At 40.2% G+C, this 70,282-nt stretch overlaps 1 protein-coding gene across 1 annotated transcript; it reads left to right on the forward strand.

Moving 5' to 3' along the window:
• The first annotated feature begins 4,185 nt into the window (after nucleotides 1–4,185).
• DAP (death associated protein) lies at nucleotides 4,186–50,626 on the forward strand. The gene is made up of 4 exons (XM_080610788.1): nucleotides 4,186–4,281; nucleotides 10,847–10,943; nucleotides 49,208–49,250; nucleotides 50,487–50,626. Exons 1-4 carry the CDS (start codon nucleotides 4,227–4,229, stop codon nucleotides 50,604–50,606), a joined length of 315 nt encoding a protein of 104 aa, XP_080466914.1. The 5' UTR covers nucleotides 4,186–4,226; the 3' UTR covers nucleotides 50,607–50,626.
• Nucleotides 50,627–70,282: the final 19,656 nt, after the last annotated feature.

The following is a 70,282-nucleotide window of genomic DNA, read 5'->3' on the forward strand; positions in this document are numbered from 1 at the left end:
GCATTATCAAAATCAGCTGGTAGTTTCCACTGACTTGATTTTTATCTATAGATTTGACAAAAACCTATTCAGTGAGGGAGTTTTGCCCACCCTATGGCTAAATACAGAGCAGTTTATCATGCTTCCCAGGATGTACAGCAAGCATGTGCATATGTGTGCTGGAAGTTACAGCAGAAGTTGAGTGGCAAAGCACTTTGCTGCCTTTTAGGTGCTGCATGACCCTTGGTTGTACTATAATTTCCCCCTGACTTGAGCCCAGAAAATGTTTTTCTATGTGTTTCAGTATTTTCAAAAAGAATGTAAGACTTTGCTGGAGGCCCTGACTGAAAGAAGCAAAATTGCAGCCATCTGTTAAGTACTAGGGAGTATTTTCAAAATAGACATAAAAGGTGTCCTAATCATAGTTCAACAGACTGCTTGCTTTTAAAATAGACTGCTTACTGAACATACTTTGGCCTGTAAGAACCTAGTATTACTGTCAAAAGTGCTGTGGAGGGCCAACTGCCACTGAAAATAGTTTTTATATGTATGCTTTTGCACACTTTCCTATCTAATCTCTTCACATGTTTTCTTTTAGCTTTGTCTTTAGGATCTGTAAAGGGCTTTTTTCCTATTTTTGGTTGGTGTTTTTTTTTTTTTGTTTTTTCTTTTTTTGTTTTGTTTGTTTGTTTGTTTGTTTGTTTTTTTTAATGCAGGAGATGGATTTTTGCCTGCACCATCACCACAAAAGACGTAGCTTCTTTCTGTTTGCTATTTCAGTTAAAATTAGTAGTAGCTGGAGAGTACTCGTTCTTAGTTGTGCTGGATAATGTCACAGGTACTCGAGATGTCTATTATGAGCTCTTGACTATTAACTGAAGAGTTGTGGAATCCTTCACAAAAATGCTCTTATTCTAGAACATCCACCAGTCCTCAAAACACCTTAAAAAGTGAAATAAGACCAATCTAATTTATTTACTCTTCCATCACTGTTGCATTTCAGTGCCCTGTCTCATGATGCTGTCATTCACAAGCTTTCCAGTAGAGACTTGCCTTTGCTACAGTCTGTGGGAAAGGGTGTCAGCATGAGGCGTGGTTGATTTGGCAAAGGAAGTGACTCCACAGCCACCTTTGTGTAAAAACTGTGTCTGTTTCCCATTGTAGTTTCCCACAGCTGCTCTCCTTTGTGCATGTTGGTACAAACAATGGGACTGCCAACTCCTGGCATTATAATACCTGTCATTATACCTCTCTATTTCCTGTAAGTTGGCATAATCAAGAAAGACATTGCTACTAATATTACGGCACCACAGCTAGCCAGAGAAATGCATGTTGCCTTAGATCTGCCAAAGAACCAATCACTCTGTTTCACAAAAGTGGAATCTCACAACTTTTACAGGATGTCCTCATTTAGGTGCTTGATTTTACAAATCCCTATTACTAATTCTTTTTTGAATGTGGGATGTCTCCTTTTTGCTTTTCTTGCAACATTTAAAAAACAATAATGGAATAAATAACTGAAAACTAAATTCTATCCTATGGTATCATACTGACACCTATTTAACTCTTCTGCAAGCATAGAAACTTACCATAGGCACAGGCACCTGTTGCTTGAGGAAATGAGTAATTATATGTACTGACAAGTACAGTGACGTCTGAGAACCTGCTCTGGAAAGCGTTGAAGATCTTTCCCTCTCCCTCCTGCAAGCCTGATCCTCTTGTGTGCTGGCTTCTGCCTGACCTATCTTCAGTCTTTCCTCCCTCCCCCAGGGCTTCTCATCCTCTTCTCAGCCTCTTGCTCAGTCGCGGCTTCCACTTCATTGCTTGAGGAAAGATTTTTCGTATCTCCCACCGTGTCACTCACTCTGCTTCTTCAATTCTCATGTCACTTCTCCACTGCTCCCTACTCAAGTTTTTGTCCTTTTATCTCTCTCTCCACACAGGCCAAGTTCTCCTGTGCCTTGTTTCTTCCTGTCTCCATCTCTCTTCTCCTCTTCCAGTTCTTGTTCCTTTTGTACCAGAGTGGTTTGCCTTGGGATCCCAGCTTCTAAACCTGATGCAAAGCTGCATTTGTAAAGAATACCCAATTTTAGCCCAATGTTTCTAAGACATACTCAGGATACATGTTGAATTTTGGCTGTGAAGCCACAGCAAGCCTTCATACAAATGCTTGTGTTAATGGAAACATGCAAAGTCTTGTAACATTAAGAAATGTTGCCAGCTTTTGCAAGTCATGCCAAACCACATCTTTGATGTAATTCTTCCTCCCAGGGCACCTCCACATACCAAATCATTGCACTGAAATATGAAATTATAACTGATTCTTAAAGAAAAAATATTAACTTGTGGGGTTTTTAATGTCATAAGGCACAGGCGTTTTTTATTTCAGTTCTATAACAGCGGGTTTAGAGTAAATGTGCAACAGCAAAAATTCATACCGACTCCAGTAACCAGCACAGGGACATCCAAACCAAACATACCTGTTAAAATGAAGAGCAACTGAAAATAGAATCTTGTAATTCTAATCCAGAGGATAGTGGACAAACATTAAACTCTCCATTTAGGAGATAATTCTGCTCTATTCTATAATCTGAATGGATTTTGACAGACTGGAAAGGGAATTGGAGTAATTTGTGTTAAGATACACAGGAGGTGACAAAACTGAAAATACAAACTGAGACTCTAAAGTGTTGTATGTGTAAGAATTTGCAATTACCCAGCAGCAAAATGCAAGGACTTAGTTACAGCACTTTTTGTAATGTTTGTTCATGCAGGCTGTGAAGTATACTCTGATGTGATTGTATTTCAGACTGTTGCCAAAAGAACCCTGTATATTTGCCCATCATTTATATTTTTAAAATGGTAATATGATTGTAACAAAGAGTACTAGCAAATAACACAAGTGTTACGACACTAATTTCCATATTACGTACCTGGGGACAACAAGGCAAAGTGCCAGGTCCTGCACTTAGGTCACAACAACCCCAAGCAACGCTCCAGGCTTGAGAAAGAGTGGCTGGAAAGCTGCTCAGCAGAAAAGGACCTGGGGGTGCTAACTGACAGAGCTGAACATGAGCCAGCTTGTGCCCAGGCAGCCAAGAAGGCCAATGGCATCCTGGCCTGTATCAGAAATAGCACATCCAGCAGGGCCAGGGCAGTGATCACCCCCTGTACTCTGCTCTGGTGAGGCTGCACCTTGAATCCTGTGCTCAGTTCTGCGCCTTTCACTATGAGAGAGGCACTGAGGTGCTGGAGTGAGTCCAGAGAAGGGCAACAAAGCTGGTGAAGAGTCTGGAGAACAAGTTTTATGAGGAACAGCTGAGGGAACTGGGGTTGTTTAGTCTGGAGAAGAGGATAGGGGGAAACTTATTGCTCTCTACAATTACCTCAAAGGAGGATGGAGTGAGGAAGTGGCTGGTCTCTTTCTCAAGTAACAAGTCATAGGATAAGAGGGTGAGAGACTCAAGCTGTGCTAGGGGAGGTTTAGACTACATATTAGGATAAATTTCTTCACCAAAAGGGTGATCAGGCATTGGAACACGCTGCCCAGGGAAGTGATGGAATCACTGCCCCTGGAAGTGTTCAAAACCCACATAGATTATGCCCTTAGTGACATGGTTTAGTGTTGGTCCTGGTGTAAAGGCTGGACTTGATAATTTTAAAGGTCTTTTCAAACCTAGTTGATCCTATCATTCTATGAAACCACATACACTATCCAAAGTGGACTTCAAAGGGCAGTCTGCTGCAGGAAGCAGTTACAAAAGGTAAGATCAATTCCTATTACTCGGGGAGGGAGGGTGGGGAAGAAAAGGCAGGCTTCAGAAGGGAGCCGTTACGCAACTCTTAGCTTCACACTTCGCTGTGGCAAAAAGGGTCATGAGCAATTAAAACTCAGACCGCTAGGGAAACACACAGAAACGGAGATACAGCGAACGGCAAAGCAAGCACCCCCCCCGCCTCAAGCGGAATCGGCTGCAACACCCACCAGAGCCCGGCCCCACCGCCGGCCCCGGCGGCAACGCCCTTTCCTGGCGGGGCGGGGCTGGCACGGTCACCTCCCTCCGTTGCCCCGCTCCCTCGCGTTGGCCGCGGCGGCAGGGCAGCGCGGGCGCGCCCGGGCACCGCCCCTCGGTGGGCGCGTCCTGGCGGTGGCGCCCGGCGGCCACGTTGACAGGGCGGGAACGGGGCCGAGCTGCGCATCGCGGGGAAGGTTGGGCGCGGGTAGCGGCTTCGCTGCCACAGTAAAAATGTCTTCGCCTCCCAAAGAGAAAGCAGAGACGCGGGCCGGACACCCTCCTGCTGGTACGGCCGCCGGGTCCCGTCTCTCCGCTCTTTCTCTTCCCATCCCTGGGGACGGGACGGGGGGGTCTAGGCAGCCGCGGGACAAGCGGGCCGAGCGCACTCTGGGAGAGCCGGGTCGGGCGCCGGTTCCCCGCCAAGTCCCAGGTCGGAGGAGGGTGAGTGAGGGCGGCCCCCCCCTCGCCGCTGCTGCTGCTGGGGGTGTGAGCCCCGGGCGGTTTCCCCATCCTCCTCCTCTGGCAGGATCCGGCCGACTCGGCTTCTGGCACCGGGACTGGTGCGCGGTTTACCCCCGGTGGCTGCCTGCCGCTAGCCCGCCTTCCCCCACGCCCCCAGCTTCCCTGGCTCTCCGGCAGCCGGTAATGGGGGGCCACGATCCCTGCCCTGCGTTTCCCAGGGGAGCCCTCATGTTGCAGGCAAACGCCCGCCGGGTTTGTGCTGGTCGTCATCTCCGGCTTCTGGGCCGGGAGACGAATAGCCTTGTCTTCATGGGTCCTCGTCCGTGAGGGCATCCCGGCCCCGAGAGGCCTACTTAACCACCGCCTGCGGCTGATGCCGGCGGGAAGGGGAGAGGAGCAGTCTGGCGACATCGCAGTCTGCGTGGCTGTTGGCAGCACAAGGCACGCCGAGCAGACACAGTGCAGATCAGTAGTACTCCGTGCGTCCCTTGTGAGCATCATGGGGCCAGTGCTGGAGCCAGTGCACGCTCCCGGCTTTAATTCTGGAGGCTGGCAAGGTAGGAAACGCATAAAACAGTCAGCAAGCTGCCCAGCGAAGGAGGTCCAGTACCTTCTGCCCACCGCTGCTCATGGGTAAGCCGAGCAGCGGGTGGTCTGGGTAGGAAGCTGGGGTTCTCCTTCGGTGGGGCGCTGGTCTGCCGCTGACTATGCCAACAGTTCTCTACTACGCAGACGGGGTTCAGGTACTCGCATTACCAAGGTGCCTTGTACCTCCGTGTACTGTTAGCTTTTCTTCTTTATTAGTTTTCTTAAAAAAGGGAACTTCGGTCACCACACCAGCAACTTTTCATGTGTCCTCAGTGTTTCCTGGTGCAATTCTTGATTATGGGATGGTTAGTTTTATATTCAAATCAGTTGATGTGATTTAAAGCTAAATTTGAAAACAGTTTTTGAACCCTAATCAAATTATGTGTTTTTATAATGAGGACCTGAAAATCTTTTAAATAGGTAATAGAAGTGAGCAATAATGGCTTTGCTTTGAGAGGCAGATACAGTTCAGGACTACAGTTAAGCTGATGTCCTGGCTGAGTAGATTCTTCCTATTTCTGCAGCCTTCCTTGTGACAGTGGCTCTTACCTGACCTCCTGGTGAGCTGGCTCAGGGAACCAAACCAAAGCAACTTCCTTTGCACGAACAGCTTTTGCTGCCATAGCTCCTTGAACTGGCTTGCCTTGAAGTGGGCTTCAGCATGAAAGGGTGGTTAAGACCTTGGGTTGGTATAGTTGTGTCTTCCTGACACACCTTCAGTGGGAAGGGAATGAAGGATAAGTGGGAGATATTTTCATTTAGGTGCTTTGTAACTGTATTTTCTGATGTTGCATGTTTGAGAGTTTTGCTTCAAAACCTGTCTTTTTAAAAAGTTGGGTTTCTTTTAGAGCTGAAGCTAGCTTCCATAGATCACAGGTGAAACCAGCGATGCACAACTCAAAAGCACAACTGCAGTACAGTACAGGTTTCACTTGCTGTCAGAGTATTTCAGCATTTTATTTTTTTAATTTGTAAAACATGCATCCACATATGAACTTTTGCAGCCATGTGCCTTTCAAGGTCATTAGCATCCCTGAAGAGTTTTTTGTCAGTATGTAACCAGTTCAGCTTTGGAAGGAGAGTAATACCCAAGTCTATCTTTGAGGCCAGAAAAAACCTAATGCTTTACATTATCTTCAGATTGTTTCTGGAAGAAGATGGTTGTGAGCTGGTTGGCAGAGGAAGCTGGCCTTGTGGTCTTCTAACATTGGGAATATCCACAATAAATGTGCTGACTAGGTTCAGTTTATATTTACTGTAGGGGCTGAAGCTAGGTGTTACTCCTCCATCTCAAGCCAGTTTAGATCCCTGAGCAATAGCATAATGCAGTAGAGTGGTTTGCAAACAAATTTTGATAAAATGAAAGTCAAACATTCTTAAATAAGAGATCACTACATAAATACAGGTGGATTTGTGTTCATAAATAACAAGGCAAGTTCCTAGCAAGGCAAAGATGTGAATAGGGGATCATTTTCTGACTAATGGCTTAAAAGCTCTGGTTTTGCTGCATACAGTTGTATAAAGAACCTTACTGGTAATTATGGATGTGTCTTACTCCACAGAGTATTAATTAGACACACAAAAGTTAGGAAGGATTCAAGTCATCTAATTACAGCAGAATTGTCAAATTCATTGTTTTTCATATGCACTGTTAGCCCTCGCTTACTCAACTGTGTGCAGTCTGTTAGCTTCCTCTCTGCACTGATCTTCTGGGGGGGACGAGGGGCAGGAAAGACAAGAACAGCACTTGAAAAGACAAAGGATAATGAAATGGAGAGAACCCTCAAGACCTCAGGCTGGTAACAGAGTGCACGAAGCGACTTAGAACTCCATTCTGAAACTTAAGAGGGCCCCAACTTAAGCTTTATTAAATATCCATCTGTCAGTGAGATCAACGCATCTGTAATGGATTGCTGGGTAGGTTTGTGCGGCTTGCAATCCCTTTAAAGCAGTCTGAGTAATTATGCTTTTAGCTGTTCATTTCTTCTAGTAGATAATGTGGAGGAATAAAGCAAGGTGGTTGTGTTAATAGTTTATGAAGCTTTGCAATTGGTTTTTGAAAATAGTTATGTGCTTTTTCCTACACTGAAAAAATATAACTGAGCCAAGATTTCTGTGAAATGAAGGTATGTAATAGCTCTTACTTCCATTCTTCATACATCTCATCGATGTAATGGAATCTGTTATTATACTGTACATATGAAATAAATTTGGTATTAATATTTAATACTGTACTTAAGGAAAAGGGGAAGCTGCTATAGCTCTTGATTATACTCTGGATTTCTAAAAGCCCCCGTCTTTTTGCTGTGACCGGCGGGTGATGTGGGTTGAGCTGGAAGGTTTCTCCAGAAAGGACTGCCTCAGGTCTGCAACCTGGCTGAGTGAGCTTTGGAGCTTCTCTAGGTACTTGGTGCTTGCTTGAGCTCCTTGGAGTGTGTTTCAGAATTCAGTCCCAGAAACTGGGAGCAGTTTGAAAGAATTGTGGAAGTGGGGTGGGGGAAAAGGAGGGGTGATAAATAGACTGAGAATATTTCCTGATTCCAGATTGTCTTGAGTGGTAATTGATTTACAGAGTTTAATGCATTTCCAAAAGGAGTAGTTATACCCTTAAGAGAAACACATGCTGGCATTCACAGGACAAACAAGACAGTCCTGTCCGCCTCTCAGGCGGAAAACATGACAGATAATAATTAAAATCCAAAACTTGGCTGTTACCCAGCAGCGGGACAAACAGACCTGTGTGGCACTCTTCTTGGAGCGTGCTGGCAGGTAATCCCCTCTATTTCATGCTTTAGAGACTGGTGGCCTCTTAGCCATCACCACCACAGGGAGCCATTCGTGGTCCCCTTCTGCCTTAGCACACATCCCACCTGACCTTTCCTGAGCGAGCATATGCAGCTTGAGCTCCTTCATCAGCTGGGAACCGCTTTTTTCCCAATCCCAACACGGTGTTGCTGGCACCCTCCTCTTCTGTGCACTGATATCTGGCAGTGTTCTGGAAGGTGCTTTATCAGTTATTTAAATCCTCTCTGCACTGTGCTGGATTTACTATGAGGAAATCAGAGCTCTTGCTCTTTCAAGGATGACTTCTAAGTGACAAAATCACGGTGCTAAGCATCTGTCAAATTATGTGGTGAATGCTAGGCGAGTAAGAAATAGATGAATCCTCGTAAATCCCAAGAGAATCCTACAAATGGAGTAGGTCTTCTTGCTTACTGGATGTAATAATCATTTCTTCTCCCTGTCTAACCCTGAGGTAGTGTAGTCTAGTTGAGACCTTTTGAAAAGGAATGGGAATTATGTTGCAAAGGTATTTATCTTAAACTAAACCTCTTGGAACTAGATTGGGTATGAGCATGCTGTGTCAGGGGTGGCAGAGATGTACATCACCTCTATGTACAGGATGCTAATCTAATTACTTCACTTTTGGTCTCAGAAATATTATTACTGCAGTTGTTTGCTGGGTTCTTCTTTTGGTCTCCCAGATCTGCACAGTAACCCCAGACTACTAGATTATTCAATTGTTCAACAACATATTTTTAGCTGTCTGTATTACGCCTGTTGATATTAGTGCAGGAAATCAGATTATTGAAATTATTAAGCTATTGCCTTGGTCAGTCACTGCTGTGCCTTTTAATTGTCTGTTTATTTGCTTTTTAATACCTGTTAATTCTACATACAGACAGCCTGAATGTGTTAGCTGCATATCTTTGCCAATGACAGATAAAGAGCAAACAAGTGGCTGGTGGTTTGATAATATGCAATATGAGGGGTGAGAGATTTTAGACCACCTAAATTAGCACTGAATGTTTGGGTACTGTTTTCTGTTAGACAGTGAAGAATGTTAAGATGTGCATGTATATACCAGAAGTGCTGTTGTAACCAGGCAGATGTTGCTGTGGAGATACCATCTTCTGCAAAAACTAATTTGAAAGAGAACGAGTAAGAACCAATTGTGCAATGTTAAATTTATAAAGCAATGTAAACAAAACATACCAATCACTTTGATTACCTGGGATGTTAGAAGAAGGCAGCACTTGACAGAACTAGGAGTATTTGCATTTGCAAATAAATTTCTAAGGACTTTGCATCTAGAAAAGTTAATAGGATTTTCACTTTTGTTTAATTTTTAAAATTACATTTCTTTGTTGCCTAACCTTTCTGGTTTTTCTTGTCTCATGTGAAATGTTTCTCACCAACTTAAATCTTGTAAGTTTTATGCTGGAGAGAGGACACAATGGTTAGTGTTTTGAAGGGGTTTTTTTGTGTGTGTGTGTTTGGTTCTTTTTTTTTAATGCATTATAAGGGGACACAGGTTTTGATAGGTTTAAAAAGATACTTTGGGTTTTGTCTGTTGATTATGATGTGTCTTATGATTATGATTGATGTGTCTTTAGTTAATGTCCTTTATTGAATCAGAAGTTTATCTTTCAAATACCACATAGCGTTTAGAATCCATCTAAAATATCCCAGGGCCAAAGGCCTGTCACAGTCTCCTGGGGCAGGTTACTTTCTCTTTGCTGCTTGACTTCACCCAGGCTGTAAAATTAATGCACAGGAGTGTCTTTTCCAGTGCTGTCATGTTTAAGAATTGGGAGCTAAACCTGGTTTTAGATTTCAGGGGTTAGCACTGGACTGCTGTGAGGTGCTTTAATCATTCTGAGACTGGACATAGGAGAGCTGTCAGAAGTACAGCTGCCCCTCACCATGCTGGCAAGCCACTTGGGCTCCTTCCAACTGCTGCTCTGGCATCCTGCTTGCTCCGGCTGCTACATCTCTTCGGAGGCTGTCCACAGACTTACTGTGTCACAGCAATGTGTAACATACACCAATGTGTTTGTAGGTGGTTTTATGGACTCCTGTCCATAGTAGTTGTTTTCTGATGTTGCTGATGGCAGTGTAACCCATTGAATCAGCTAACAAGTTGCATCGTCTTACCCTGGGCTGTCCTGTGAGTGTGTGTAGCCATGATTGAAGCAAAAAAAAAACCCAATCCCAACAAACCAACCAATACAAATACAATATTAAAACAGAGGGCAGATCAAGAGCAGATTGCCTGTTGCTCTGCAGTTTTAGGTCTGGTTAGGTTCCTGATTTATATTTCACTTTGGAGGGCATAAATCATGAACACAAGTGGATTTGCTTTCACTTCTCATCTTTTGTTTCAAAGGGATTCTTTCAATTTTGTGTCATTTCTAAAACTGAATCATGACAAGGATTTGAAATGGGGTAAATGCTTATGTTTTGCAAAACAAAAAGCTCTGTTCTAAATGGTTGTTAACAGTTGCCCTAATTTTGCTTTTTATTATACTGCTTGTGAAGTACTTCTTTGTATAAATAGTATTATTATAGCTGTTGTTTTTAACTTGAAAAAACAGAGTAAGGTTCTTCAGCCCTTCTTGGTTTATGGGAGTATTTAACATTGATGTTCGTGGACTTCTGCATAGTGTTACACAAACCATTGCCGTGGTTTGTTCTTCTGACTGCTGCAAGTTAGTAGGGGTGGGAGGAAAGTTGAGTTACCTAAAATAGTTTTGGAAGCAGGTGGTAAAATGAGCTGCAGCTTCTCAGGATGAGCAGAGATGGATGGCATGATGTGATAAAGAATGGCAGATGTGGTCTTGAACTATCTGTTCGTCAGGCTTGCCACTTTTAAACGCTTCAGGCCACTTTTTCTAACTGTCATTACTATTACCCTACTTGGCAAAGTTTTAGGGGAGAAGGGAGGCTTATCCTTAAAACATTTTTCACTTATGCTGATCTGACTGAGTTTCATTGTGTCTCTTTAATTTTTGTTCCAGTGAAGGCTGGTGGGATGCGTATTGTGCAGAAACACCCGCACAATTCTGATGCCAAAGAAGAAAAAGATAAGGATGACCAAGACTGGGAAACCAGCAGGTGAGCACTTTGATTTGGTGCATGTGCTACAGTGAATTTCCGTGACCTTGAACCTTGTCACCATTTGATCAAGCCAGTTGGTTTTGTATCATAAAATCGATTTAAAGCAGTAGGAAGTTACACACTCTTTCAAGAGAATTGGGGAATCTGGGAATTTTTACCTTGCTGAGCCTCCTTTAAATGATCTTGCAAGGTAAGTGAAGGTTAGGAAAAAAAGTACAGTTAAAGTAAAACATCAGCTTTCCTAAAATCTATGCATATTATTTCAGACTGTGCAGAAATACAGAGAGTAGGCATATTTGGGCACAAGCATTAGGCTGTCAATCTGTGTATTAAGGTGGTCTTGCTGTGGGATAGATGATTCCTTGTACCCTTTGGCCCATACTTCTTTTCTCTGTGAGATATTTGACAATGTGGTGCTTTTAAAAGACAAGTAAAAAAATCAATGGTATTAATATCTGCTTTTATTTTAGGTAGGAATGTAGCAGTTTCAGTGATGGAGCACACAAGACAGACAGCAGTTACCTAGATCTATTTTTAACTAGATCTATCCGGTAATTGCTGTGTAGAATTGAAAGCAGGAAGGTTCAATGGACTGTTGCTGTATTTCTGTTCATACAAAGACACCTGCTTTTGTGCTGCTTTTTCTTGTAACCAAGACTATATTTACTCAATATCTTTGTGTACTAGCTTATTGCATGGGTTTGTCCTTGCTATTTGCTCAAGGTAAAAAAACCCAAACAAGCAGACATTCTTGTGCTTTGAGAAGTAGACTGACTTACATGGTGTTTATTTTGCATGTAAAACAATAGTAATAAATAAGCATTGTGAAAATGTCTGTATAAATAAGAACAACCATGTCTGTTTACTAACTCACAACTTGAAACACCTTCATGAGAAGTAAAATCATTCATGAAAAATGATTTTAATCAATATAGCCAAATGAAAGGCAGGAAGATGAACTTTATGCCATTTCTTCCTTAACCGAGTTGGTCATCTTGTATTTCTGTTCAGTGGCACAGAACAGAGTCTGTACTGCAATAAGCTTTGTCCAAAGGAAGGAATCATATCTTATGGTTAATTTAAACTGTGCTTGGGGATACATTCTTTTATTTGAGGTGTGTTTGTGTTGAGTTGGCTTTGGCTGGATGCCAGGTCCTCACCAAGCTGCTCTGTTACTCACCTCCTTAGCAGGACAGGGCGGGGAGAAAATAGGGTAGAAAAAACTTTGTGGGTCACGTTAAAGGCAGTTTAATAAAGCAAAAACAAAGGCTATGCATAGAAGCAATGGAAAACAGAAGACGCACTCTATTTCCCATCAGAGATGATGTCCAGTATGTGTAGTGGTTGGTTCAGAAGACAAACATTGTAATAACAAATGCCGCCCTCCTCCTCCTTTCTCTTTGCTTTTGTTGCTGATCAGATGTCATATGCAATGGAATATCCCTTTGGTCAGTTTGGGTCAGCCATCCTGGCTATATCCCCTCCCAAGATCTTGCCAACTGCTAGCTTACTGATGAGGGGGAAATGTTGGAGAGACAGCTTTGATGTTGTGCGAGCACTGCTCAGCAGTAGCCTAAACATCTGATGTGTTAGCCACACCTTTCTAGCTACCGATACAAAGGACAGCACTGTGAGGGCTGCTGTGGGGAAAATTAACTTCTTCTCAGCCAGACTCAGTGCAGTGTTATATACCTGTTTATTCTTACATTTCCTCAACCTCATGGTGAGGGAATCTCATTAGGACTAGTGAGAGGACTTCTTATGCCTGTTCACAGATCTACACCTCTGCTACAGCATAGCTATCTGCTTTATAAACGATTCTTCAAACATGATTTTAATTCCCACACACCTCTCACTGAAATAGCATAGGGAAAAGTTAATTTTTAACCTTGGTATTTGTGGCCATGTCTGCTTTAGCAGGTGCTGTGTCACAATAGAAGCAGATTGGCAGGGGGAAACAGGCAGTGCTGGGTACTTCATGTTCACACTGTGTGTTTTGGAGATTATTTAGTCTGGTCCTCTGGACTGAAGGTCCAATCCTAGCTGGCATGTGTGAGGTGTTTCCTTGGACTGTCTGTTCCTGTTTAGTGTTATCTTCAGGGAGTCCAGGTCAGCTGCCCTGAGACTAATCCGCAAAGCAAAGGCTGTCCAATTGAAGGACTGGGAGGAGGAGTGCGCTCCTGATCCTAAGATGCTAACAAATACACACTGTATATTAATATTGTAAAGCAGGTCTGTGAGCAACTTTTATGGTTTAAAGGCAGAGGAGGAAGTTAAATGACCTCGACAGCTACTGTATTAACTAGGGAGTAGTTGGCTGTTGCACCCCATAAAATACACTCCTTTAGCCATCTGATCAGTTTATTTCCAAAATATGCACTTGGAGTGTGCTCTTCACCTTGGTTTTATTGTAAAGGATACGTTGTTAGTCTGTTTTAGGCACTTGTGTATTCATTCAGTTGTTCTTCGTATATTAATACGAAAAGCATTGGTCTGAACTTATTTCCTTGATTTAATCCTTTTGAGACAGAAAGCGTCAGAACTGACAAAAGGAGCATAGTTAGGTGGGAACCAGCGTGAATTATACAACAAAACTATGAGTTGGTTTACAAGTCTGAGACAAGTTGTTTTCCTGGTAGAACTGGGAAACCTTTGTTTCTGTGAGGGAGAAGGTTTGATGTGCCTGCTGTAGGTTCCTGTGGGAATGCTTGTACAGCTCCGCTGGCTGTACAAGCTATAGATGTGAGCAAGAAGTTATTTAGCCTTAGACAGAATAGGCAAACTCCACAGGCCATAGTACTTGAAGTTGTTGTCAAAATTTAATTACGTTTGCAGCATGTCAGCCACTCTTGTGCAGGAAGGTGCAGTCCCCTGGAGTTTCTCTGTCTGCTCCTGCTGATTCACAGTGCCCTTCTGAAACACTTGGATGTCTGATGCCTGTGGAGGGAGGGTTTCTCAGGAGATGGGAACAGGTTTATCAGGAGGGGGAGAAGAAACCACTAGCATTCTGTTCTGCTTCCTCTGTTACCAATACGTATGTACCTTTTGGTCTTTGCTAGCTGGTATTTTATGTCCCTTTGGCAAGGAGGTTCAGAGACATCTGTGTGTTTAACTTTCTAGTCTGGCATTTTTAGTCTGCCATTTTAAGGTAGTATCATTGGTATGATGCAATCTCCACTCCTTGTTGCATTCAAAGTCAGAAGTAAACAGCCCTTCAAGCAACCGGTATTGGGTGATGCAGGCAGCTGATAGTGACGTGAGACAAAATAACAAAACAGAGAAGAGTAATTTCTGTGTGAAGAGGGAGGCTAGGATGTTTGAGTGATTATTTTAATCTCATTTCAGGCTTAGATGAGCACAGATTAGTGGAATTGGGAGTAAATCGAGGCAAAAGATTTTGGGCTTTCCCAGAGTTCCCTGGGAGCTCTGAGGGCACATGTCCTCCCCATGATGGCACAAATCTGAGCAGCTGCTCAACAAGAAGGCTTTCGGCTAATGTTCACTAAAGTATTTGTGGCTTTGGAGACAGCTGGCTTTGTTTTTGCAGCATGCTTGCAGAAAAAGACATTGGGTCTGTGTTTCTAGTCTTAATGTAAACAAAGCTGATACAGGTAAACACCTCTACAGTAGCTAATTGCTATGATAAAGGTGACTTTAACATTCATCAGGCATATCATCTTTGACATTTCTTTTCTTAGTTGTTTAGCAACCTGCAATCTAGTTACTGTAATTTACTCTGCAAAGTATTTTATTTAGTTCTGTTTCCTAAAATAGAATTGTTGTGACAGCATACCTTTTCATGAAATGGTAGGCTTTGTTGTTATAATGATGATTTGTGATCCCTTTAAACAATATGTGGTAAGATGATGTTATACAAATTTAAACTTTTCCTGCAAGGCAGTGCTTGGCCTTAAGCGGTATTGGAAATACTTCTATAAGTCTGGTGTAAATATAGTTTTACTTAAAGAGGAATGGCTGAAAATGATTATATGGAGAAGACTCAATGAAAGAAGGGAGGGTTACATCATTTTGTTTAGCTGAACTAAAAAAAATTTATGTGGCATCCCAAGCCAGTGGCAGCGCTGTGGTCAAGATGTCAGGGGTAAACTTGACTGTGAGGTGGGGTCCTTGGCTCACATGTTCTTCAAGATGAGAGATTTTGGTATCTCCAACCTAGTTGGAGATAGTATACAAGCTGGATGAGCTTCTGGTCTGTTACTGATTTTCTTAATGTTTCTGTAATTGCTTAACACTTGAGTTGGTTTGGGTGTTGGATATGGCTGCAGTTTTGGTTGATTGACAGTCACTCTGATTGCTGCTGAAAGCGCTTTTTTCTTTTTTTGTGATGATAGATGAAGGTGAAATGTAGACGAAGGGTTATGAATAGAAACCACAGTTTTCCAGGGCTGTATGTTGTCATAGAAAATATTTTGGATAAGTAGGCTACCCATAGTCCTTGGCTTATTAAAAGCTCATTAATGCATGTTTAACTGCAATTTGTAATAGTATGTGCACTCCTGGTGCCAGCATCTGACTCTAGCCATAATAAATACTCCTGAAAGACACATAATTTGAAGTGAGAGCTGCTTGTTCAGTTTTGCACAGAAGCTTTATTAATTGTCTCTCTGGGACCTCTAGAAGAAGAAACTGTGATTATGTATCAGCATCTGGATTTTAAGGAAAATATTTAAGGCAAATATATGTCTCATTTTGTCTTTTAACAAGCAGGGTAAACTGCAGAGGCTTTCATGTCTAAAGACTCTTTTCTTCTCCTTTGTTATATTTCTGAAACAAAGTGGGTAATTACAGTGATTTAATTCCTAAATATGAATGCAGTAGAGTGGTTTCTCAGTATACATATGTTAATTATGTGTTTCATAACTTAAACTTACCTGGGGATTGTGAATCCAGCATTATGTCTGACTTTCCATTAGCTCTAGAAAGAATAAATTATGTTGCCTGGATTTTAATTCAGTTAAGGGTGTGGATTTTGGCCTCAGACATATTCATTGTGTAAAAAGAAAAAAAAAAAAAAACACAAAACCAAAAAAACTAAACGAGAGGATAATTTAGAATGTGGTGACTCAAAACCAAAATCATGCTAATGAAGCATATGGGTGTCCGTATGTCGAAGAGCCAGTCTTGGTACCTACTCAGTTACATGGTGATAGAGGAGCTGTTGAAGGCCTGTGTTACCCTTCAGCTATCTCTGTGTTACTTCTTAAGTCTGAATATGTTAGTTCGGCTGCACCTGCTTTTTTTTCTTTTAGAAGTGTGATGAAAGTCTCAAAAATTTAGGCTGCAGATAGAGCATTTAACTCAAAGAATATTTGTTTTTCCTTTCCCTCACTTAGTTCTGTTACGACTGACAAGAAATAACAACAGGCATTGTTATTTCCATTTTTCGTTTGCCACTGAAGGTTCTGCTGTCATTGAACTATATTTAATATTTGCCTTGTTAATGACCTTAACATTGTCCAAACTTCTGACAGAATTTAAAAAATAGGAAGTAGATTATAGAGCTAAGCCATTAAAGCTAGCTTGTATGTTTGTTTGCACCCTAAATATGGAAGTGCTTGAAACTCTTTCTGCTCCTTGATTTTACCCTGTTGTTCTGGTTGTTTAGCTGGGGCAGCAACTGTAGAGTCAAAGTCCTGACCCTTTCACTTGGGAATAGCTGCCCTTCAGCACAGCTAAGACTTGGGCAATGATGTCTGATGTTCAGCTTGCTTGCACACAAGTCCTGTAAGAGATAGTTTCCATCATGGATGAAGGTGTTTCAGTCAGGTTAGTTCTAATGTTGTCTGTTGTAGAGTCAACGGTGCTTGTCACTGGGAAATCTTGAGAGTTCTAAGAAGGGAAAAAAGAAAGCGAGATACTTCAGAGTTTGTTAAACATGGACACCAAACTGTTGTGAACAGGTAACATTTTATTTCCATAAATACTCAGAGTGAGTGTTTCTCCCATGTAGTTCGCCAACATAAAGTTGAAAAAAGACCTCTTTACTCTGTTCATGCATCTGTAAAACCAAATTATTGGAAAAGCAAGGTGGCATTGGCTCAGCATAATGAATATTTACGGTTAAAATATAGTGATAGTTTGGGACACATAGACTGCCTCATCTTGTGCTTAAGTTTTTGGAGAGGAAATGTGCAACTTCAGTGGGTAGAGTATTGACTGAGTCTCACTTTCTGGCAGCAGGACCTCTTACGTTTGGCTTAAAAAGGTCCCTTGGCCTATTGTGCCAGTGGAGGAAGCTCTGAAGGAGTGAGCTACTGCTGTGTACAAGCATCTGTCATCAACATCTAGATTTTCCTCTTTAACAGATTTCACATTTCTTCCACCACTTTTCTAAACACCTTTTTTAGCTCTCTTCTGGGGGCCGATGTGGCTTTACACAAAGATTTTATTCACAGACTGTACGTTGCCATTTTATGATTGACCATCTAAAACCTGAAACTTGATTGAATATATGGATATAATGGATATGACTCTTGAAGGGTTTTATTCATGTCTTTGTCATTCGAATTCTCATTACTCAGAGGTGGAGCTTTAGAGACAATTTGCCTTAGAGGATGAAACGTCTGAGATGAAAAAGCAATCCAGCTGTGAACACTGTGCTTGCAGCAGTTTCTGGGGAAGGTGCAGGGTGCAGCAAATGTTGGGCATCACCCCACTGCATTCTAGAGTTTGGTGTGACTGTAACTTTTTCTTTACTTGCTTAAATATTCCAAAGGCTAAAAGGAATTTCTGCTGGCAAAAGAGCTGTAAAAAAAAAAAATTTGCAGCTATAGTTTTGTAATATTATTAAGCAGAATACATAACGTAGCTCAGTGAGGGAAATAGCTTCCTACCTTCTCCATAACATCTTTATTTTCCAACAAGATTTGGTGTAAGTGACGTTTTTCTTTTTTCTCCTTTCTTCTTCTCATCTTTATTATTTTGGACTTAAATTCACTTCACAGTTAAGGGAATAGCTTGTTAATAGTATCATGCTCTTCTCCTTTGCGTAAGTGACATTGCCTTCAATGTGTTTTCCCACCTCATTCATCTTTTGTCTTAATCTTTTGTATAAAATTTTTATGATTAACAGATGCTCAAGTCTATTAAAGTTTATACATGCATAATTTGTTTAATTATAAAATCTAACCCCAATATTAGCAATTTTCCTGTGAGATTTCAGGATAATACCTTCTACAGATTTGCTATTGGAGAAGTAGCAAAGTAATTGCTGTGACCTGTGTTGAACTATATCAAATGCATACACGTTTATAGATTTAACTGTAAGTATAGGAAATAGAATATGTAATACTGATTTTTATATGCAGAACTACTGTAAGGCAAGAAAAGAGGCTGTGAATGTCTCCATTTAAGAAGTGAAAATATCTGTGAGTGTAGGGAGTGGAGAAAAATATAGACAAGATTATGAATGAAGCATTTTTGTACAGAAAGATGTGAGTCTTCTGAGAGACTGTTTCGTGCTTCCAGTATTTCTTGATGCAATAAGTTGATAAATCCATCAGTGTAAGTGCTAGTTATGACATTATACGGATACCTCTTTTCATATTCCTGAAGTACTGTGTGCATGTGTGAAAGAACTAAAAAAGATCTGATATTTCCCTCCCTCAAAGTGGATAGAAGATACACCATGCAGCTCAGTGAAAGCTGAGCTTAGTCCCAAAGAAACATATGCTGTCTTAGGAAATTAGCTGGAAAGCTGAGTTGAATTGTCAGCCAAGCTGGTGTAAAAAAAAAAAAAAAAAAAAAAAAAATATTTTAAAAGAATAAAAGTCTATAATTTGTATTCTGTGTGATGAGGAAAGTGAGAAAAGCTTAGTCATATGTGAGAGAAAAATGGATGGGAAGTAGTATCTTGTGAGTGGTTTTCAATATCTGTATGGAAGAATAAAGTATCTTAAGCTAGTAGCTTGAATAGTGGCATTTTGCTTTGTGCTTTTCTCTTGGGATCTTTCTTAAGTATTGGAGTGCATGGGATGGAGGTCACCATGCCAGTTTGAAGGCAGAGTGTTGAAACAGATAGTACATGGGCATAGAATCACAGAATGGTTAGAGTTGGAAAGGACCTTAAGATCATCTAGTTCCAATTCCCCTGCCAAGGGCAGGGACACCTCACACTAAACCATGTTACCCAAGGCTCTGTCCAACCTGGCCTTGAACACTGCCAGGGATGGAGCATTCACAACTTCCTTGGGCAACCTGTTCTAGTGCCTCACCACCCTCACTGTAAAGAACAACTAACCTGAACTTCCTCTGTTTAAGTTTGAACCCATACCCCTTGTCCTATCACTTCAGTCCCTGATGAAGGGTCCCTCTCTCGCATCCTTGTAGGCCCCCTTCAGATACTGGAAGGCTGCTATGAGGTCTCCACGCAGCCTTCTCTTCTCCAGGCTGAACAGCCCCAACTGTCATTATAAAGTAAAAAAGTTTCCAAACCCCAAAGTACAGTCAACTCCTTTTCATTATACCATCTAAGACCAAACCTCTATTACTTGTTAAGCAACACTGAGAGCATTTCTAAAGCTAAAGTTATGAATTTCTGCTAGAAAAAGCTGCCAGAGGACCAGATGCTACTTGTTTATTTAGAGTCAAAAACCTATGTTTGAAGTAAAGTCACCGTGAGCTGAAAATGAGTAGGAGGTGTGTGAGATTGACACCATGTGCGCTAAGGAGGGGGATCTAGTTTCTCAAGTAGCACCTTCCTCTCCCTTAAGTTTCTTCTGCCTTAGCTGCATCAGGCACTGAACTTTGAAGCGTTAATATTAAAATAAACTTAGAATTATCATTTGTTAACTGTCACTAGACCAAACAGGAGGGAATTTCATTCAGCTGCTTCCAGGACACTGGTACTAGAATCAGGAGATATATGGGAGATAATTAAAGACAACACTGAAAACGTTTGTTATATTAGCATCCTAGTTTATTTAGTCTGCTGTAGCATTTGATAGAGCTGTTCATTGCAGCACATTACTTGATGAGAAAGCGTTCACCGCAGTAGGCTTGCTGCCCTTTGATTTTTTTGTAACGTTTCAGTGATTGCGTCTTGGTCACAGACATTTGTTAAATGGCAATTAATAAAAGATATTTTGGCGACATTCACACAAATCTTAGTTCTGATGCGTTCAGTTTCTCTGGAATTCATTCTTTAAAATATATATAACATGGTGAGCCTGGGGCTCTTACTGTGTTCAAAGAGGAGCTGGGTTTGTTGCTGCGGGGTATAACGAAAATGGCTCCCTAATGATCTTGAAATGTAACTTTTTTCCTTTTTTTTTTTCTTTTTTTTTTTCTCCCCAGGTTCTTATATCCATAATTAAATACTCAGCTAGCTCTTAATTATGGAGAGATCCATGGCATGCTTCGTCTAGCACCCCATACTGCAGTACTGAATGAGACAGTCTGAGAGTCCTGGTGTGTTTGGTTTCACCGGTGTCTTTTGCAACAGGGGAGCTCTGCCTTCCCTGAGTGTCTAGTCACGCATTCAGACTGAGTTCCTGTTGCTTGCCTTGGGATTCTGCCTGGGGTAGCAGGTAGCATTAAGCTTGCAGATGACAATGTGCCAAGGGTATGACTGGGTTCCATGTCTTCTCAAATTATAAATTTCACTCTGGGGAAAATGACAAATAATAGGCACTGTATTAAAGACAGATGCTGGGAGTTTTTTGTGCTTTGCAATACTGAATGTTTGTCATTGCTTCTCAAAGCATACTCTAAAGCACTCTTCTTGATTTGAAAAGAAAAAGAGAAAGAGAAATAATAAATGCAGAGCCCCAGGTATTGGAAGAGTAAGGGTGGTTTTTTGCTAGAACAGCTTATGAGAGTGTTTGGAACTATGGAAAGTCTTCAAAATAATTCAGTAAGCGCTATTTCATTACTGAGTGTATGCATCCTTGTATACATTAAACTCTGATAATGAGCTTGATTGTCCTCCAGTCCTGACAAGTTGCTCTCCTGAAACTGTAACCTCGTACTAGTATTTAGAACATTAGTATTTAGAAACTGTGTTTACAGTTTGGTAGTTGTTAGGATGATGAAGAGTACTTTGCATTACTTATGAAAGCTGCCATTGCTAGATTACTTTTAATATTTCATTTTTGCATCCAACATACTAGCATATTAACTAATATGAACCATGTTATTGTTGCTAATAACCAACTTATCTGCATGCAATAGTTTAGACTTTTGACTTTGTGGGGCACTCATTAATTAACCGACCAGTTAATGCCCAGTCCTGTTTGGCTTGTTTGTTAAAATGTTGCTTTTGTATTGGAGGTGATGGAATGAAATTACAGTAAGTGAACTGGGTATTTTTATGCTTGTGTGATTCTTCTTTTATTTCTAGGATGATGCTAACTTGTGATTCTAGAGGAAAAGCGTATGTAGCCATGTGTATGTTGTTTTATATCAACAGTGACACTAATAACATTAACACAAATTCTTCCACATAGGGCTATGTAGAAGGCTTTTGACTAAATGGAATTTAGCATCCTTATTTGTTGCTTTCAAAACTGCTGTAGATTAATTTCCAGTTTTTAGGCATTGCACAATTCTGTTTCTGCTGGTGCATTTGAAAGATTTTATTCTTGCTTCAGTTTACAGTGGGGAAAAAATGACAGAACCTCAAAAGCTTCTATGGAACAGAGCTGTGTGTTCTCCTGTTTTCTCCAAACACAGGAGTTCTGTCTGACGGCACTGGCTGTTCTGATTTCTTCCCTGTATTGGGATGGTTTTGATGACCTCTAGATGGCTTTGAAATTAATACTACATTTTTCCTTCATATTTTACAAGCGAGCACAACTGCAGAAACTTTGCAGTTCTGCTGATAATGTTACTTATTCCTGGTGCTGCCCTTTGGAGGATCTCCCTTTACGCCACCTTGTTTCCTAGTCTTCATGTTCCTACTTTGTGCAGTGTCTTACCCTTGAAATTATTTCTGTATTGGTGATTGCCAGTTGTCCTCTTCCTTATGTGTTTTCCTAAAGTCAACCTTCTTTTTCTGAAAGAGTTCTACTGTTGAGAGACCTCTGTGTATGTGTTCTACTTTCTGTGCAGAGCTGACTAACAACATACCTGATTCTGATGATCAGGACTTGGCTCCTTTAGATTTTCTGTGTCAGACTGGGGAGGAGGGAGGAGAGAAGTTTTTAGGAGCTGCATATTTCTAACAGAAATAGATATGTGATAGTCATAAATGTTTTAAAGTAGTTTCTGATCCTCAAGAGTGTCTCTTGCTGTATCCCATGATAACTCAGTTTAATGAGGAGTCTTGTTGGCATTTTTTGGAAATCTGTGCATACCAAGTAGGCTAGAAGATATTTTTTATTATTTCTTTGATAATTCTTTCAGGTTTTAATACCTTTTACTGGGAAGAGGAAATTTGCCAAGTTAATGCACACAGTTTTCTTGTGCCAGTAGGATGAGGAAAGGGAAGATAACTGCTTGCAGTTAATGCACCAGATTTTGTCTTCCTCTACAGCATTTTTTTTAAATTTACATAGGTTTATTAGCTAATGGCTTTTTAAGATGCTGTATAGATCATACTTCTCCCTGCCTGTTGCCATGTCTTCTAAAGCAATAAAGAACTATTAATACAATGAAGGAAAGGGGGAGTTATAACCTCATTATAATCTCTTCCTTCCTCTTCTGCTTTAAAGAATATGAATGGTTATGCAGGGCCAGCACAAGGCTCTTGTCTGTCCTCGCCTGCCTGTGTAGCACGCCCTGGCAGATGATGCTTCAGAACAGTGTACAAGAAAGACCAGTGTAGAACGAGCCTCCAAGCATCTAGCAATCCAAATTACTGCTTAGAAATTCACTAATCATATTAGCCATTGAACATAGTTCCTATTTCTCATGTCCTCTTTTGATCATACATACATTTCTCACTTCGATAATTGTATTTCTGTTGATGGTGGCACCACAGTTTGAGTAGCCTGTGCTGCAGAAAGTGTTTACTTTTTGCTTGCCTGGGAACTTTTTCCTGTGCTCTCAAGTCTTGATTACTAAGAACTAGTGAATAACTGTGTTTTAGCTTTTCCTCTCTACTGTGTTTTTTTCCTGGAGTTCTCCTTTCTCTTTCTGTTTGGTTTTTTTGTGGTGGGATAACTTGAATTGCAGTGTGGAGGGTAAAAGTACACTGCAGACTTACACACTGGCATAGTTCTATTTTTCTTCTTTTTTTCCTTCTCTTAGTTGTTCTTGTTTTCCAGTTGACTTTTTAACTGCCTTTAGGGTATTAAGCTGCTGATTTAAAAAATCTTTTCATGGTGATTCCAACATTCGGTTTTGAGTGCAATAACTGTTCTACAGCCCATCATTATGTACGTACAGTTAGGATTGGTTTTCCCAGTGTGTATATTCTGCATTCATTGAGGTGTCATCTTTCTCGTTCAGTTTATTGTTCCATTGTTCCTCTGAGATCGCTTGTAACCATATATGTTCAGGTTGGGGTTTTTTTAAGCTGAATAATTCACTAACATTAGCATATATTGTCATCTCGCTATTTAGATCTCTTTTTGAGATTCCTGCAGGATTCCACTGTTAACCTCCATCATTATATTTGATTTATCCCTGTGCTTTATTTCTAGTTTGTGATCCTCGAGAGTGTCTTCTGCCATATCCCATGGGAACTTAGTTTATTTAATGAGAATCTTTGTTTGCATTTTTTTGAATCCTGCACATCCCAAATAGACTGAAAGGTTTTTCTTCCTATGTTCGTACAGATTTTTGATAACAGTTCCATCAACATGTATAACCTCTGTTTTGGGGTAACTTTACGTTGAGAATCCACTCATTTTTTTTCCCTCTAGAAAATCCTGAACTAATGTTTTCTGACACTGTTACATTCACTAGGTGGCATAGGTGGAAAACTATGCAAACAAAAGAATTAAGTAATAGATTCATATGCTGAATCTAATTCAGCATTCACATTGCTGAAGCAAATTAACTATTTGCCTGTTAATATTTTCTAAGTTTTTTCTTTGAATGTATTTAAGAGAAAAACCCAGGCAAGTAAATAGCTTCTGTATTCATTTGGTTTTATTTGAACTTAATTATGGTACTACAGGATGAAGATTATCAAATAAGGCAAAGTGTCTGTACAAAAAATCTAGCAGCAAGATTTCCATCAGAAGTCATCTCAGAATTTAACAGCCTTTGTAATGATACTTACTAATATTTGAGTTGTTGAATCTTTGCAGCTTGTTTAGTCTGCCATAATTTCAGTGAGTGTTTACTGCTATGAGATTCCATAGCTCATTTCACCTTTCAGTACAGGAGGCAGTGTTGGGCCAAGCTTCTGGGCAAATATTCATGCGTTAGGATTTGAATGAATAAACAAAATCTATATTTGCAGAAGTGGTAGACATATGACTTCATATATGTAAACAGTGAAAGTATTGATTGTTGCTAGTGACCTTAAGGAAGTAAACAGTGAAATCTTCAAGTTTGCAGGTGATACAAAGCTGTTTTGCTTTGTTAAATGCCCTACCAATGATGAACTCCAGAAAGACAGCACTAAACTCTGCAAGAAGTAGTCTTGGATTACGAAAGCCACTAGAAAATTCATGGAAAATAGCTTTTGTTGAGGGCTACTAAATACAAGGACATGGCCTCTGGCTTGGGAGGTTCCCAAGCAGCAGGTTTCTGCAGAGCACTCTCAGGAGCACTCTTCTGCATGATTTGTCCTCATCTCCTCTCCCACAGCACTGTCCACTGCTGCCTGCTGAGAGTCAGCAAAGTGAGTATGTGGTCTAACACTGAGTATGATCTAACACTGGCTAATTGTAGACTGACTTAATGTTAAGAGCAATTACCATTTCAATAGGGACTGTGTGCTGGGAGGAAACAGTTATTTCATGAAAGATTTATTCATTGAAAGTGAGTAAGAGGAGTACTTGGGAATTTGGCTTCTTGGTGACCGTGGTCTCATTAGTTGATTATGAAGACAATCCAGTAGTTCTGCTGCAGTAGTTAACAGAACATTTGTGGTAGATTTTTGGGGGCCTGAAAAGTTGGAAGCCTACATCAGAGCACTTTCTAGGAAGGCGTTTGAAAACTGAATCCTAAATTATTCTAGCAAACCACTGCTTTTCTTAAATGTATTTTAAGTAGCATAAGTAGGCTAGACTCTCAGAGGGTGTCAACAGGCCTGTCTCTGTAGCCTTAGGTGAGGATCTCGTCTCTATATTGTATGCCTCTTTAGTCTGTAGCATATTTGTAGGCTCTGTAGCAAGTTCAGAGAACAACTCATGAGCAGTGTTATCCTCTGGATTTACTGCTGTTGCACATGATATTAATAATAGCTTTAATCTTACAAGATTCCCTAGGCAAAAAGGGTTAGAGAAAATGTAAATCTAATTGCTCAGACATAACCCTGGTACTGTTTACAGTACCTCGGAAAGTCTCTCCTGGTTTGATTCTGAGCATTAGCCCAGGGGGAGGGAGAATTTGAGACATGCATATATGTTTGGGGGTTTTTGTTTGGCTTCTTTTTATGATTGGATGCCAGGGAATGCTTCCAGGAGTTTAGTTTTGGCATAGCAGTGTATGAGTTAGCACGTTAGCTCTCCTAGGCTTTGCTTAGATTTGTATCCATTATCTTTAATATGTGGCATAAATTGGATATGATTAATTCTATCCTAGTTTCTTCAGACTGTAGTCATGGACATGAATACAAACTGAGCCTTTCTAGCAAATACAGGAAAAGAATGAAGAGCAAAGAGAGAAAAGCCTTGATTTATATATTTTTTTCAGTTTGATTTCGTGTTTCTTAAGATGGAGATAAGAGTTGCAGTGTTAGTTGATGATTCATGATCTGCCAAGATCAGTTTGACTAAAAGGAGGGGGGGAAGGGGAAATGCCTAAAAACATGTTTAGCTTTCAAAATATGAAAAAAGAAGGAAATGTAAGACTTGTCTGAAAAAAAGAATTTTAACACAAACCTGGCAGAGAAATGTCTTCATTTTCCCAGTTGAAAATTGAGAAGACAACCCGGTAAATATAGCTGAAAAATTTAAGTGCCACATGTTAGTCTAACTAGCAGAGTCTAGTGAGACTAGTCAATCTATGTATAGATGCCAAGACATGGATGGGTTTGATGTAAAAGTTTAATTTGGTTCTGCACATCCATCCCTTACTTTCACTTCCCTGAAGTAAACTGTTGGAAGAGATGAAATGCAGCCTTATGGGAAATGGCCTGAAAAATCTTTATGCAGAGTGGTATTGCTTCAATTCAGTGTGTAGTACTTGATGTTCATGACTTTTCATACTTGGTAATGAGCTTCTCTTCACCCCCTACCTCCTTCAGTCAAGGTGTGATAATTTTCATTTAGGATGTAAGTCTGCGGTCCATCTGCTGCTGGGCATCTTGAAATAATTTGGAAGTGATGTTGTTTTAGAGGCTGTGTCCTGGAATAATTCTCATTTGGTAGAAGTAGTATTGGCAGCGTAAACATTGACTTCCTTGATAGTCCTTGTAAGCTGGTAATTACAAACAATCCTGAAATGATCAGAACTGACGTCTGTTCACGTGCCCACGCAGTAGTACTGCATTCTGGGAACAAGATCACAACCACCTGGCTCAAAGTGCAAACCTGACCTGAAGCTGCTGAATAGGTCTGATTTCAGGGAGGACCGCTCTGCTCGCTTCATCTTTTTGCCATCCTGATTCAGAGCTCTCCCATGAAAGGGGTGGATGATTAAGTGAGAACCTCCATTATTTTATTTTTTTCTAATCCCCCCAGTCTTAACCAGTCCAGAAGGTGATGGCTAGGGGAGGGAGAGGCGCAAAACTGGTGGCTATTATTGCAACATAAAGGTAAACCTGGCAGAGTAGTGGGGCTTATTTTTGTTAATGCATGTGGGAATTCACTCTTTTTTTACATAACACTTGGTAGGTTTTCAGGGGGGAAGATTACTTTGATTGTCCTCTTAAATCAAAGCCTCTTAAGGAAGATAGTGCATTGTCAAAAGCAAGCAATCTTTTGATCTGGCCATAAACTGGGAACCAACTACAGTAATAAAAGCCTTTGCAGAGAATCCAACAAGTTCTTTAGTCAAAAAATACTAGTGGTGCCTTTATGCTAGCCATACAGTCTTCATGTGAAAAATACTGCAAGTGTTCAGCCTGGAGAAGAGAAGGCTGCGTGGAGACCTTATAGCTGCCTTCCAGTATCTGCAGGAGGCCTACAAGGATGCTGGAGAGGGACTCTTTATCAGGGACTGTAGCGATAGGACAAGGGATAATGAGTTCAAACTTAAACAGGGGAAGTTTAGATTGGATATAAGGAATAAGCTCTTCAGTGTGAGGGTGGTGAGGCACTGGAATGGGTTGCCCAAGGATGTCGGAAATGTTCCATCCCTGGCAGTGTTCAAGACCAAACTGGACAGAGACTTGGGTGACATGGTTTAGCGTGAGGTGTCCCTGCCCATGGCAAGGGGATTGGAAGTAGATGATCTTTAGGACCTTTCCTGCCCTAACTATTTTCTGATTCTAAGAAGTGGCAGGAGCAGTTGCTAGAGAAGATGCTTAGCCCCACAGCACCCCAGCAGGAATGAGTGGTTACCAGGGTGGATGCTGTCATCAAAGCAGGCAAGGGAGTGAGCCAGGGCTAGAGCTCTTCTGGGGAGAGAGGTCATTGAGTTGGGATGAGAGACAAGGCTGGGCACAAATGCACCAGTGGTAAAATGACATGAAACAGTAGTTTAAAAAATCAAAAATCAAGCCATTGCTGTCTATTAGGGTACTTCTAGCACTGAAAGAGGGGAGATTTAGATTAGATACAAGGGAGAATTGTTTTACAATGAGGGTAGCGAGACACTGGAACAGGTTGCTCAGAGAAGTTGTGGATGCCCCATCCCTGGTGGTGTTCAAAATCAGTCTGGACAGATCTTTGAGCAACCCAATCAAACCAACCTTAAAGATACCCCTCTCTGCCCATGACAGGTAGGAGTGGGCTAGGTGGTCTTTAAAGGGCCCTTCTAACCTAAGTCATTCTGTGATTCTATGTCTACAGGTAGTACTTACATTGTTTTCTATTTTGTGGGGTGAAATTTCAGATTGTCAGATGGATTATAACCATATTTGTTAAAGTCCAAGAAAAAAAAAAAATAAAACAAACAAACCAAAAATGTTTGGCTGAAGCACGTTTGACCTAGAAAATTGATGTTATTGCAAGCAACAGCCTTGAATGGCTTAAAAAGAAAGACTTAAAATAGCAATGTTTATAGTCTCATTTATGTGTAAACCATCTTCCTCAAAAAAACATGATAAAGTAGAAAGAAATATCCTTATAATCAGATTTTGTATAGTTTGCTTTGTTGTGTGTCTGACACCTCTTCCTGGGACAAGATGAGCCTGTAAATGAGAAGGAGCACTGACTGATACTGAATTAAGAAATACCAAATCTTCAAGGCTAGTTTTGTCGGCATTTCTTTGAGTGTTTCTTTTGACTTGAACATGGGAAAACAGCTTGGTTTCTGGTAGCTGAATACCAAGTGTCCTCACTGTGTTACTTTGATTATTGTTCCTTGATCCTGGAGCCACTTTGTAGACCTCGGTTGCAAAAGGGTAGGGACATGGATAGATGAAGAACCTGAGGATAAGCAGTGAAGTATAGAGGGCACTGTGCTTATTAATGTTTCTCAGAGAGTGTTGTCATCTTCATTTAACAGGCTAATGTAGAAGTTCTGTCTCCCATTCTGTTATTACACATTATTAGCAGCTATGCTAGTGAATGACAGGAGCACCTGAGTCCAGATTTCATGTCTGCTTCTTTAAGAAGGGGAGAAAAACCTGCATTTTGTGTACCACATGAGGGTAAGTTAGAGCCTTGCTGTGTCCACAGTAAGAATTTGTGGAATGACAGGAAAAGCAGTACCATCTAGCAGGAAGAGAGTATTGCAAAAGCTATATGCTTGATGGAGGAGGCATTTTGAGCGAGAAGAGGTATGTGTTTTAGTTAAATCAACACATGTTCTTTCACCAAGGGACTGCCTGTCACATTTAATTCGAAAGGAAACTAATTGTTAGTATGACAGCTTGATGTGCTGGGAAACATAATAAATAACATTGGTACCAAAATTGTTTTTAGTTCTATTATCTCACTGTTGTTTGACTTAATGAGAAAGGAAGAGCTGAAACATGCATGTTTTTAGGGATAGCTGCCTATAAATTTTGCTTATGTAGAAATAATGCAAGTTTTCATGCTCTTTTCATCAGATGCTTAAAAAAACTTGTTTCATAATCTTTGCTAGTTAACATAGGCATAAAAATATTGCTAGTTTTGGCGACATGCTTCTATGTTTATCCCAATGTCTTTGGTCCTGTTAATATTTTCTTCTCTACTGTAGTGTATCTGGGACAGAGAACAATCCAAATTCCCTAAACTATCAAGATGTAGAACTAAAGCATTAATTTGCATTTTTGGTCATAAGAGGTTTCATTAGCATCACTTGAACTTTAAAGAACTAATTGCAAGCTTATTTTACAGTTGATATTAAAAGGACAGCAAGGTCACTTTCTCTGATCAAAGCAAAGACTGAAAAGAACTGCTTGGCAACTGGCGTAGATAAACTTGGAACCAGTTGTATGAATCATCAAAGTTTTATTGTTATCACGTCAAACTAGTGTAATTAGGCATTACCTTTTAGTCAGTCACAGAATATAGTTGGTTCTCTCCAAAATTTAAAACAGCTTGCCAAACACTGTTGTGAGACTGGCTTTGAAATGGAAAAGACAATGGTTTCTCAGGAAGGTAAGACTTCACGCACCAATCTGGATTAAGTGCTGTCATTGCAAGCAGCTGTCTTTACTGCTGCCACCAGTTTCTTATCCTTGCTTTGTTCCAGCAGTTGTTTAGATTTTCTGAAGAAGTGGCATAACGTTTATCAGCTCTTTCCTTGTGACAGCAGCCAAAACTGCACAACAGTACCAGGAAGATCTTTAGCAAAACTTCTGAGTTAAGCTGACACTTAAATATACGTTGGCATTTGCTTCTTTCCTGAAGAATAGCTTTTTTCTCTCTCTCTTTGCGACCTGCTGTCAGCTCTGCAGTGGTACTGGTTAGTGGCAGCAGGAAAATGTTCCACTTCCTGAAGTTCCGTTTTGATCCTGCGACAAGAAGTAAATTGGCAGAAGATCCTGAATGTAGAAATATCCAGGGACTAATGTCTCCAAGCAGTAATTTATTACAGCTAGATAATAAGGGGAAGAATTAAAGATCCTGAGGGGATGAATATCTTTCTAGGACAAGGAAGGGAGGTTCAAGGAGTAGGAGGAGGCTTTTGAAAGCAAGACTGTAATTGTCTGAAAAGATAATTGGAAGGTGGAGTTGTCTAAGTGTGTAAGAGAGAGACCTGAACTGCCCTAAATAGGGTAGAAAACTGAGTGAGAGGCCTGCTGAAGTTAGTAAGGAACTGCGTAGAAAGGGGAAGAGGAATGAGGAGATCCAAAATAAGGTGTGAACTGGAATGGCGGAAGGAATTAAACTTGAGTAACAGAAGGGAGTGCAGAAAAGCGTATTTGCTTCTAATGCTGCTGCTGCTTTATGGCCAGGAACTAGATACAAGATACTAGCAGAATGTCCTTACCTCATGCTGCGCTGAGGATGACAGCTCATTGCCACTGTCACTTACCTTTCTGTCGTCTTAACTAATTTTCCCAGTGAATATAACAATCTACAAATCTTCATCAGTGTGATGGTCAGTATGATGCTGTATGATGAAGTTTGTTTTCCTACCTTGCTTTTTAAAAGCAAAGTTGCAGAAGATTTCATCCCATCCAGACTTAGCATCTAATAGCTGTGTGCAACCTTGCATTATTGCTATTCAAAAAAAAAAGACCAAACTATCTTGCTTATTCTGCTGCACGAAAGATTTCGGATAGGCTGAATAATATCACTGGGTTAAACTAAGCTTTAAAAAAATTGAAAATCTACTTAACCTTCATTGACCTCTGGTTTGGTGGTTTCTTCTGAAAGTAGCAGGAGTTGCAAAACACCTGCCTGAAAGGACAGGTTTGTGAATTTAATAAGAATTGTTTCAGACTTAATTCTTTTAATTGTTAGACCATCATGGTTAAATGATACCAATCAGAAGCTTCGTATGTGCCCAAAGTTGTCTTGAAGTAGCAGTAAGACTTCAAACAAAAACAAGTAACACACAAAAGACTCCCCAAAACCTAAAGAAATAGGGTTAAATCTGCTCCCATCTATGTATTCACTGACAAACTTTAGTTGCAGGATCAGCTCTCCCAAGCTTTCTTCAGAACCTGCTTTATTTCACAGAATTTATGCTATTAAGCAGCTAGTCGCTCAACCTTTTATAATCCCCACTGAATCTCCAGTGGCTCTAGTTCTTATTTATTACACTTTAAAAATCTTTTTTCACAGCAGCCTCTGAATAATTTCCTCGTGGGCTTTTGCATGGTGCTTGTAAGTGGTGCTCCTAGCACTAGTTTATTTATGAAACATTCTAAAGGTATGAAGAAGCTGAGTTTAATGTTAAAGTGCAGAAAGTACAATTAATTGTCTGGCCAGCTTGACCCTAACACCCAGACATGTTAGAATACTTAGATTGCATGTAGCTTTTTGTATCTTCCAGCTATTGCTCTTGTTTCCTTTATTTGTGTTGGCATTCTTTCTTACAATTGAGGATCTCGAGTTGGACACCATATATAAAAAAAAAAAGTATAATTGTAGAAGTTTGGTTATGTGATTTTCTAAGTACAGCTTTGGCACATTTTGTGGGAAGTCATTGTACTCCCTTAGCCCTAAATGTTTTCTCTCTTGAGCATTTCTTAGCTTATTTACTAAACTCTTTCCAACTGTTACAGCAAGGGAATCTTCTATGTAACCTTACATTGGTAAAAACAATGCAGGAGTGCAGCACAGATTGGGACCAACCCAGCTGGGAAGCAGCTCTGTGGAAAGGGACCTAGAGGTCCTGGTGGACAGCATGCTCAATATGAATGAACAGTGTGCTGCTGCAGCAAAGAAAGCCAACAGGATGCTGCATTACATCAGCGGGGGAGTCACCAGAAGAGTTAAAGAAGTCATTATCCCACTCTACTCAGCCCTTGTCAGGCCGCACCTGGAATACTGTGTTCAGTTTTGGTCCTCACTTTACAAAAAAGATGTAGACAGGCTGGTAGGGTTTGTCTCCTCTTTAGCTTCAGGAGTCTTTACCTGTCTTTCACAGATCCCAGTCTTTCTCCTTTTTTTTATCTTCGTCTGTTCCTGCCTGTTCTGTGAAGCTCCTATTTTCTGCACTCGGATCTCCTGGGATTTCCCTGTGTAACAGTGTGTAGTAGGGACAATACATAGAAGCAGTGATGATAAAGTAAAGCTGGTGTTATAAAATGTGTTGGTTTTGGGGATACTGCTGTTTGATGAAGTTGCAGGACAGCCCATTTAGCCCATGAAGCTTTGGGAATCTTGTACAGGGTGAACTGTATTTGTTCTGCCTTAGATGTGTGTAGCAGATACATGCAAGCGTAAATGTTTTATCTACAAGCACAGATGGTGTATCTCATTAGACCTCCTAATATAGCTGGAAATTTAGATGAGCTTTTGATCTTGTGGACTTTTATATATTTGAAATATTCAGACTTATATTTCATACAGGGAGATGCCTACACATCTTGCGTTGCCTGTGTCCTCAGGACATTGTGAGGACAATGCTGTTACCTCAAAACCTCATATTCTTTCGCCACACTCAATGCCAGAAGGAACGTTCTTGACAAATTGCTGGCAATTGAGACTCTCCTATAAGATGTGGCAATGCTATTGCTTCTCAAAGTTGCTTCCACTCTCAGTATGGCAGAACATCTTACCTTCTCTTGAAGCTAGGTATTCAAACAGCTGGGCTATATCACTGTTTTCCGGGGGATCAGCACTTTCTGTGATAGAGTTTTCTTCTACCTGCAGAGGGTAAGCAACCTCATTGCTGTGGAGGAAGTCAAGTCCTGGTGGGAACTGTCTGGATTCTGCTGTCAGTCATGCATGAATATTTCAAAAGTATCAGGATGAACTTTTAAAAAGTCAAGAGGCAATGTGCCCTGATTTCTGTATAGCTACAGGTGGTCAAGTACCTAATGTCATGTGAGTACCACCCCATGACTGCTGTTGTACATGTCTTCAGGATCTTTGTCTTATTTGCATTCATCTTCCCTTAGCTGATGAATTCCAAGAACCAGTTGATCCCAGAAAACAGCCCTTAGCTAATCAATCTGCTGATCTTCAGGTATCTTGTTTGCCTATGTGTATGTATTGCAGTTTTATAATATTTTTGTGGTGTCAGTTTTACCAGTGGTTCCCTATTCTTTGCTCTCAGAAATAGATTTTTAAAGTCTTTATATTTGTAATTTACTGTGGTAACTCTGACAGAGACTTTGCTTCATCTGTCATGACTGGTCTCCCATGGAACGGGATTAAACAGCAACAAGCCAAACTTTGGGCAGCTTTGTACCATTTATTTTCGGGTGAAAATGCTAATGAAGAAAAAACCAAAAAAACCAGTTGACAAGTTAATTTACATGGGGCTTGACTAAGATGCTGCTGCATCAGAAGTTCACCGGTTTCTGTTAAGTTTTTAATGTCTCTTAATCCACATGATTTCTGTGAGGATGAACAGCGCTGACTACAGAGGCCCGTGCTTCCCAATTTGTTAACCTTCCAGGAATCTGACATGAATCTTCCCCTGCTAGTTTGAGGATCTCAAGGTTTATCTAGACCTTATATCAGAGATACAGTACCATTAGTGTTACATGTGCTGCTTACTTCAAATATGAATTCTTTTCCGTACCCCAGGAGTCTGATCTGTTAGATGAGAAATTTAGAATGGTTGAATTGTTTTACACAGAAGTTGAGTTTATAAATGCAAGGAAGAAATAAAATTTTGTGCGCAAATAGCGCCGTGTAAAAATTGTAACAAATTTTAAGACCTTCTTTGTATCAAAATCTTCTTAAGCGGGACAAATGTAATACTGCTGAAATTCACTATTCTGCTGCTTTTGTACAGTAATGTACCTGTACATAGTTAATTCTAAACCATAAAAAAGTGAATGTGGCTATCATGATCACTTTGTGAATGAATAGTTATGTCATTATCTTTGGTATTTATTGCAGAGTAATCACTGCATAATCTGATGTGTATGTCTTCACTTAAGGTTTGATTGCTCTATATAGAAATATATTTGACACTTTCAAGATTCAGGTAAGTTAAAAGCTAAATGAAAATAAAATATTTTGAAGGAGAAAATGTCAAAATTATGAATCTTTCAGTCCCACCTTTACGGTAGCTTTTTTGTTTTCTTGAAGCTCTTAGCATAAGAATTGTAATTCTTTCAACACACCAAAGCAGGAAATTCCCAATGTTTATAAGCACTTCAAGAAACACAGTCAGGAGGAGCCAGGAAGCTACAGGTTGTTCAGCTTTACTTCAGCTCCTGGGAAAGTAAGAAAGCAGCTAATTCTGGAAAACATTTTGAGGCACTAGAAGGACAAGAAGGCGATAGGAGTAGTCAGCATGAATTCACCAAAGGGAAGGCATGCTTGACGAACTTGATAAACTTCTGTAATGAAAATACCAGCTTGGTAAATGAGGAGAGAGCCTGGGATATTGTCTACCTAGACTTCAGCAAGGCTTTCAGTGCTATCTAACATGAGATCTTTGTAGAGAGGAGGTGATGAAATATGGGCTGGATGAGCAGACCGCAAAGTCAATTGAAAACTGGCTGGAGCCAAATGATCACCAGAGGCCCCTGCCAACCTCAGCTATTCTGTGGTTCTATTGTGGACTGCTCTGTAATTACAGTTCTGTAATTTGTTTTATTAGTTCTGTCAGTGTTGTTTGTCTTTTAGATTTGGTTCTGCTAGGTCTCAAAAATAAGCAGAATCTTTGAAGACAGTTTTGTTTTATAAACTCTGTAAATAGTATGTCCAGGGAATAGGTAAGGAATGAGTGTTTCCAATACTCCGAGCATTACTTAAGACACTTAGAGGAGTGATATAATCCAACACAGCAGTTTTAAAACAATTTGAAGTTAGTGACGGACCTTTAGTAAGAGTGGTCTTGAAGGAAGCATGTCCTTTGTGCCACTGTCCAAGAAGAGTCACTCAAGCAGCACATACTAAAGACTGGATGATCCAGTGTAACCTTTTCAGGGTGTCACCTTATGTGGGCATCCTCAGTTGTTACAAATTGGGTTGATGGGACAGCAGGGAACCACTTCTTGCTTATCTGCACAACTTTACAGGTCCAGACTGCCTGATCTGAGTTCTGATGAACAGACTGGCCGTGTCAGATTGAGTACATTTTGTGTGCAGAAAATACATATACGCAGTGACATGCTCCACAAGGGAAGAAAAAGCTGGTGATCTTCGGAGTGAAACAAGTGCTCATGGGCATTTGAACCTCCAGAGGTAGCCTGCCCTGAGCACTGAACCAATGCATTGCTGTAGCGATGGGAGTGTTCTCGGTGGTCTGGCACCTGCTTGTGGGCACTGCTAATAAAGCCTAAGCTGCAGTTGCATAAACCGCTAGGGAAGATAATGAAGCACAGGTACAGGGACAAGGTCACATTAGCAGTGGTGTTTGCTTTGGCCTCTGATTTCATTGCGTGTTCCGTACTTAAAAGGGCTATGATCTTTCAGGCTGTCAAGTCCACATTTTGCACAACGTTGCGTTTCCTTATTACAACCAAAGTGTTTATAGAAAATATCAGTTAGCTCTTGAAAACTAGACTGTATAGACTAAAATCCAAGATTATGTGTGAGGTGGACAGCCAGCTCTTTTGCTCTGTCCTGTTTAATCTCTGCATTCATGCTCAAATTCATTTCACATTTTCCCCAAGGATTGTATCAGATGTTTCCTTTTTGTTATGCTGTTTTGACAGTTTATGCAGGCTGGGTTACACATTCTACTGAAAATTCAGAAGTGGTTTCTCAAGGGCAAGTACCCTACTTGATAACCTTCACTCGGTTTTCAGAGGTGTGGTGTCCTTGTTTAAATCAAGTGGAACTGTGAATGCCTAACCCCTTTGGCAATTGTGACAGGGTATATTAATGAAAATACTCAGACTTTAACTTTACAAACTGCTTTTGAAACTGATGCACTATGTGCACAGTAGCTGAGATACTGAATGAGTTTTCCTTAGATTTTTCCAAGGACATAAACACCACCAAATTACACCTTCACGTTGCTGTGTTAATATTTCAATCTGATCCAAAACCTGACCTACATGAAATAATTACAAGCCTTCCTGAGGTTCTGAATATGCATTTCCATTAAAAAACAACTACTGAATAGTCACACCTGTCAGCCTGGTTTAAGTTTTTAATTAATTTCTTCCTCAAGATTACCATACCTAAAAGAAACAGGAACAGCTGATCAAATTGCTTCATATGCCAGGACTTGCACTGAGATGATGCTTAGTGAAATCAAAATGAGACTTTCTGATGGCTGGTGAGAAAGTTATGAGAGGCTGCTTGCCATTCTGTGAGACCTAGAGAAAGGCAGATGGGAATTACTTCAGAGTGGACTTTCTTAATAGTAAATTGGCTTAGCTCATGTTTTATGTAGTGTTTCTATTCTGTGTTAACGCCCTGCTGTTACCTGAAGCTCTGCAAAGTGAATGCAGACTAAAATCAACATGACTTCTGTTACTTCCATGGAGGATCATAGCTCCCCCTTTGACACAATCCTAGGTATATCATTTCTGTATATAATTTTTCATCATGGTTGTGCCACACAAGCATAGAGCAGACACGGAGTGTAGGCAATTTCCCATGTGTTTCTCTTCTGCTGTGAACAACTGTGGTTTTCCTGTTTCAAGTGTTCAAGTCCATAACCTTTTGATTCATAAAAAACTGAGGATCTCTAGTGGTCTGTATGGAAACTAGGGTTCTGGAAATAGCAGAGGTACCAGAATTCATACGTAGACGCTTGTTGGCTCATTACTACTGGTAGCTTATCAGTGCTTTTCATAGGAGTTGCAAATTCGTCTTTGGTGCTCTCTTTCAAGAGAGTGTGCCCCTTGTCTCTGCGTAGGCTACAAAACACTTGATCATTTCTCCATGTGAAATCAATAAAATGTGTCAAGGGAATTGCAGACGTGACTGTAGTTAGCCTATCCACACAGAAAAGGAGGAAGAGAGAGAATGTTTGTGTGTTGTCTCCCTTTGTATGCTTGACAGGATCATAGCTGAGCTCTTTGTCTGAAGGAGGTGACAAGCCCATGCAATATGCCTATTATTGATGCCCTGTGGTATCTCATCAAAGATTTCCTGGGCAAATCAATGGCATTTTTGCATTGTCTTTCCATGTGCTTTCTCTAGTATTACTGTTGTCAACAAAACAAGATACCTGGTTCTTGTAACATGGAGTGTGTTCTTGGGTCTGTCTCTCCTGTCATCTAGGCCTGTCACAAAAGCTTCCACTGTGTTTTATGAAATTTGTCCTGATACTTATTCAGCAGTACTGTTTAAAAAGAGGATCCCCTTTTTTCCTTCCTGTTTTGTTTTTTTTCCTCCCCTTTCCTCATCTTTTCCTTGCCTTTCTCTCAGTAGTTTAGTGTCCTACTGTACTTCTGCCCAGTACTCACAACATACTTGAACTATCTGTCCTTGGAAAGAATGGGCCCTTCTGCCCTTAATTCCATTCACAAATCAAGTAGTGTGATTGCACCATGTGTTTTCTGAACTGTGGATTATGCTATTATTCTCTCCCTGTTGCATTAGGAAATGTTACTGTTCTTCACAGCAGAGCTTCAAAACAAAGCTTGCTTTTCTTGCTTAAGGCTGCCATATGCTTCTTTACTTTCTTCTTCTCTTGATCTGTTACAGTTATGAATGAGGATCGTTGCTGTGAGATCTGTGTAAATTTCTTTCTTTGCAGCTGGAGATAGCAAGAATAGATCCCTCCGATAGACAAAAATGAAATTAAATTTCAGTTTGCAGCTGGCCGTTATGTTGCAGCAATATCATTGCTGTCATCATGGTGCGTAGGGTATGTCTCCATGGACAACTTCTGTATTAGGATTTTAAATAAAAATGACAGGAGCCCAATACTGTTTTGTCAATTTTAATGTCATAGCGGCAAGTATTCAGAGCAAGCATACTCAAGAGGCCTGAATTCTCTCTTGAAAGTGCAGGTTAGTAATAGGAATGCCACACTGGTTAATACAACGGTTTGCCTTAAATTTAGAGGATGAAAATTAGAAAATGGTTTGGCCTTTTGATAAATTAAGGACATTCTCTTTGCACCTGCTCTTATTGCTTTTTTCATGGTGATAAATTCAGAATGAATGGGTAGATATTTGACATGAAAGGGGTGTGTAAAATTGTTTGTTGATCAAAACTTTACACATACTGCGTTCAGCTCTGGGGACCTCAACATAAGAAGGATGTGGACCTGCTGGAGCAAGTCCAGAGAGCCACAAACAGGTTCAGAGGGCTGCAGCACCTCTTCTGTGAAGACAGGCTGAGGGTTGGGATTGTTCAACCTGGAGAAGGCCCTGGAGAGACCTTAGAGCAGCCTTCTACTACCTAAAGCGAGGGCTACAAGAAAGATGAAGAAAGACTTTTTACAAGGGCATGTGGGAATAGGACAAGGGGCAACGACTTCAAGCTGAAAGAGTGAAGATTTAGATTAGATATTAGGAAGAATTTCTTCATTGTGAGGGAGGTGAGGCACAGGAGCAGGTTGCCCATAGAAATTGTGGATGCTCCATCCCTGGAAGTGTTCAAGGCCAGGCTGGATGAGGCTTCGAGCCTAGTCTACAGGAAGGTGTCCCTGCCCATGGCAGGGTAGTTGGAACTAGATGAACTTTAGGGTTCCTTCCAACCAAACCAGTCTGTGATTCATATCAAATTATAAAATGTGATCTTGGAAATAATGTCAAAGGACAATTGTAAGTGAATGCAAGTACAAGCGGTACATGTATTAGGCATTAATTTGAAGAAAGGTACTATCCAAAATGGTACAGTTTCTCTAGTTTTAAGACTTCTTGTTGCAGAGATTTTCAGCTGCTTCTAAGATAATGTGAATTCAAAAGAGTTCAGCTGAGTCAGGGAGTGCATCATGTTGCACTTCATGCTGCAGCAGAATTAAGTTGCTACAGATTCCAAATTCCTGTTTTCATTAGTTTTCACACTGATGTACTGGGACTCCATTACTCTTTTGAACTACACAGAGTAAAAATGACCTTCTGAATCAGGAGAGATCTCTGCATTTGCATGTTAATAGACTTCTACAAAGGGTATATCCTGGTTCATTAGCAAATAGAAAGCTATTAATTAAAATGTTTGTATATCCAAGTACACACAGGATGTCTGAAATAGCTTTTTGAAGCATACAGAGGAATTAAGGAATATTTAGAAATATTTTTTTTTCTTTTTTTTTTTTTTACTAACCTAACCTAAGTTGATACTTAAATAGATCCACATTATGTTTTAAATAAGTAGTACATTTTACTTATGCCCATTGTCCCTGATTTCAAAGGTGAGTAGGCTAATGATTTCTTAAGTCAACTTCCATTATTATATTGTCACTTGTTATAACATCTAGATAGTGGCCAGAGGTACTACTGCTAGGCAGTCGTTTTGGAAGAGCTGTGTTCTTGCTAAGGACACCATTCAGCTAGAACAATAGAAATACAATTTTAGACAGCGCTGTAGCCAGCACTGTCCCACCAGGTAATGGATAAAGTAAAATGAGTAATTTTTAGTGTCTTTTTCTGTTGTGCTCTGTACAGAAATTACCAGTATAAAATACTAGTACAAACTACCAGTATAAAGTACCAACAGCATCGCTGCTGTTAATAAATGTAAACTCAGCTGAGACTGTGCATGCTTGTTTTATTTTTGTTCCTCAGAGGGACTGATCTATTTGTCCTGTAGAAGCAAAGTGAGGAAGCAAAGCTACATGTGTATCACGCATAGGAAAAAATCGTAATCTAACCCTGTTCTGTATGGTAGAAGTAATGTTTTCAAGTGGGTAGCTGCCATCTTGCAGGAGCTATAGTACCTCTTTAAGGAAATGAACTGCTTTAGCTATTATTAAAGCAATTAAAAGGCATTCAAACAAATGGAACACCAGGATGTGACAGATCTAACAAACTGAACTAGAAAATTAACAGTCATTTTTGTTAAAGGAAAAATCACTAGTGATATTGACATTCAGGAGTTTGTAGTTGCTTTAAGATTTCTACATCCCATTGAAATGAATTGATACTACTGTAGAACTATACTCAGATTTAACAGCACATTGATCTGTTACTCATTTGCATTGTCATGGCTTTCATTATCACTTAAAGCTAGACATTTATTTCACACTGAGTGAAAGCTTACCATCCAAGACCACTTCTTAAAATCCTTCAGATTGTAATGCTTTGAATTCCATTGCTATTGATTTTTTTCAAGGTCATTTTCTGTTTATTTTCTTGGTACCAGGTTCCAGTTCCACTGACAGTGGAAGTTTTGCAGATTGTAGTTTGTAGATTTTGTAGATTGTATCTGATGTTGACCTTCTAGATTAAACCCGTAAGATAAGGGTTAAAGAGATGAAAGGAAGAAACAGCATGTTCTGATTGTATTCAGATGACTGAATGTTCCTAGATGGAAAATTAAGATGCTGCCTTTCCAACACACAGCTCAGCAGCAGGCATTGTAATGGTAGTGGAAGAGTGAAGTGGTTTCTTCCTCTCAGGTCAGTTGAGGTCAGTTTCTCAGTGGAAAAACTAAATTTCTGTAAGTTCATTTAAACAGACATGCACCCTGAATCCCTTTTCAATAACTTTGTTCCTTAAGAGGGTGACTGAGCATTGGAATAGGTTGCTCAAAGAGGCTGTGGAGTCTCCTCTGGAGATACCCAGGAGATGTCTGGATGCAATCCAGAGCAATGTGCTCTAGGTGACCCTGCCTGAGCAGGGAGGTTGAACTAGATGACCCCCAGTGATCCCTTCCAGCCTCAACTGTTCTGTGATTCTGTCTTTTGTCACATTAAAATCCTAGCTGGGCTAAGTTTATTAGATGCTAGGAGGTTTCTGGCTATTAAAAGTAAGCTGTTAATTTGAAAATGTTCTTTAATTCTGTCTTCTGTTGCTCCTATATGAGCTCTACATGTAAGATTGCATACTTAAAAGAAATGTTTTCTTTGTTTTCTATCTCTGAATTAAAAGCAGTTAAGAAGATCCAGGATTTACTGGTCTCATTCCTATGACAAGATTTATCTCTAGAAATGCCACTTGCCACTGGAGAATAGGGAGAGGTGTGTCAATAACTTTGGCAGGGTTTGAACTAAAGCAAGTTCCTGGCCAGCGCAGCCAGCTCATGCAGTCTCTAGCATGGAATCTGGTACTACCAGAATGTCTTCATGACCTTCAGCAATACCCTTTATTGTGCTCAGAGTTTTCTGAGGAATGGCCTATTGAAATGGCCAAGAACAGCCACAGCAGTGCTGATATTGCTTACTTGCACTGACATCCTCTATTCCTAGTACAGTGTCACATTCTTTTTCCAGTTCTGCTCCATCTTTCATCTGCTAGGAGATGGAGGAGCTACACCAGTGCCACAACTGATTCATGTCTCTGCAGCTGAAACACTGCAGTACAAGCTTTTATGGTCATGACATTCTCAGTATGGAAGTGTGTTACTGTCATGCGAACATGCATGGGGATGCACTTCAGCACTTGACTAATACACAGAAGACTTGGTCCTCTCTCCCTTTTGCACCAAGGCCTTTGCTGGCCATTTTGCAAATGCTTAAAGTCTACCCTACTGCATTCCTTATTTTAGAGTTTCCTTTCAATTGTGTCACCATTTAAGTACTGCTTGCTTTATGTCAGTTTTCACAGCTCTCATTTTTCCACAGTTTAGTGGCTGCAGATATTAAGTGGGCTAATGCTGCAGTTGCTGTCTGTGAGAAGGTTGTCACTGATGTTCACTAAGAGCTAATAAGTGATAACAAGGTTGAAGCTTAATAAATGAACCAGCGGTTGGAGAATTATGGACTATTTCTAGATCTTCCGAGTTTATAGAAAAGGTGAAATACTTAAATCTTCATTTTGTGATCAGAAGAAGACATGAAAGAGAAACTTACTCTCTGACAGCAATGTAATGCACAATATACATAAGAGATGGTGGATATCTTTCTTAAATAATTTTCTTTTATGGCTAACACATGCACTAAATCAAAGATGAATGAGAGGCTGGTGCGATTAATCAGGCCATATGCTGCAATACAATGACAGAGAATGTAAGAACAGTGAATGTCAATCAGTTGCTATTAAATATAATGGCCAGTGATTTACCACCTCATTAAATAATCAAGACACCCAATTCATTTGTATGTGAATAGCAAAACAAATAGTCATTAAAATTTCCTGATAGGGCATTGAGTTCTTCCTTCAAACTTGCATTAATTTTACCTGTATAGGAAGAGGAAAATATTAGCAGAGTGGAAGCTATCTCATGGGATATATCAAGGCACAGTCTAATACATGGGGACAAGAAAGTTGTTTTCCAAAAGTAGTGTTTGTAGGTATGTGTATGAATTTGTGTGTGTCTGTATATACTGTATATCATCATATCTGCATGTACTGCATATCATCAAGATATGGTATCAAGGGGACATATTCCTTTTTACTTAATTTAGTATTTGTTGCAGTACCTGGATTTCTTTGAGATTGTTCCCTCCTTACTGTACACAATACTTAGAGGTTCAACAGTGCCATCCTGTGGGTGATCTTAAAGGTTTGAAAGCTATGGCAGATAAATAAATGACCTCAACAGGATAAATTATTATAGAATATCAGATACAGTATGTCCCCATGTAATCAGCTAGAATATTTCCCTCTGGTAGTCAGTCAAACTAATTACTACTTTTCTGTCCAGAAAATTAATAACCTAAATGTATTATAACCAATAAGAAAGTATTTCAGGCAAGCTGATGAGCAGTGTGCTTGTTAGTTTTACTCTGTTGCTGAAAAATGTGGTTTTAATCATCTCAGTGTGTTTTTAATCATCTTGGAATTTATTTTCACAGACAATACCAAAATCAAAGGCAACTATGTAAATTCAAATAAGCACCTCACTAAAGAACTATCTGGACATCTTTAAAGAGGCATTGGATTGAAACTCAGACTAGTTAGCTTCTGTGTTTCATAACCAGAAAGCATGAATTCCCAAGCAACCTTGAAGTTAAAGTTGGATGATTTGAGCAACTGGCCAAAATGCTATTAATTCCAGAAAGATAAGGGCAGGATTAAACTCTGAAGTCTTGTTGATTGAAGATGGAATTCTGCTCAGAATATTTGGAGAACTTTCTGTTCATGGAGGACAAGGTATAAATAGCCAAACTGCTCTAATTAGGGGATCAATGACTAACTGCAGATCATACCATTTCATGTATGTCTTTCATTTTGCATGCTAAGCAACTTGCCATGAGAGTGGATGATGTATTTATCTGGAAATGAGCAAGGCAATGAAGGGCAAGCTGCTTGGTAGAAGTTTCTGCTCATTTTTCAATTTCCTGTTGGAATGGGGTGCTGGAGGGGCAAGGTGTGTGCTGCCTTTGCCTAGTGGTTCGAGTTGGGTACAGCTCCAAGTTCTGCATAGGTACCTCTTCAATTTGCATCCTCGCAGGAATTTCTTCTTTGCTTTCCAAAGCTATAGTCCAGCTATGAGTCGCAGTACGTGCCAGTGGGTGACTGATTAACTGAAGAAAACACCAAATTACAAACTCCACCATTATTCTTTGGTAGTTAAAAATGGCATGATTTGTGGTTCCTAAGTCTTTGAAAAACACATCATGTGACTACTTATATACTTATATGTGTGTTTGCCAGATCCACTTAAACAGATGTATCATTGATTTCCATGAGTATGAAAAGGCAAATATGAACCATTCCCATTTAGAAGATTAGTTTAATGTAGTTTTAATGCATTTAACTTTTTTTTTACCTATTTTGACAAAAAAAAAATCTTCTAGCCTAACAAAAAGCTTGCATCTGTGTAGTTCTGCCTTTTTTAAAGTAGGCTAACCTGTTGTAAATGTTGGCATAATGGGAATCTAGAGACTCTGCTTGTATCCTGATTTACAGTATACAGATGGTTTTTGGGTAAATCAGATATATTGGGAAAATAATCTCTTACAATATTTAACTGAAACCAGAAAGGGTAATAGCATACCAAAGTTTAACCTCTGCACAGAAGAGATTTCTTTGTAGTCCTGATCAGTTTAAGTTGAGCCCTGGAGCATCAGGATTCATATAACTTTTGCGCATTTCTATCCGAACTGATATGAATAGGTTTGCGTCATGTGACTGTCTAATTCTGGTTTTGAACGTCATGAAACTCTTGATCTTGATTTTGCCTTATTTTTATTGTATTTATTTATATTGCCTCCTAACTCAGAAGGTTCTTCATTTCATTCAATAGTATTTTAAAGGTATCTGCTATTATTAGTTTTAAATGTATGTCTCCTACTTTCTTCAAATGTCACATTTTACTTACGTTGCAAAGAGGATAAATGGGAGCAATATTCTCCACTGTTTAGTATACTGTATACAAATAGTTCTTAGCTCTTTCCTCATACAGAAGTTTCTCCGTGCTCTCTCAGTTATTTTGGGGTTTTTTTCCATCTTTATTTCTGTTCTAATTCTTTCCTTACGGTGTTCCTGGACTGAAAACAATGGCCATGGGAATGTGCCACACTCTTCCTTTGGGACCACTCATAACACCTGTGAATCTGTGTAATCGATCTATGTGTACATTCATAGCCTCTGCACCTATGTGTGTGCATTCACTGCATAGATAGATACAGTAAGAACTATAAAATTCCCTGTTAACTTAGAAAACTAATTTATTCAGTTTCTCTATTTTAAATTGAGTTGGATAAATGCTCATCTGCCCTATGTATGTTCTGTGGCCTGTAGGAGATTTCACAGTAATTCCAGTGTCGCTGGGTTTGTCTTTAGAGTAGGTCTGTTAGACTTCAGTTCGACTAATCCGTCTGAGGTAAAGGCATAAGATTTTGGTATTATTAATGCTTCATTTCATCTAGTTAATGATCTTTTTAGTCTTCCATCTTCTTTGTTTTTTACTTGTAATGCCAGATAAAAATCTTATTTAAGTGAAGAATTATGAAACAGTAGAAATCTTTATTTCATTTTAATACAATCAGGATAAATTAATCCAGTAAAGAGTCTGATGTTAAACAAGTGCATTTCTTAGCAGCATTGCACATGTGAAATTAGGGTAGGTTCTTTGAGCACTCAGATCTTAACAAACAGATGTGTTCTTTTTCTCCATATGTTATAATAAAATAAGAATTTGCTCTGAAAGTACTGACACACTCACTAAGCAGTCTTGGCAAATATGCCATTGTATTCCTTACACAATATCAGCTGTGGCTATTATTTAACTTTAAATAAATGTGTGCATTAAATTGCTGTAAAGCACATACCTATATATAAACAAAACCAGTTTTTCTCAAAAAGTAATATATTTTTTTGCTTTCTTGTTTAGTGATGCCTAGACAAAGGCATGCTGCATCTTCAAAACAACATCTGTCAAACCAATTTTCATCAGATTAAGTATATCCTCAAAGCAACCGCACCAGCTTCCAAAATACTGGAAATGTAGGTTGTGCTTTGCATAAAGCACCAATAGAATTTAAAGCACTTGAAGTGTTTTACAAACATAGTGATGCTAGCCTTTGCATATTTTCCATTTTGTTTCTATTTTCAGTAGGTTCTTGGGGACGATAATGAGTGATGTTGTAACACTGCTATGCCAGTAGATGTTCCAGAGTGCAATTACAGAGTTATGATCCTGGAAGCTAATCTGGGTCCGCAAAAGCCAGTGGTTTGAGAGGCTGGCAGTAGAGGTTAAATTTATTGCGAAGAAGTTCATCCGTAGAAAGATTTCTCTCGTTAAGAGTGAAATTAAAGTATGAATCAGTGACTGATTATCCAGGCCTTTCTCTGATCCATTGCATTCCTCCTCATTAGTATAGATGTGTGACTCTGTATGCTCTGGTCTGATTCTGGTTCTATAGATCATCAAAGATAATTGGTAATACTAAATTTTTAAAGATCTTTTCTGGGACAGTGTAATCTGATAAAAATGGGGGGAAAGCCAGTGGTTTTTTACATAGAACATAAATAAGGACACACTTAATCATTCACATTTCTGGCCAGCTTTCTATCTTTTTTTTTTCCTTGCTAGGGAATAATTAATGCATGAAAATTAGCTTCCTATAATAGGCTGATGTGTCTTCCATAAGAGCAAAGCATTTTGCCTTTGTAATCACTTGAGAGGTGAAGTCTCATTACAGTGTGTGCCTGCAGCTGAGTGTGGGAACTGAAGTCAGCCAGAAATGAATGATGGGATTTCTGCAGAAGTTTTTTGTGGATGGAGGGTAGGAGTGCTTGAGCTAGAAGCCAAGTCAAGATTACTATTAGTTCTTACATTTTGGACATCTAGCATAAAGCAAGAAAAGTCCAGTCAAAAATCCACCAAGAGGACAAATAAGAGTGAAAGTCAAGGACCAATCTGTTCCAGCTGCATCTGGATGTAGATACATTTTTGCAAATCTGGTTTTCCATTACCTACCTGACTGTGAATTGCCCCTGTGCTCCCTTAAAATGTTCCTCTTGAACCCTAGGCCAGTTAGTGTGAGGTGTTTTGGTGCCTACTACACACCCGTGGGATAGTCCTAGTTAGCGTCCTGTTCCCAAGACAGTGACTGAAGACAGTCATAGAACCAATTGCATATAAACAATGCTAAGTATATTATTTCATGAAAGAGTTCAAGATAAATGTTTCACATCTGAACATATAGCTTTATCAGGAAATTGATATTGCTGATTTGCTAGTTACTTCTTCAGCACTACCTGAAACATATTCCTCAAGTTAGATTTTAGCTTAACTGAGTCTGAAAATGATCTTTATAGAATCTTCATCCTAGTTCCTTAGACAAAAGAACATACTACTAAGTAAAAGGAAGTACAGAAATGTACCAGATATTCTAATTGTATCCAGCTCTGTTGTGTACCCGGGGAACTTCGTACTTCAACGATTGAGTCCTTTGAATATTAATAGCATGGCATTTTGAACAGGAGACCAGGGTTTCTGAGAAGATGTATGCAATTTGCAGCAGGAAAAGCTGTTTTTGAAACAACCATTATGCAAGAGATTCCTTCCAGTTGTCGTTTTAGGCCAAAACCAGGGAGCATTTAACTTGTTTTTAAAGCGAGAAGTATGAAACACACTGCAGATAACACAGTGTGGTGATGGGCAGACAAGCCGTGGCACGTTCAGCAAATACGGGCTCTCTGGGAAATGTTGATTTGAATTTCATGCATCATCTGAGCATAGTGAACACTGAAAGGTCGTGGTAAGAATACAAGAAAAAAATCCATCTGATTTGAATTTCACGCTATCCAATATTGTTGTTAATGCAGCGTCAAAGAAATAACTGTTTCTGTGAGTGTGACTAAAGCCAGATTCCGTGTAGAAAGTAGCTGAAGAATAACTTGTCACCCTTTTTTTTTTTTGTCCATTTACTGTTCATTTCCTTTATAATGTCATGGTGTTAGTTTATGAATGGTACCTTGAGCCACTGTAGTACGTCTGTGCTTCCCTAGTCAGTTATTTCTTTGAGTTTGTTACTCAGCATCCAGGAAATCTCATGCAGATGGTAACATACTAATTAGCTTAGTACAGTTTGGATAAAATGAAAGTGTTTTGCTATTGATCTTTGCTTGTTATTAGTTTATGCTAACAGAAAATTGGATTGAAGATGTCTAATATAGCTATCAAAATATTCTTTCTTATAACAGGAAATGTTAGTGGTGCTCTTTAAGGGAGGTATTTTTCTCCCTTTTTCTAATTCTGTCTTTCTGACTTTAAAAATCTCTAGAAGGGATGATGAGTGTTTTAAAGTAACTAGGGTGTTCAGAGACTGTGTAGCAATGCTGTGACTTAAACAGGGCTCAGGCAATATTTATGAGACCATTATATCAAGTTCTAATACTGTGCTGCTTGTTACCTTAACATCACATAACATCATATTAATAAATCTTTACAAGCTGTGTAGTTGTAAAGTGCATCATAATAATCAGTATCATTCCTCTAATAAATAATTTGATTTGTGTTTGCTTTGTGTTGTTCCAACCTGATTAGCTACAACATCACAGGGCAGGGACCCTTCTGATGATGCAAGTTAATGAGCCACCTGCTTAGAGTCCTCAGTTATGGACATGCTCAGAGGGAGGCACAACTTTACCTCTGCACTCTCCTTCCCTTTGCAATGCCTCGGGTTACCTGGTTTTTTTACAGAAGTATTACCTCTATTGTGGAGATTTTCTGGAGCTCCTGGTCTTGATCATTCTGCAGACTCCATGCGCATGTATGGGTTTTCTTGCCCAGGAGACCACTGCAGTTGCTTAGTATTTATAATTTCAACACTGTGAAAATGCCCACCCCCAGGGCTGGACTGCTAGACTTGGCTTCTCCTTGGCCTTCGTGTAGTGTTGGTCAGCTCAGTAGATTGGTGGCCCAGTGATACTGATTGCTTGTGCTGACCAAGCTTCTGGGTTGAATTCTGCTAATGGAGTGTCTGTTCTTACTGGCATGGATGAAGGTCTACAAATAAAAAAGCAGGGTGGGCTTTGTTTTATGGTTTTTAGTGTTTGTTTTGTTGTAGACTTGATTCTCCTGGTAATAGAGTATATAAATACCCGCTTGAAAAATCTGTGATAATGGATGTTGGTTTTTTTCTGAGACTCAGAATCTTAATCCATTTGATTGACAGATATAAACTTGAATTTTATTTTATTCTCCATCACAGCAGTAAGTTTAGTCCAACTACAGTTTTCAGTGTTGCAATACAAACACACTAAGCTGCCAGCAGCACTTTAGGCTCATCGATAATATTTGAGGATTAAGAAACCAATGCAAACAAACAAAGACTCTCAGGTTTAAGTAGGGAACAGAGTGTTGCTGGACTAGCCTTTAACTGCTGTGACAATTAATGTGAAGCAATAGCAGCCAAAACTGATAGGTCTGTTCTTGCTATTAAGAACTATTAAGGCAATGGTCATTTGAAGGGAAAATTTGTCTATTTGAAACATTCATTAATTGTCAAAAATGACACTTTTTCCATTGTATATGTGATGTACTTTTCATTTTCACCTTCTAAATAATTTATACAAATAATCCCTCTTATTTTTTTTTTAGCCCACCTAAGCCAACAGTGTTCATCTCTGGTGTCATTGCTAGGGTAAGATTATCATTAAATATCTTTAAAGGAGAGAAAAATTACTGTAGGCTTTTCAGAATTATCACTGATGAGGGCAAAATGAATCTTTTGCGTTCACCTTCCTCTTTTATCAGAACAGGCTTTATGTTTTGTTTGTTTGCAAGTCCCTTTGAGCATTCTTTTTGCTTTTGTGTGAAATTGAAATTATTTATTGAAATTACTTCCATTGTTCTATTCTGAATTTTAGCACTTTAAGTTTATTGGATCTTCTTTTCATACCTAAGCTAGTCATTACTGCATTCATTTCCTGCAAAAGCAATTGCATGTTAAGTCTACTGCTATAGCTTGATCTGTGATGAGGAGTAACATTCCTGCCTGTAAGGATATGTGCTTGAAGATACGTGTTTCAGCTACCATTTGTGCCTTGAGGTACATGAGATTCAAGATGTTATTCCCTGGTTTTCCAGGGCCTGGAAATACATGAGCTAAATAATTAACATTAACTAGCCATTAATTTAATGATCTGTAATTCATGCCTTGTGTGTTGTGACAGGGTTTTTATTGTGGCTTTATATGATGGCCACCTTTATCATGATAACCTTATGTCACTGAGGTGCATAGTATGGTTTACTGTAACATGCTGTGGTTGCATCAGATCACGTAAGTGGAAAGAGCAAGCTGATGCCATTTTCCCTAGCCCATAGGGGTAGTAGACAGGCAGTGCTGTTTTTCCTGGACGTCCATCTGCACCAAGGTGGATACCTATGTAGGCATTTATATGCCTAATTACTTGTAACTAACTGTTGCATTAATGTTTAGTAACTTTGATAGCACTTTAATAGTTGTAGGATAGTGGTACTTTTTTTATGAGTGACTTACGAAATGTCACACATAAAAAAACACAGGCTGCCAGTTTAGTGGGCATGCAAAAGATTCAAAATGGGAAGGAAATATTCTCTTAATTTTGTAACTCAGCTCTTCTTTAGATAATCAATTACCTAACAGAGTACTATATTAACCTTAGTAAGCTGTCAGCTACAAGTTGGTGTATTAACCTATGAAGAGCAAAATTGTTCTGTAATTTTCTGAGTTTAATAGCTCCCAAACATGTATAGAAATTTCTTCTCTAGGTAATAAGCCGAGTAACATGCAGCATTGTTTTCTGTCTGCTTTTCACATTTCTGAAAACTTACACACATTTCAACTGGAAAGTACACTTTTAAGGTTTATATTTTTCCTGGTGTGTTCTTTGAACAGGGTGATAAGGACTTCCCTCCAGCAGCGGCTCAGGTGGCTCATCAGAAACCACATCCTTCTGTGGAAAAACTTCCTCCCCCACAGCATGTCAAACAGCACATCCACCAGCCTCGCAAGTGAGCTCTCCATCAGAATCTCGGCCAACTTGACAAGAGCGAATAAGTTTTCAAGAGAAGATGAAAAACCTTTAGGATTCACACTGTCAAATCGTTTAAATTGACCTCTAAAATAATATGCTGTTTCTTTTACTTCAATTCTCAAGGGTTAATAAAAATGAAGACATTGTTTATCTTTTATCCCAGATGGAAAATTCTCTATTAAGTGTTCGCTGATTAGGGGTGGGTTTTTTATAAGATTTTTCTTATTGCCAAAATAAAACTTTAGTATGAATAATAAGATTAATGAGCTTAAAACTTGTACTTTTAGGTGTGGTATTGCAGTAGCAGATAGTTAATGCAGCTTTTATGTTAAGCCGGTAAGGAAGAATAGCCCTTTTGTACTGGTATCTGGAGGGAGTCTGTGCATGTTAAGACAGAAATTGGTGGTTGTCTTGCTTATGTATAGCCCTTGCAGTCTTCAGTATCCTACAGCATTGCACCCCAGTGGCTATGCCCTCTGATTCCAACTAGTGAGATGGTAGAAGGGCCCCAAAATATTCATGAGTCAGCAGAAATCCAACTGAATCTTCTGTACACCCCTTTGCACTCGGACAGCCCTGCTGAGGTTCCTCCATTTGGAGGTATGTGGGTATGGAGAGGGGTGAGACATCAGAGTTACAAAAACACTACTGCTGTAGGTAACTGATACGTGATCTCATGGGTCTTGTTGAGGGCTGCATTTTTATGAGGTAATGATTATTAATGATAAATAACAAGCTGAAGGAGCTCAGAACCCTCCAGAATTGAACTTAAACTAGTGGAAAATCTGTATTCTTTTTTGACTTACAGTTTGAGATCACTTTTTGAGATCAAGAGATGCCATTAGTACATGTGTTATATTTTATGACCCAACCTCTGTTGTTCATCATGGTATTTTGAAGAACAGTAGCGATAAGAGGGAATAAAAGTTACTTTTCAAATAGAGTGATCCTATTAGTTTTGGCCACATAATTAAATCTCTTGGTTACAGAGTTCAAAATCACTTAGTTCTGTTGTTTTCCTTCGGCAGCTCACCTCTGTAAAACCCAGAAAAATAATTTTTTAAACATTTTATCTACTTTTTAAAAAGTGTTCTTTTGGTTTTAATGGACTATAAATACAATAGAGCCTGTAGTACCCTCTAGGTTTGTGAAATTTCTAGTAATTTTGAAAAAGTGTGTACCAGAGAGTGCTGCAAACATTCATCTGGCAAATCAATGAAAGTTTGGGGTCACCTTGGCCTTCACTAGTTTGTTTATGTTTAAAATCAAATAGTACAGAAAACCAGTGAGGAGATATTTAGAAATACTATTTTTATAAAATTTCTGCAGATTAAATAATTATTCCCTGAGCAGCTGTTTTAAAACAACAACAATCATGTGAAATATGGCCCATTTTACAAGTGGAATAACTCACTTCATGTGGGCGAGAGGGACTTGGCATTTCCATCTCTTCATGGCTTTGAAATGGAAATGATGTTTTGCAAAGTATATGCATGGATATATTTATTCTACACCCAAGGAAGGATGTACAAGCTGTATGTACAATCCTTATTACCAATTTAATTAGATAACTGTACTTGCCTTAAGGAATGAGTGTTGTTTATAAGAATTATTTTGTATTAGAATATGCATCATTTTAAAAATACAATTTCTGTTTCTGATGATGGTACGTCTGAGGCCTTATTTGTAGCTGCTCATGAGCGTGTAAGTGATTCACACATGAGTAACTCATTCATAAGGGTAGTATTGTTGAGCCTTTTGGAATATCTGCATGAGGTAATTTGCTGGCAGAAATGTTTGCAGATTCGGGACTGAAAGTAGTGGCATCTATATGGTTCAGCAGGTCATTGCAGTTGCTTCTTACTGGTAGCTACTGGCTTGAGGATGAGCTGGATGTGATTCAGCTCTCCTAGTCCTGTGCCTACATCTGAGGTAGTGTCTAGACTCCAGCTGTAGTCAATGGTGATGTAGTCAAGACAGTCAGTAGAGTTTAGGTATGGCATCTTGAGCCAAATAGAAGTGTCTTTGAAGATGAGCTGTATCATTCTTGACTCTCTGGACTGCAGTGGAAAACTAAACATACCTCAGTGTAAAAGCACACAATTACATGTGGCTGGGTACCACTACTCTGTGTCTGCCAATAGCTGGTAGAAATGCTTCTGAAAGCAACACCACATTTCCATTCTAATACCAAAGTTATGAATGTGGATGCCTTTGGATTACAAACTACTGCTCCTGGATGTTAATACGATATGTACACCATGTATAGAGAATACTCAAATTTTGTCTTTGGTTACTTAAAGGGATATGTAAGTTTGTACAATATAGTATGGCTTTCAAGATAGCTTTAGTGGCTTTTAGAGTGCAGGAACTCCTGTATGGTTAGACAATGTCTCTGTATGAAAGCATATTAGATATTGTTGGAGGTATCCATGTCTATAGATAGGTGTCCTTACCAAAGCATTACCTTTCCCAAAATAAAGAATCATAGCTGGTCATCTGGATTGCCTTCTGATGGTTATTGGTACTTTTAAAATGTTACAATAACATACAAGCACAGGAGATGTTCAGATGAAATGATTGCAAAAGAAATTTTCTGTAATTGTCAACATGGCAATAATAAAGCATGAAGTTATACCTTGGGCTTCTTTTTTCTGTAAGTACAATGTAAAGCAGCAGGGTGCAGTTTTGTGGGGTTTATGAGATTTTATTACAGAATGCTTCATGACTAATCAACATTTTATAGATAGTGAAATTTATTAGGAAGTTTTATGACACAGTGGATGAGCTGTTTTGGATAGCCCAGTCTCATTTAAAATAAAAACTAGATGCTACCAGCTAGAATGGGGATTGCTGTTTTCCACTGTGAAATTGGAGATCCTCACTTATCTTTGTGAAGCTGTTGAATCTAAGCCTGGTAATAAATCAGTCTGATAAAGGAAATGAAATTTAGTGTTTTCCATTGCTTTTCAAGTTGTAATATTCTTTCAGAAAAAAAAAGAGTATTGTAATCAGAAGAGGTGGCAAGCTTCTCATAAAACTGCAATTAACATTACGTAGTGCATGTCATAAACAATTCACAAAAGAGTTTGAAGAAATAGCTGCAGTGCTTCTGGAAGCTTTCTGATACTTTGGGTGTCCTGTATTTAGTAAATATGTAGTGTGTATGTAATAGAGCAATTATATGTGATACAGTGCAGATATGATAGTTTCACTGCCCTGGGACTATTGCAGTGTTACATCTGTAGATGCTGTATTCACATAACCATAGAGTCATTTAGGCTGGAAAAGACCTTTAAGATCGAGTGCAACCCTAAACCTAACACTGCTAAGTCCATCCCTAAATCACATCTCCACATCTTTTAAATACCTTTAAGTCACCTTCAGGTGACTCCACGACTTCCCTTGGCAGCCTGTTCCAGTGTGGCAGCCTGTTCCAGTGCTTTACAACCCTTTCCATGGAAAAAATTTTTCCTCATATCCAATCTAAACCTCTCCTGGTGCAACTTGAGTCCATTTCTCCTTGTTCTGTCACTTGTTACTTGGGAGAGGAGACCAACACCCACCTTGCTACAACCTCCTTTCACACAGTTGTAGAGAGTGGTAAGGTCCCCCCTGAGCTTCCTTTTTGTACATCGTTAAAAACAAAAATTATTTCATTAAAATTAGGGGAAAATACCTGTGTGTGATGTCTGGCATGCTGTTGATTGAGTTGTTCATAATTATCCCAAGTTTCATGGCCATGCTGTCAGCTGTATTGCAAATGTTGTTAGTAATTAGAAATTATTTCCTTCAAGTTTCAATAGTATGGTTTACCCTTTTGTCGTCAGATGTCTTGAAACATGAGTCTTGCGCTATTATTTGTGGTAATATGACCATCGCATGCTCCTGGCTGTTTAACAAATTTTTCAGAGCAAAATTTCATACAAAGGTGAAGGGGATGGACTGGATGTACATTTTTGTCCCTTTGGAATAACTTTATTCTGAATACTCATCATCTTCATGGAGGAGGGAGACGTGGGTTTTATAAGCTACTTCTCGTGTACCCTTCAGATTTGAGTATATCAAAATTAGGTTTAAGTCTTAGCCAATAGCTTTAGTTATAGGATTAAGATACATTAATTACATTTTAGAAAATGTGGGAATGTCAGTAAGTGTACAGTTAATTTTACATGGGGGAGAGATATTGCTGGTCAGGTGCTGCAATGATGCAAAGAGTTAAGAAGTGAAATCTCTGTTTTAATTGATTATCTTTTTTTCCACGCAAACCTCCTTCCTCACAAGAGAAAGACATTTAAATATAACTGGTTCCAGCTAACATCATCGACTCTGTCAGTAAAAGAGGAATGCAGACCATAGTGACTGGAAGAGCCTCTGTGAGAAGAAACTGAGTCAAGTCTACAGTGGTAAATCTGTATCAGCTTTCTTCAACAAATGGGTAATATAACCCTGCCCTCTAGCTGTAGCCTTTGGTAAGTGCTGTGCGTGATTGTATTATGTATTTTACATAATAGTAAAGGTAATTACCAAGTACCTGATTTGCTTCCCTAAAGAATTCTTCCTTTCGTCAGAATTTCTGTATCGCACCGCTGGCACACACACACCTGTCTCAGGAAGGTGGAGGTTTGTGTTTTGCTTGTTGCTGTGTTCTTGGGTCTCCTTCAAGAATGTGTATTTATTGTTTTTCCTCATCCCCTATGCGAAAAAAGACCGCATGTAGTGTATACTGCTTTTTGAGTCTTCTCATAAAATGGTAGCACTAGTATTTAGATAGGGAAGCCCTCTGGAATGGGCTATATTTTACAAAGCCCTCCATGAACAAAGAAGTCATTTCTGTTGCAAAAACTCCTTCCCTTCCCTTCAGGATCCTGATCTGAGGCGAGAAAAAGAATACAATGCCTTTTTGTGAGAAAATAATTCATTACTGCTTGGGGCTGACAGGCATGCATGGATGCTGATGGGTTTTTTGCTAAGCACGCTCCCAGTGCTGCCAGGGACAAAACTGAAACACGGCTACTAAAGCCATTGCAAGCGTGGATCTTGCGAGTGACCTTGAAAGAAGCCCTGTAATATAATCTCTCTGGCCCAGCTTGTGTTGGAGCTATTTTTAGAAACCTGGCGAGGCTGGCATTCTGTAGGTCACTCCTGGCTTTAGTGAAAGAAAAGCATTTGTAATCCACAGTGATTTTAAGGATTATAAAAACTGTTCAGCTGTTAACGAGCTGTGAGCTCTCTGTAGCCATCGGTAAGGACATGTGTGCTACCCTTGGTGTATTCTCACATTGTTGGGACTAATGCTTGTTCAGCAAAGTCATGTTTGTCGTTCTTTCTAGTTAACAAATGTGTAGTGGGTTATGAAGGTATGTGAAATAACTTCTTAGAAGCTGTTTTTGGTTGGCTGTCTCAGGTGTCAATGGGCATCTAATACCACCTTAAGGATAATCACTTTCTTACGTAGGAAGGCGCAAGTGCACTGGAGAGCACAGCAACTAACCTGGCTTCCCTCTTAAACCAGCATCTCTTGAAATACAGAGCAGCAAATTTAGTTTAAATGAAAAGCAAAAGTTAGCTACTAATCTGTGCAAGCTGCCAGCAACTTGAAATAACTAGAACCTCACCATGTTTCAGACATGACTGGAACCGCATATACATTCAGTTCCACTCTGAGTAAAATTGCACCAGCATGCCACTGTTTGGGCCAGAAGGAAGAGAAGCATCAGTTTTCTCCTTGTTTTACACTTCTTTGTGAACCTACTGTATTTATCTGATTATTTTGCTTAGTGTTTAAAAAACATCTTTATTTCTAAAGTCATGTACACCTAATCCTAGGCTCCATTTCATTTTTGAAGTGATTGATGTATCACTGTGCAGTAAGTTAACCTTCGCTTACGTTCTGCTGACCTCATGGTTTATTCCTTTAAAAAGCTATTCTAATCTATGATTGTTTCTGTGCATTCAGAACAGGTTTTCACAAACAGGAGCCATGGACAGCAGATTGCTGCTGAGACTCCTAATGCCCATCAAGGAGCAAAGGGAGAGCCCACAGAACAGTTCATGATGAAGGGAGGCGAGCCTTCAGCTGCCAGGGAAGGCCCAGAAGGTGGAGGACCATGGTAGGGATAGTAGTCCTGAGCTAGCAGGACGGAGCAGACATACGGACCTTTTTCACCTTCCTCTGATGTCCTGGTGTGTGTTACTGAGATGTCACAGAAGCATGGGCTGAGCAGAGCTCTGGTTCTGAGCTCCAAGCCACTGCTCCAAGCAGGTCTGTCCCCAGTGGCAGGGTGGGTAGGCTGGGTAGCAACGTGATGGGGAACTTTAAGGATGCTTAAGGTGTTGTAGCTTTGCTTCTTGGAAGACTAGCAGACTAGGGCATGTGCTGATGCAGTGTTGTGCACTTCATTATATTTTTGATGTATTTAAATCTGCAGCGAACAGGAGCTGTGACTAAAGCAGTAAACCCTCAAGTATTAAAACTAGAATAGTAAGTGGATCAGCACAGAATTGGGTTCAGTTGTGCTCTATAAAATTGTTGTTAGAAGATGATGAGAGAAAAGAAACTGAGCTGTCATCGCATTTCAGAACTGGATACTGACCATTTCTCATGCTGTTCAGTGACCTCAATTTCCACTGCCTAATTGTATACTGAAAGTACCATTCATTTATTTGTAAATTTATACATCCTTGAATCTTTTTGCATGGGAGAGACCTTCAGATGAGGAGAATCTGCAATTGAAATGTATTTTGACAAAATCCCAGTTCTTTTAAGCTACGACGTTCAGCATAAAGAAATACGTATTATCTCTTCTGCTGCAAAAGCCAGCACTGGGTGTACGCTTGTGTAGAACGTGGGATTGAGACATAGTCTAGCTGAACTGAGACCTAATTAATATTCTAGTGTGTGTGTGCCTACAAAGAGAGAGAACAGTCAATCGTAGAAACTAAGATGTAACATTTTATTCATCCCAGAAGTGTTAAGCAATGTGAGATCAGATTCCTTGGAACACACAGTTTGGCTAAACACCTTTAACATCCTCTTCGCAGGCAGCTTTTCACTGTGTAAAATCTTTTTTTGCTAATTCCTTACCTAATTCCTGCTCCCTGGATAAAAGACAATGAATATCAAATGCAAAGATTCCCTTTTAGGGCCTGATTTATCACCCAGAACATAATAAACATTAGTCTACTGCTGATGTGACAATTTTGACAGCTGGAGGGGTCTGGAATGAAAGGCTGAAGCCTTAAATAAGCTTTTCAACTGAGCTGATTATGAGTCCATTTGTTAAACACACAGCCTTGCTTTTCACTGCGCCAAATAGCTCCTACAACGTACACACTGGAAACCTATACTTCATAGTATGAGAGCTCTACTTTGCATGCTAATTGCTGGTTCACCATTAGCCAATTGTTTCTAAGATAAATATTTATAGAAAGTATAGAGGGGGATCTGACTATTTATTATGATTCGTAATATTCCTCTCTTCTAGTTTCGTACATTTACTCTGTTTATAAATGCATTTTTTTTTCTGGCTGCCATTGTGCAAGGTATGCATAACTCTGATGGTCAGTCCTTTGCAACAGGTATTAATTTACTCAGTGGAAGCAGGTTAAAAGGCAGAATCTTCAAAGGCAGAAACTATAACTTGAACATATAGAAAATGTTACCAATGGTATCTGAATAGATCTCTCCTTGGAGATTTAGGATTCCTACAGATGTAGTTTCCTTCAAGGCAGGTTTTTGTACCATCCCATGCAGGCCACCTATCTTTCAAGGAGGTTACTTTGACTTTACAAGAGTCCTGTCACCTTCATTCCTTGGTGAGTATCACTGAAGTTAACTTCAGATTTATTTTGCAGGAGTGGAGTGACAAACTAGATACTTTCCATGAGGTATGGACCTCCAAACGTCTTTCTTCTCAAACAGCGTAAGGCATATCAACTGGAAAAATGGTGGAGGAGACTTGCGGGCAGATACTTTGCCTAATGAGAGTTGTTTCCTCTGCAGAAGAGTGTCAGTGCTAGATGACTATGCCCCATCTCCAGTTCTGCAGTTTGGTGGCTACTAAGGCACTTTTTTAAGGTTGGTTTCTGGGCTTATTTGCTGACTTACAAGTGTGTTGTAAAGCCCTGGCTATGGGGAGTGATATGTAATTTGTTGTGCAAAATATGACCCCAGCCTGTCATTGTATAGGCCCCATGATTTCAAAAACAGGGGACTGGAATTCAACAGAGCTCTTTAGAAGAAGGAGCATGTGTCTGTGGAGTGCTTCTTACTGGGATAGCAAGTTTAGAAGAAAAGATGGTATGAGTGAAAACCTGAGTTATTTTGAAAACAATTGAACAAAATGCTTCAGAGTAAATTAGCTTGCAAGGTAGGAAGAAAGAAAAAATCACTATTGTAACACACAGGTCTACATGTACATCCTTACGTATGTGTGTTGTATAATTCAGTATTACCTGGTTTTAATAACTACGGGAATATATCCTAATATTGCAATTCCTAGTAATGACTGTACAATCCGTTTCAACAGAAACAAACATAAGCCCTACTACAACCATTCTCTGAGGGATGATATAAACCCCATGTTAATTTACAAAAGCAGTCCTAGTGTTTCTGCTCTGCGGCTTCTCCTTCACGTAGTTATTGCTTGCCTATAATCAAACAAACAGTAGTCATGATATCAGCTCAGCCTGGAGATACTTTTGAAATGCTTTTAATAGCTAGAATCAAGCAGGAACTTCACTCTTGATTTATTGTCCTTTGTGTTCTGAAAATACAAATATTTCTGTGGCTGTTTGTAAGGAGCTGAGATTATAGACTGAAAAGATTAAAGCACAGCACTTCAGGAAGAAGAGAGGTACCAATTACCCTGAAAAGCAATTCTAAATAGCATTAGTGACCTAGCACTGCTATTTTGAAAGGTCTCTAAATAAGGATGGCACCTTTGTATTCCTTATGGGCCACTGCGTTTTGATAGCTTATAATATGTACTGAAGTTAAAATGCTAGAGCTGATGTAAATGGAGAATATTACTTTGATAGCATTATAGTTTTAATGGGTAATATAAGCTACAAGCAACGAATATGAACCCTGTGTATTTTCAGCCATATTTACTGCCATTAATAACAACACAGCTGAAGGCTTTTTGCTTTCCATCAACTGTGCAGCAAAAGCTCTGCAAGTGTAAAAGGAGAAGTGAACTTGGTTTTACTCTGCAAACTTTACAGAAATGTCTCTTAAGAGCAAATCTCTCTCAGTGCAGCTTGCTGACAGCATCTGCTGGAGTTGGTTGGTGCATCACAGCAATGTGATCAGTGCAGATTTGGGGGAGGCATTTTCTGTCTTCACAGCCTTTCTCATCAGGAACAACAAGGGAGAAAAGAAAGAAAAGGAAAGATCCTGCAAAAACATCAACTAAGGAATAGGAGGAGGGACTTGTAAGCAAAACCTATTGGACTGCAGTCATTCAGAGGCAGCAATGCAAAACATGTGGGCCTGTCCCATATGCTGGCATTTTGCTTCCCAGTGCTGCCACACTCAAGGACAGGCTGTCATGCCATGCTGTGGTTGACCACTGTACTGACCATAGTATTTAGTTTTATATTTAGTTTAATAACTTTGTATAAATCAGATGAGAAAGGGTTGTGTTTCCTCCAGCCTGTGACAGGGTTTGGTCTCAGCTGCCTGTAGCATCCTGCTGTGGTTTAAGCCCAGCTGGCAACCCAGAATCACACAGCCGCTCGCTCACTCCCCCCACTTCCTGCCCCAGCTCCCGGAGGGATAAGGAGGAGAATCGAAAGAATGTAACTCCCACAGGTTGAGATAAGAACAGTCCAGTAACTAAGGTATAACACAAACCACTGCTGCTGCCACCAATAATAATAATGATAAGGGAAATAACAAGGGAAGAGAATACAACCACTCACCACCCGCTGACCGATACCCAGCCTGACCTGAGCAGTGATTTAGTCCTTCCGAGTAACTGGCCCCAGTTTATATAGTGGGCATGACGTGCTGTGGTATGGAATACCTCTTTGGCTAGTTTGGGTCAGGTGTCCTGTCTCTGCTACCTTCCGGCTTCCCCTCCTCCCTGGCAGAGCATGAGACTCACAAAGTCCTTGGTCTCAGAGTAAACATTACTGAGCAGCAACTAAAAACATCGGTGTTATGAGTGCTGTTCCCAGGCTGAAAGTCAAAACCACAGCACTGCACCAGCTACTAAGAAGGAGAAAAATGACTGCTACTGCTGAACCCAGGACACATCCCCACACACATCATGTTCACTCATGAATCTCTCTTGGTGCCTAGGAAGTTTTTACAATCCCATCGAAACTTCTCCTGCCTCAGCTATGTTTCCAGTCAAGTTCAAAGGAACAAAGACAAGCTGATGCTTGAATACTGCACGGACTAATTGAAAAGCAATCTTGCCCAGACTAGAAGTGGTGACATATCTGCTATTCTTCTAAGCAAGCATCTCATACTCATTTTGCAAACTTTATTGTCACATGTCTGGGTTTGATAACTGTGACATGACTGGCATGCCTGCTCTGGCACAGGGGAGAGACCTTCAGGCCATGAGTGAAGGAAATGCTGCTTTCTTCTGCTCTTCCCTGGCTATCTGGGGTCTCTGCAAACCGACAATTGTCTAAGAAGATTCATGTGCATACATGAATGTGATTTTTAAATAACTGGTGGAGAATTACCACTGTTAAATTGGAACTTGGCTTTGTTTGAATTGCTGCTGCTGGGTTGATGCCACCACCTCTCCCTCCTCTCTTTTGCCTCAGGTTCATTTAAATTCCTTCTAAGTGTTGTTCCCTGATACGTCTTCCCAGCCAGCACAAGGCTTTCAGAAGAGCCCAGCTAATGGGAAATGGCAACACAGGGATTTAATGGCATTTAGACTGCAGGGACCTGGCTTTCACTTTCATAACTTCATAAATCTGTTAAATAGCCCACTGTTAAATAACAAAAGCTGTAACTCTTCAGAAAAGTATGGCATAATGGTAGTGTATGATGCAAAGCTTTTTTAGTCTTGTATTTCTAGGCAAAGCTTTCATTGTACTTTTAGCTATACAGCTAATACGCATTTAACATTTACCTGTGAAAAACAGGCCAAAGACGCTATCAGTTTCCCGTTACTCCAAGAGTTGTATTTACTTTGCTTTTTCATGTTTTGAAGGTTTTTGAAGGATGACGCCTTTAACAGTATGTTCTATACTGTGAGGAATGCACAATCGCTCTCGCACGTCTTCGTCTTCTGAAGCTGTAGAGGTTCAGCCACCCTTCAGCCATGAGAAGCAGATGATCTATGTTATGGATGTGTCCAGCATCGCCATCGTTTGACATTTGCCGACTTCCATCGGAATTGCCCTGGGCTTCTCTCTGGCCCCTACTGTCCATGCCTCTACCATCTGTAAAGAACTTTACGTGGTTTTCCAAAGCCAATAAATGACATGTGCTCTGTTTCCTTGATTGACATTGTTTTCATCATGTGGGGTTTTTTTCCTATGGGTTTTCCCATCCATCATTTTCCTTCATTACCTGATAACCAAAAGCTGACCTTATGAGTTAACTTGGGATTTAGGAATATATTTCTGTCTAATTGCTGGGGAAACTGATGCACAGAGGAAACAAACAAATCTGGCTGGAGCCAACCTTCCAATCTATCCATCATGTGCCAACACAGGAACCACTGTGGCTTTGATGCTTCTGAAGATACCCGTGTGGTGATACTGGCTTTGACCTGTTTTCTTCCTTCAGTGTTTTCTTCAGCTATATTCCTCTGTGGTGGTGGTTTCCTTTCTCTCATCCAACCACATATTCTCTTTACTTTGGTCATATCCTAGCCAACTGGTGTACAGCAGTCAGCTCTTCACAAGGGCCTAATTTTGTTGCTTTTCCAATTTAACTAATTCTTGCCCTCAGGAAATGCCACTCAATCCTGACAATTGTAGCACACATCCTATGTCCTGGGAGGATGGGCTTAGGAAGGGAATAGACAGAGCTTGCCTACTATGTTTGAAGATTTTGCCTTCCGTGTTTATAGATTTTCTGCATGTTTTTATATCTGGAACAGGTAGATGCATCCTGAAGCCGAGGCTTTTTTTTAGTGACTAAAACTAGCTACAGTTATGGATGTGCTCCAAACAGTTGAAGAGCATACCTGGAGACAAAGAAGGAATAGAGGTCTCCAAGCAAGCCCCAAACTTGGTGGCTGGGAGGTAGGATGTTTGCCTGCAGTACGTGGTTAAATCCCATGGCTGACGTCTGTTTGAGCTGTGTTTTATAGGAGGCGGCCTTGGGAAGACCTGCAGACAGGGAATTACTGTAATCCAGCCTGGATGTCGGTCATGAAAGCATGGATTAATATTTCATCTTCTGCCTCTGACTGTTGTCAGGCTCACTTTGTTCCTGAGCTGGGGCTGTGATCCTCGAAAGACAGCCTTGAATTAAAGATTAAGCCAGTGTTTTCCTTGATGGAACAAGAGCAGTTCTCTGTGGAGGGCAGTTCTTACCCAGCTCTACATGCAACGGTTTAAAGTTTCCCAGACCCAAACGATAGAGCAGAGCTGTAGTGTGGTGCTGGGGACTGTGTGAGGGGAAGGGTCTCTGGCAGTTGCAAGCCACGTTAATGAAAGTGAGACTGGTAATTAGCCAAAAGTGAGCAAGAGGCACTGAAATGCTCCAGCAGGCACCGTTGACTGCTGTGTATGAGAGAGCTCATCAACGGCAAGCTGTAGGAGAGAAAAGAGAACCTTACTGTCCTGTTGGGAAAATGAAAGCTGTAAGGAAACCAGAATGGTTCATCAGACAGTTCAGGCCAGAGCCTTCCCCAGGTCAAGGGTACAACCCTCTGCCCAGTGGCAAGGCAGTGCTCTCCACTGAAAACAATTTAGTTAGGCTACCACAACTCTCTGGGTGGAAACTCTGATTTCAGGATGAATTATTTATATTGGTTTAATCTTAGACTGGTTCTGATTGATGAAGTCAAGTGAATATTAGCACAATTAAAACCAGCCCAAGGGAGTCTGTGCACAGTTGTTCAGCTTAACTTTTCAGTTAAACCAGTTCAACTTTTTATATTTTTGGGTTTGTCTTTAAGTACAGACAAGATCTGCCTAGTTCTTCATTGGCCAGCTGACATGCAGTTTAAGTAAGTCCAGCACCTTTATCCTTGGCTTTCTCTGAGCACAATACCTTAGTCAGTCATGGGAACCCTAAGACACTTCAGGGTATTTAAGCATCATAAATGGGCACGTTGTGAAGCAAGTGATTACTCAAGAACATGGAGAGAACTGTTTGAGCATATGATCAAAACCGGTGCCCATCCGTCACTGTGACTGAGATGCCTGCTGCCATACAAAGCCTGCTTCATGTGGCTCAGCCACTAAGTAGCTGACAGAGTTTCTTGTAGCAAAGAGCTGGTGCAATACTCTCCGGAATGCTGTTGCAGAATACCCTACAAAAGCCTAAAAGGACTTTTGCAAAAGGCTGCCTCATAATTGCAGGGAAATTACAGGCAAACACTGCTCATTGTGCCAATGAACAATAAAATGGAGGTGAGTACAGTCAATCATATGAAGAACAATAACCACAGTTTTGATAAACCACAAGAGAAAAAGTGATTGTGTAAAACATCCACTATGTTCTTAACTGACACATTAGTCAAATCTGAGTTTGCTAAACAAATTATCGAGAGCAAAACACAGCAAAATTATCTTAATATGACAGGTTTGTTCAGTTGTATTGCTCACCGACCAAATGCTGTTTTATTTCATTTATAGCGATGCACTTCAGGAGGCTGCAATGGCACCTTTTGGAAAAGAATACCAGGTGGTCAAAGGCCATATGTTCCTTGCATGGAAACTGGGTAAATCCTGAGTGTCAGCTATGCCACTACACTTCTAAGCTGTTAATACAGCATGTCTGCTTTCAATACAGCTATGTTTGTATATTCTTTTGAAACACTGCTTCACCTTGTTTTGGAACAGAACTTTTAGGGGAGTCTTTACTTAATGGCGTCACTTATTGATTTGTGTCACATTAACACTGCCACACAAACATTCAGAGCTTCCCCATGCTACTGGTTCTGCAAGAAGCTGGCTTCAGTATGATGGCAGCAAGCACGAAGAAAACTTAGCTCCTGCTGCTAAATGCAGTAGGAGAGTAAATATTTTATCATGTTTGTCAGCAGAAGGCTGCCTATAGAGACTGAGAAAGCGCCTTTGGTGATGAACACTGCCCTGAGCAGATTTCAGTTACTGTGGCACCAAAAGTAAAATTACCACAGGTACACACACAGCAGAGATGTTTGAGAAGTTCCTGTGCCCCTTTCTTGATCCACATTTACAAAAGCTCACTGTTCCATCAGTGCCCTATGAGAAACAACTGAATACATCCGGGATGGTGCCTCTGAGCATGAATTTTGCAGATCTGCTGCTTGAGGATTTCTGTTTATTTTTTATTTCTTTGGGAGGAAGGGATTGGGCAAAGCAGCAGACTGTCATTCATGTGGGAAGCTGCTATAATGGGAAGGGGAAAAAGCCTGAATCCATTTTCCCAACCTCTTCTGTTTTCCCAAGAGTGGACTGAAACAGCAGCATTTGGCCCACTAATTATCCACCAACCTCTGCGCAGTTTTATAGCCATAAAAGAATGCCACAGACATTGTAAATTCAAACATGCTGAGAGAAGTGGCAAATTTAAACCTGACTAGGCAAAATTAATATGCATAACAACTTTAATTACCCAGCGAAACACAATTTTTCCCAGAATCCGATGCCTCTTTCCACGTAAGCGTTCCACAGTGTTCAGTGAAAAGGCAGCTGGTCTGTTTTCTCTTTGAGGCTCCATATCATACTCTGAATGATCTGTTCCTCTTACAGAACAATTATTTAACATTAGCTTTCTTAGCGATGGTCATCATTAACATATTTGAGTGTTTCACATTATCACTGGGAGGTGAGAGGCTTTTTATATGTATATATTCTATAAATTCCTAAATATATGTGAAGGAGGTTCATATTGAATCACTTTCTTTTAAAATAATATATTCCTTAGCAGACCAGAGCAAGCCTTTGTGGCTGCTTTTCACTCTTGTCTACAGAATAGTCAGAAAATATTGGGTCAAAAAGCCAATCTCGTTTTAAATCAGAGACATACCACAGACATAGACGTATTTTCTTCCCTCCTCCCCCGCCTCCATTACCTCTTGTCCACTCTTCCAGGGCTTATCACTTCCCACCGTTTTTGTTCTATCTGATGTTAGCTTAGCAGTTGTCAGTGGCTTGGAATTCAAAGGTTTAGTTGCAAAATTTACTATATGGAGATTCTAATGAACTGTCAGTCCAGTTTCCGCTTGCCTTGAGAAGAGGGTGGGTGGACATCTCAGCTGCTCTCTCTGCTGAATACACTCTCTGGGTGTGTAATTATCTAAGTTATGAAGAAGCTCTTTAAATGAACAAAATGTCCATATGGGTTTGTAATTCTACCTGGGATAATTTAAAAGGAAGAAAAAGTGAGGATAATTCCCATTTCTGCCCTACTTTATGGCTGAAGTCGCTGAGCAGCTTTCTTGCTGATGCTTGCTGTATCTTTCTGAAGAGGGCTCGAAGGAGGAGAGAAGGGCTGTAGTTTTCCTGACCATCTGCAAACCTGTCCAAGCCCCTTTCCTTGGGGTTCAGAAGAGATACAAATACCTGTAAAGGGTGTTACCTGTGTGTGTTACACAGCTGGATGTTTCCTGGAGCTGCCTAACTTGTGCCGTGGAGCTCTTCCTCACTGCTTTGGGCACAGCCTGGAGCACTGTTTGAGCCACCTGGCAGATGGATGGCTCTGAGTGACATGGGTCTGCCCCTTCCCTTCCCTGCTCCCGTGCACTGGCTCCAGCAATTTTGTCTAGCTCATTAAATTGGCAGAATACTAATCCATAACATGCCAGGTTTTCTGGGGGCACACAGGAATGCATGGGCAGGAGAGAGGGACATGGCTTTCCTTTCCAGCTTGTGGACTACCTGCCACCTCTGGATATCTAACCAAACTGTGGAGTGTTTGAGGCACAATGAGCAGACCCAGCAAAACCAGGCTGCATTGTATGGATTACAGAAAAAAAGAGAAGGCCTCAGCAGCTCAGACCACCTGTAAATCGGCATATCCTGGATATTGGGTCCTAATTTCAGTCATACTTTTGGGTGTTTCCTGCAGAAATGTAGATGTTTAAGAAAGAAATACCCTCAAAGAATGTTACATTTTTCTATCCAAGGTGGTTTTTTACCAGCTGCTCTGGTATCTGTCCCGTGACAGATTAGCATAAGCATTCAGAACTATTAAGAAAAAGGAATTCAGTGAAGAGGCTGAGAGGATTTTTGTCAAGGCTTAAGGAACAGTTTTCACTGGCATAAAAAACCCCAAATGAATAACACATAGTGGCACAAAGATCCAATTATGTGTAATTCTGTGTTCCTGCCTGAAAAACCTTCTGCAGGGTTAGTGATCTCTTCCTTGTGACACCGTTGGTCTCCAGAGACAAGAGCACAATATGATTTTGAAGAACATTGGGAAGTGCTTGGCATTTTACTTTCCACCATCACTGTATTAAATTGCTTTTGCTTACTGTAGAAGTCAGACAGCTCATTGGGCTGTGTGCTCCCTAGCGACTGAGCATTAGATGGTGAGAACCTGGCTGTCGAGCCAAAGCTTACCGTGTACAGAGACAAGCAATGGCCATAAAGGCAAATACATCCGTGCTCCAGCTTCACTCACAGCACTCAGGAGCGTTGCTCTCACTAACATGCCAGACTGGCATTGAAGGCACTTAAAAAACCTTTCTCCACCCTAGGAATCAGTATCCCCTTCCCCTCTGTGGGAGCATCCTCTTACAGCAGCATCTCTGCCTTCCTTGAGGGGCTCCAGCTCCCAGGAGGTGCTGCCAAGGGTTTGCATACTATTTTTAGGAGGTAAACCTAGCTGCCTGAGTGACCAGGAGCAATGTGAAGTACAGCAGGTATTCCTTGGCATTTCGTAGTTACGGGTCTCTTGAAAAACACCAACAGCAAAACACAAACTACTCTATTTGTGCTGGAATCCATCAGAAATTGAATCCACCTCGATGGCAGCAGCTCAAGGAGGGCAAATGGCTGGAGGAGAGCCAGGCGTGCAGCTTCCCCAACTATGGTCCGTTTGCCACAGGTTTCTAGAAGCATGCTTTGTGGGAGCTTTGCCCAACCTTCAGATCCTTCAGACAGACAATAAGAAGAGCAAGAGAGAGGCGCAGCACTTTGGGTGAGGATGGTAATGAAGAAGAGTAAGATGGCTGGGGGTTGCAGTGGTGCAGCAGGGGATGAAGGCAATGAGGAGAGACCTATGCCTGCACTTTCCAACCTAGCTAGTGCAAAGCTTTATACAGATGCACAGAATGGAGCCATGCTGTCTGTGAGGATGCCAGGGGACTGCCTGTTTGCAGCAGAGTAATGTGGCTGCTTGTCATCAAGGCAATGGCTTCTGTCTTGACCAAGGTGGCCATCAAAGGCTGATGTTGGGGCAAATGTAGAGGTTTCCTTTTACTCCTAGGGAAAAATTCACAAGGAGTGGAGGTTAACCCACAATAGCTACTTACAGGGAAACCAGACTACTTTCAGATGATACTGATTAGTCCATTGGTGAAAGTGGATGGGCTTTTCGATCTACTGAAAAGTGAAAGACAGCATGTTCAAACCACCCTGAAGAATAAAATCGCCAAATAAGTTTTACAGTTTGTGCTTCTTTTAATGGAAATATCACATATTTATACACATATACACAGTAAAATACAAAGGGTTAGAAAACTGGCTTAGTTTTCAGACCCTAATTCTAACATACTGTATGTTAATCCCTGAGAGCACCTGTCAATTGTATGTCTCCTGCAAGTGATACTGAGAGTGCAAATTCAAATGTTCACCTGCAGCACAGGTTGCTTTTCAGATACTGAATCTGAATGCTAAATCTTCTGTATGCTGGGTACAGATTTGAAATCCATTGTGAATCTATCGCAGTATCTTTGCCACAGACAGCTAAAGATTGTCTCCCTGCTCTCCAAAGATGTAAGTTTAGCTTATATTCTGGTTACCAAATCCATAACAAAATTGGCGTCTACAAATTGTGCTGATGCACTTGCAGACTAAAATCCTTTTTATATTCACAGGACTGGGGAGGTTGATTAGCAGGGTTCATATTCCTCCAGCTCTGACCTTGGAGGCTCCCTGGCAATGCAGTCCAGCCAGCACAGCTACTCCAGCAAAAAGTAAAAGTACAGGTTGTGCGGAAACCCCTTGTTTCACATGTCTGCCATAACTTCTGTCAAGCCCTGACCCTGCAGATGGTAGCTGGCAATATCAATCTCGGTACTAGTTTTCAGTCAACTGAATTTATTTCTCCCATGACATGCACAGTTTCATTACAGCTTCAGTGAGACCACAGCCAGCCTTTGTACTGTGGGAGTAAAGGATGGGAAAGTTTTTCCACTCTTTAATTGAATGGAGAAGCTGGTGACAGCGGCAGCTGTGGTCTGCCAGAGCTCCAGCAGAGCAATGCTGTCAGGAGGACACACTGCAGCACATCTCATTTCAAATGGGAGCAAAGCCTGAGAAAGTGCTGTATGACTTGCTGTTTGCAGGTGACCTCTGCTTTCACAAATGTGGTCTTTTTTTCAGCAAGCAGCAGGTTTGCAGCCCTCCCTTAGCAGAATTTGCCAGCGTTTGCCATGTCATTCAGACTGACTGCTGGTAAAGGCAAATGGAGCCTTAATGTGGACCAAAAGAGTGTGCAGCAACCTGTGAGAACTGCCACCTTGAGTCACACTCATATACTAGAGACAGTTTTCTCCCTTTGTTGAGAGAGAGGGGTGAGGTATTGCCCTCCTCGGGCACCCAGAAGCACGCTACCAAAGCTCACAACGACATCTGGCCATAGTTTCCAAACACTTAGTGGCCAAGTTGCTGCATCTCTGACTGCATGTTAGTAGCATGTGTATGGAATTTATACCTGGGAAAATTGCTTGAACTGCTAAAAGCTGCATAATTTTCCTGTCCTGGCTATAATCAGGAAAGGCTCACAATAAACCTGGTGTGTTTTTTTAACAGGAACTTAAATATCAACCTAAAAATCCCCACCTGTGTCTCCCCATCTCCCTTTGTTTCACAGTTAAACACAATGACAAAAAATTCCCTGAGACTAAAGAGGAGACAACAAATGGCAGATGCAGGGAAAATTAATGGTAGTGGCAAATCTCAGGTGATGGGGGCATTAGCTGAGCTTCTCTGTTGCTCCAAAGAAATCATTCTTGCCCCTGATTTATACCTGCAGAGGATGTGAATTCCTCAGCTACAGAAATATTTCATATGCGGCCCTTTTTATGTTCAGCTGAACAAAAAACAGCATTGAGAACTGCATCCATACAGACTGTATAGAGCTGTAAAGTTTAATACCTATCCTGTCTTAAACTTTGATTACTGGGATTAAAGTAAAGTGCTTAGTATATCCAGAATGATTGTAGACCGGGATTTTCACTGCCCACCAACACTGTGGTATATTTTAAACTTTTCATTATTACTGTAAAACCTTGAAATACATCTACCTAAGGAAGGAGAGGGAGGAATGCCTAGTGTCAAGAATACAACT

This window comes from Psittacula echo (assembly GCF_963264785.1).
Source record: "Psittacula echo genome assembly, chromosome: 2".
In the NCBI taxonomy this organism is placed as follows: Eukaryota; Metazoa; Chordata; class Aves; order Psittaciformes; family Psittacidae; genus Psittacula; species Psittacula echo.

Excerpts from the sequence above, each read along its gene's own strand:
- DAP (XM_080610788.1), top strand. The coding sequence starts at position 4,227 with ATGTCTTCGCCTCCCAAAGAGAAAGCAGAGACGCGGGCCGGACACCCT. Across the intron at positions 10,944-49,207 it reads CAAGACTGGGAAACCAGCAG|CCCACCTAAGCCAACAGTGT; the intron begins GTGAGCACTTTG and ends TTTTTTTTTTAG. Across the intron at positions 49,251-50,486 it reads TCTCTGGTGTCATTGCTAGG|GGTGATAAGGACTTCCCTCC; the intron begins GTAAGATTATCA and ends TTCTTTGAACAG.